The 54073-nt window shown below is 38.9% G+C and overlaps 1 protein-coding gene and 1 pseudogene across 2 annotated transcripts; both read left to right on the top strand.

Annotated features, from left to right (window-relative positions):
- The first annotated feature begins 13751 nt into the window (after positions 1–13751).
- Positions 13752–19633, top strand: LOC128569222 (calcyclin-binding protein-like; annotated as a pseudogene).
- A 3635-nt stretch (positions 19634–23268) lies between these two features.
- Positions 23269–50160, top strand: RNF20 (ring finger protein 20). Of its 2 annotated transcripts, none has more exons than XM_053567344.1 (21): positions 23269–23382; positions 23560–23724; positions 24467–24621; positions 29714–29881; positions 29994–30141; positions 30299–30481; positions 33585–33703; positions 36213–36359; positions 36519–36596; positions 36796–36915; positions 39047–39226; positions 40173–40308; positions 40603–40724; positions 40847–41217; positions 42629–42746; positions 43273–43422; positions 46142–46354; positions 47219–47344; positions 47481–47621; positions 48437–48538; positions 48783–50160. In XM_053567344.1, exons 3-21 carry the CDS (start codon positions 24493–24495, stop codon positions 48957–48959), a joined length of 2928 nt encoding a protein of 975 aa, XP_053423319.1. In that variant the 5' UTR covers positions 23269–23382; positions 23560–23724; positions 24467–24492; the 3' UTR covers positions 48960–50160. The 2 variants fall into 2 exon arrangements, with proteins under 2 accessions (XP_053423319.1, XP_053423314.1); XM_053567339.1 differs by having other exon boundaries at positions 23279–23328.
- The last annotated feature ends 3913 nt before the right edge of the window (positions 50161–54073 follow it).

The raw sequence follows: 54073 nt of genomic DNA, 5'->3' as shown, positions 1-54073 counted from the left end.
GAAAGTACATTGGATACTTTTTCTTCCATTCCTGAGATACTTTGCTAAGAAGAATATGTTCCAGCTCCATCCATGTAAACATGAAAGAGGTAAAGTCTCCATCTTTCCTTAAGGCTGCATAATATTCCATGGTATACATGTACCACAATTTGCTAGTCCATTCGTGGGTCGATGGGCACTTGGGCTTCTTTCATGACTTAGCAATTATGAATTGGGCTGCAATAAACATTCTGGTAAAGATGTCTTTGTTATATTGTGATTTTTGGTCTACTGGGTATAAACCTAGTAAAGGAATTATAGGATTGAATGGCAGGTCTATTTTTAGGTCTCTAAGTATTCTCCAAACATCCTTCCAGAAGGAACGTATTAGTGTGCATTCCCACCAGCAGTGTAGAAGTGTGCCCTTTTCTCCACATCCACGCCAACATCTCTGGTTTTGGGATTTTGTTATGTGTGCTACACTTACTGGGGTTAAGTGATATCTCAAAGTAGTTTTGACTTGCATTTCTCTGATAAATAAGGATGATGAGCTTTTCTTCATGTGTTTGTAGATCGTGCGTCTATCTTCTTTAGAGAAGTTTCTCTTCATAGAACTGACCTTTTTAAAAAATCGAATACACTTCAGGGTAAGCCACTTCCCGTTGACCCTAATATGGTCAAAAACCCTTTGTTGTTCAGATAAGTTCCAAATGGGTTAGTTTTGGAGGCATCTTCTTTTCTAAATCCTAAACATTTTATTCCTACTCTTAATCTAGAAAATTTTTTTTAAGGGAGTGGGAGTGGGATCTGAATTTTTTGCCGGTTTCAAATTTCAACTCCTCTTGGTAAGAAAATAACTCTATCCAAAAAAAAAAATATAAATAAAAAAACTCTGTCCTCAGTCAAACATTTGGTTTGACTCTGGTATCTTAAAAGCTCCAAATGATGATAACTGTGAATGGATGAGTTCTAGTGGAAAATTTCTATATACTTAAGTTGCTAAAACTGAGGCTATGCCTCTGTAATTCCGGGGAGGACAGTGTTCTCCCCTCACTTCCCCAACCAAATACCTCCAATACAAAATAGAGAATGAGATGGCACATTGAGAGTTAAATTATAAAACAAAACATTACCCAAGAAAGAATTTGACCTTACAGTGGTGGATTAGGAAACCATGATGAATTTAGAAGAATACATTGTGTCTCTTTATATTTTCTGTTAGGGTACCTTTGCAACTCCAGAGAGTTAGTTTTGTATGTCCCTTTTTCTGCTCTCTTTGCTGTCTCCCAGGGTCCTGGTCACGCTTGCAGGATTCTGCAGGTTAGAGATCAGAAGAACATCAACCCTGGCTCTTTCAGCTTCTTCCAAAGAGAACTTCTATAAGAAAGAGTTCTTTTTCTTGCCACTACTGATCACTTTTCATAATCATAACTTTTGATGCCCTTTGGGTAAATAGTAACTTGACCTCTTGAAGGATGCAGGTGAGTGGGGTAAAAATGAAAATGCGAGGTGACAATTGTTTCTAGTTTTGTACAACATATGTGCAACAAGCATAGGTATAAAGACTGCTGAGTGTTAACACAATTATGAACACCCATTTTTGTCCTTAGTAATAGATCCCAGAGCAATGTGCCCAGATGAAAAAAGGACTTTTCCTAGTCTCTTTTCCAGGGATGGTGAATGAGATGTAAGCTGGTTAGTTGGGTGAGTTTTCCAGGAAAGCTTGTCCTGCTGTCTGGAATGCAGAAGTGGAAGGTGGAAGTCCTATAGCCATATTGGGCAAAAAAGGGATCTTGCAAATGAAAGGCTCAGGTTAAAGATGGCAAAGCAAATGATGAAGGATCCCTGATCATCATGGGGCCACCTTACCAATCCTAGACCTCCTACTTCCAGACTCCTTTTACATGAGAGGCTTAATAAATATTTTTTTAGTTATGATTACCTTATTTTATTATATGCTATTAAGTTTAATCCAGTATGGATTATGGAGGGAATACACTGATTTTGTCAAAATCATTAAGATGATAGTTTTTATCTTAGGTGGTAGTTTCAAGGGTGTTTGTTATTACAGTTTCAATGGTGTTTGTTATTACACTTTTATATAACTATTGTTATCTTTTATGTAATTATTCTTATATGTGGACAATAATGTCAACATTTCTTCCCACCATATCCCAGGCCTCCTTTTCCATTCTCTGCTAGCCTTCGCCCTTTCCCAAAGGATCCCCTAGGCACCACTTGTGGGAGGGCATGGCTTTTTTTTTTCTTATTTTTTCCAGTTATACTTTGAAGGCTGTTAAATCTAATTTCTAAGAGGCCATTGTTTTGGACTGATCTCCTGCACCAGGCCCCAACAGACAAAACCAAAATGTAGTCACTCATGCTAAGTCCTATATAATCAAACTAAAACTAAATATGGTCAAACTAAAAAGAAATACTATAATCCCTAAACAGGCTAGTTTTTCCTAGAAACAGGGGATTCACAGTGACCAATCATAAAAGGCCCAGTCAACCTGAGCCAGCATGATAAGGAAGTCCTCTCTGCTGTAACCCTTAGAAGGAAAGCATCCTGATGTTAATCAGTATACTTTTGGGGGGTGTTACTTTTTTTTTTTTGCTCCTGCTCAAGCTACAGTGGAAAACCCAACTGTACTGTTCTGCCCAGTGGGTCTTCTCAGTTTCTAGATAGGATGCTGCCTGATTCATGAATCATTAATGAAAATCAATCTAATCTTTCAATAACATTTTTTTAAATTTTACTTTTTAGTAATTCTAGAAAATATGAAAAGGGACCCAAAGGAAAAAGATAGCAGGATACTGTTAGAAGCCACTGTCTTCCTTACAGGTCCCAGAAGGGGGCGAATAACTTAAGCGAGCACCTTGGTCTCTTTGGCTTTTTGGTACCAACGGCTCCTTTGTGCCTCAGCAGGGCACACAACTTTGTTCACAGTGATTGACAGGTCACTGTCAACAAGGGCCTTGGTTTTAAAGGTAACTAATAGCAGTTGTAGGACACGGTGGTCACTACAAGAAGGAGACTCCATCTTTTGTTTATTTATTTATTTTTGAGACAGTATCACTCTGGGTAGAGTGCTGTGGCATCATAGTTCACAGCAGCCTCAGACTCGTGGGCTCAAGTGATCGATCCTCTTGCCTTAGCCTCCTGAGTAGCTGCGACTACAGGCACCTTCCACAATGACTGGCTAGTTTTCTATTTCTTTTTTTTTTTTTTTTAGTAGAGACCAGGTCTCTCTCTTGTTCAGGCCCGTCTTAAACTCCTGAGCTCAAGAGAACCACCCGCCTCGGCTTTAGTATTCCCTAATGAATCAAAACCTTCCATCCTGTGTGTACACGAAAGGAATAACCAGGCCTTGGAAATGCTCAACAGGAACATGGTGGTGAGCTTGGCACACTGCTTATTATAGTGCTTGATTAGTCTCGGTCACCTGGCTGTACCTAAATTGCCTTGAAGCTACAACTGCAGTGACAAAACTGGTGGTAGCTTCTGCAGAGCTGATCTTACTTAGGCAATGGTGTTTACCCTCACACACCACATGCAGTACAAAGTCTTCTCAATTCTGAGCTTATCCAGTATCTTTCTGTAAGGTTGATGAGCTCTTCACTCTACTGCTGCCTATAGATACTGCTGTCAGTAAAATAGAGGCTCAGACAAAGAGCGCTGACCTTAATTATCAGGGAAATTCTTTAGTTGACCCTCCTCCCCAAAATGTTATGGAACTTTGTAAGGATTATGTAAATTCTTTAGCTACAAACAAAAACAATAATGCATCCTCCCTGCTACTTGATCCTGCTTCCTCCAGCAGACACTTTTGCTTGTGGACAATAAAATGCCCCTAAGAATGAAAACGAATATTGAACATGAGAATGATACTGTTTTAATTCCCTTCTGAATTGTGAGAAAACAGATGTGTTCCCAGAGCCCTTAAAGGTGGCAGTCCCCAGCCTTTTTTGCACCAGGGACTGGTTTCATGGAAGACAATTTTTGCGTGGACAGTGGGGAGCATCTGGCAAGGCAGATGAATCTTAGCTCTTCCCCTGCTGCTCACCTCTTGTTGTGCAGCCTGGTTTCTAACAGCCCACAGACAGGTACCAGTCTGGGGCCTGGGAACAGGATGCTCTGTCTTAAGCAGCTTCTGTTATGCTTTTTATATTCCCTTATTCATAAAGGTATTGATAAAATGGTAAAAAAAATAATAATAACAAGTATTGGTAGGAAAACTGTTATAAAGATGCAAAAGCTATTTATAATCAATTCTTAACATGCCAACCTCTTTAGGAAAGTCCCTTTCTGTTGCCTCTGAAATGATCCATTTGAACATCTGCAATTAGACTTCATCAAAATCTCACCCAACATGGGTTATCAATAAGTACTTACTATAGTCTGTGGGTTCTCTGGTTGGGTCAGGACTGGGATAGGATAGTCATAGCAAGTGTCTGTCTGGTGCACTCTCTTAAAAATCTTAAAATTCCTGCATGAAGCCATCCATCTACCCAGCACCTAATGGTCTCTCTCTGGCTGGGACAACAGAAACAACAAAACCCCATGATAATGAGGACACCGCATCCTATGAATGATGCGTTGAGTCTGAAAACCCAGAACGATGGTCACTAAAAGCAGGGTGCTGAGCCCCTAAGTTTTAGTCACCTTCTTACCTAGGCGAGAGAAGCTGACCAAAGGAGCAATTGTTGAATAAAATTTATAGGCGGCCATTGTTTTGGACTGAGCTCCTGCACTAGGAGCCAATAGACCAAAGCAAAAATGAAATCAGTCATGCTAAGTACCACATACTCAAATTGAATCTTTAAGGAAGCACAATAATCCCCACAAAGGCTAATTTTTCTAAGAACAGGAGGTTCATAGCAACCAAACAGAAAAGGCCTATTCAACCTGAGCCAGCATAATAAGAAAGTCTCTTCTGCTTTAATCCTACAAGCAAAGTACTTGAAGTAATCTGAGGTTAACCAATTTCCTTTTTTTTTTGTTGTTGTTGTATTTATTCTGTTTCCTTGTACCTCACTTACAAAAACCAACTGTTCTGCCATGGCCACATGGCCAGTGGAGCTTCCCTCTATTTCTAGGCAAGAAGTTGACTGATTTATGAATCACTAATACAAGTCAATGAACTCTTTAAACTAAATTTATTGAAATTGTGCTTTTTAATTAGGTATGTAAAGAGATTAATTGTAATTTTTAATTCATGATATATACTTATTAAGTGTCTATGTAAGGACTGCTATCTGTTAAGAATAATAACTACAATAACAGTAGAGTAAACAATTTTAAACTACCATCCAACATGGAACTAAAACCCTGCTAATAGCTTCCATCTGCCTATGGGAGGTTTTTACCCCTCCCATCTTCTCAGATATGAGGGGAAATATTTGCATTCCATTCTTGTTATGGAGCAAAGATGTTTCTGTGTTCAAAGAGACTCAGTGTTTTTCAGTGGCTTCCTATGATATCACAAGTTGACTTACCTCTTTGGGAAGCTGATTGTTTGACACTGGGGAACTGAAATTTGTGGGGGCATCAACCACACAAATTTCCTACAAACTTCAGCCTCATTGAACAAATGAATCCTGTTCTGCATTTGTCACTAAGTCATAGGCCGAAACATTTTTTTTTTATCATAAATATAGGACGTTTTTAACCTTTACTGTTTTAAAACTGTTATGTTAGCCAAAAATACCATAAATATTTCATCAGAGATGTGTGCGGACTCTGTACTAAGAAGTGGCTTGCCCAAACACTCTTGGTTTTCTTCATCATTTACAGTAAGTATCTTTAATTGCTCATAAACTTCAAGGTGAGATGACACTGGAAATGGTGTTATGGTCTTCTATGCCCTCTAGTCATCACCCAATCTTGTGGTTCTTCCAACTTCCCAAAAGAGAAACAAAACCAAAAAAAAAAAAAAAAAAAAAAAAAAAAAAAAGCAGTAGCTGTTTTGGGTAAGTCTAAAAGTAGACATTCTAATCCATTTTTGTTATAGCAAAACTTCTATCAGCCAGAACTAACATTCTGAATTGAGAAATAGTCAGCCCCATCACTTGACCCTGAATTTTTGACAGAAGAACATAAAGAAACAGGACATCATCTCTCACAGATATGCTAAGTGTCCTGTCCTGGTTACAATGCTACTCTGTTTGTTGGGGACTGCTGTGTCCATGGACTCTTTGCAGCAATTTTAGTTGCCTAATCTGAGTTGGTAGCTATATTCAGGATTCTCCAGAGGGACAGAATCAGTAGGATAGATGGATAGTGTTGCGTGACCAGAGACGCAAATGAACAGCAGCTTTGCCGTGGGTGTAAACTCGCTCCTGTAATTATTAAGTCAAGAAACAGACTACACAAGATGAGATGATGTGTAGCAAAGATCTTTATTTAGGGGTTTGAATTTATATCTTTCTAGTCACGTAAACACTCAATCTATTATCTATTAGTTTTACCATTAGCTCAATTTACCTATCTGAAATCAACTAAAAAGGAAATATCCTGTTACCACATCAACATAATCACTTTTGCAGTAAACATCTTCTTCTAAACACTGACTAATTTCTGGGCAGGTGTGTAAACAAAATCATAAAGAAGAAAGTAGCCACAGGGGAACAGAGTTAATGGAAGAATATCTTCAAGCATTCACTCAGTTTACTCAGTATGAAGTAATGACTGTGTCTTTTCCTCAGGGCAGAGCACCTATAGACCTCTGACAATATGTTGTTAACATACGTCAACCCTCTGGCCCGTATCTCTGAAGAAGGGTGGCATCCCCTTTGATCTCAGGCTTCACAGGGTGTACAGCTTCAGAGAAATGGCTTAAGGAATTTGCAACTCCAAGGAAGCCAACTCTGCATGTAACCCTGGGAGGGTCCAAGTCCCTTAAGCCTTTGGAAGAAAAGCAAGTCATTTTAACTCACACTGAATTTACTTTGTGTGCTTGATGTAGGATATGTTTATTTCTAAATATTATCCTATAGATAGGTAGGTAGATATGCAGGTAAGAAATTTGTTAGAAGAACTGGCTCACATAATTACGAAGGCCGAGATGTACCACAACAAGCCTTCTGCAAATTGGAGATCTTGGGATGCTGATAGTGTGGTTCAGTCCAGGTCCAAAAGAGTTAGCCAGGGAAAAAAGAGTTAGAACCAGGGAAGCAGATGGCGTAATTTACGGTCAGGTTGAAGGCTTGAGAGCCTAGATGGGGAGAGTGGGTGGAGCACTGTTATAAGCCCTAGAGTTCCAAGGCCAGAGAGCCTGGAATTCTGATGTTCAGGGGAAGGAGGAGAAGAGAGAGGGAAAATCCTTTTCTTTTTTGCTCTGTTTGAGCCCTCCACTGACTAGATGGCACCTCTCAACCCACACACATTGAGGATGAGTCTTCTCCACCCAGTCCACAAACTCACTGACAGTCTCCTCTGGAGCCACCTTCTGAGACACGCCCAGAAGCAGTGCTTTGCCACTTCTCTAGGTACTTTTTAATCCAGTCAGGCTGACCCCTAACATAGCTAACCTCTATCACCCTGGCTGCATTCAGCGTTGTGGCAGTGATTGCAACCTACACTCCTCTAGTGTTTTTGTGCAGTTCTTGGCAACAATTCCATAGTCATTCTAAAAATATGTCATAATGGATTAAAATATTTTGCTTAATGTTTTATTAGTTTGTTTTCCAAATGATTTCTACTCATAGTGGGCAAATTGTAAATACAGTCAAGCAGAAAGAAAATAAAAAATTTTGTAAGCAGATTAAATAATTATTAACATCATTATGTTTTTTCTCTGTCTCATTCTGTGTGTATGCATGTGTGTGTGTGTGTGTGTGTGTGTGTGTGTGTGTTTAACAGGACATTTTTGGGTATTTGAGCCTGGTGATACCTCCCTAATACTTCCCACCAGTGTGTGTTTGCATGTATTAAAATATTAATACTGGGGATTTTATTTTGTAAAATAAAATAGGGGAGAATAGAGAAGTTGGGTTGAGGGCAAGGTATAAAAAGAGAAAGTATAAAACTAAAGATAATTGGGTGGGACCTATTTCATCCTACCTAGTGAACTGGGTTGGAATCCCTGGTCATAGTCAGAAATGGAATAATCTGAATCATGGTTAGTCAGGTCTACACCATTCCCTTCATCTCTACTTTATACTAATGTGGGTGTATACAGGGGTCCATAAAGTTCATGTGCAATTTAAAATAGCTGTAACTCTGTAAGTATATGTGATAGAAAGAATCTATTAAAAAGATTAGAAAGAAGAAATACTTACATTTTTAATTTTTCTTGTTAATTTTCAACACGCCCACCACCATTACTAATACAAAGGGTAATACAATTCTGTAGTTCTCTGAAAACATTTTCAAGCTGATTTTCAGTAATTCCAGCAATCATATCAGTTATCCTAGCTTGCAAGTCTTCTAAAGATTGAGGTTTGGTTGAATAAACATTAGTTTTCACATGTCTCCATAGAAAGAAATCCAAAGGAGTCAAATCACATATACTAACAAAGTGACAACTACTTTCAATTGCACATGAACTTTATGGACATCCTGTATAATATCTATTGGGAATCTTCCAAGAGAACTAGGGGACACATCAGTCGGGATTAAGTTTCTGCTTTGAGGAGAGTTAGCTCAGAGATGTTAGGTTTTGACAAACATGTACCTGTGATGATATTTTACATTCATTTAATTTTCTGAGCAATCTTTGTTGACTGTTGTATTAGGTTCCTATTGCTGTTGCAACAGAGTACCACAAATTCAAAACAACACACATTTATTTGCTACAACTATTGAGGTCAGAAGTCCAAAAGGAGTCTTATGGATCAAAATCAAAAAGTACAATCAAGGTGTTGGCAGAGTTGGCTCCTTTTGAAGTCTGTAGGGAAGAAGAATCTCTTTCTTGCTTGTTCTGTATTCTAGAGGCATTCCTTGGCCATAGTCCCAGTCATATCACCTTTTATTCCCCCTCATCTATCATCCACCTTCTTTTGTCTTTAGCCTTTTTGCCTTTTCCTTCCAAGGACATTTAGTGCCTATGCAAATAATTCAGGATAATCCTCCCTTCTCAAGATCCTTAATTCAATCACATCTGCAAAATCCCTTTTTCCACTGAAGGTAACATTCACAGGTTCCAGAGATTAGAACACAGACATCTTTGAGGGTCATTCTTCAGCCTTCCACAGTACCTATTGTTTGCCAGGTACTACTATCAGTTCTTGGGATTATAGCCATGCATAAAACAGAAATCTCTGAGGGTAGGAAGAGTTGGAGCGTAGGGGACAGATGGTGAGAATGATCAGACCATGTAAGATCTTATACACCGTAGCAATAAGATTGGATTTTATTCTATGTGCAGTGGGAAGCTGCTGATGAATTTTAAATAGGAGGCAACAGAGTTCAGTTTGTGTTTTCACAAGATCACTCTGGTTGCTATGTAATGAGTGGGTTGGAAGGGTCACTTACTATTTATTCTCTGTGGCTAAGCTGACTGCTTAGGGCCTTCTCACATTCAGAAAGTGGGTGGCAGCAGAAGTTCATTCTTTCCAATGAGCCTGGAAAGAATAAGCTTAGGAGGAGAAAGGGAGGGAAACAGAATAGTGTGATGGTGTCACAGAAGCTGAGAGAAAGTGCTTCAAGGAGTGATTGATCAATTGTGTCTTACAGTGTTAAAGATGAGGATACAAAATGGATTTAGCAAAGTGACTGAGGCTGTTCTGATGCTTTTTTGCAAAAATTTCCCAGTGGAGTGTTGAGCACAAAAACCAGATTGGAGGAAGTTGGAAAATGAATGAGGTAAAGGCAATATCAGTAAAGGGATGAGGTCACTCAAATCTCTGGCCAAGATGTCCCCAAAAGTACAATCAAGATAGGACCAACGTCTTATGTTTATAATGAATTGACAACATAGATGAAATTGACTAACTTTTGAATGTCACTTTCCCATGCTTTCTTTTCCAAACCTCAGAGATAGTAGGTAACAATTTTGGAAGGACCTATCCCTAATACTACTTTTCCCTGGGAGGCAGAAGCAAGTCCTATCTGAGGAAATGTTTTGAAAGGTGAGTGTCACCTATAATCCTACCACTCTGTGAGGCTGAGAGGGGAGGATCACTTTGGCAAGATCCTGTCTCTACCAAAAATAGAAAAATAAGCTGAGCATTGTGGCAGGTGCCTGTAGTTTCAGGTACTTTGAAGGAGGAGACAAGAGTCCAAATCCCAGGAGTTTGAGGTTACTGTGGGCTAGGAAGGCCATAGCACTCTACCCAGGGTGACAGAGTGAGCTGCGATGATACCCCACTGCACTCTCTAGAGCAGTGGTTCTCAACCTTCCTAATGCCGCAACCCTTTAATACAGTTTCTGTGGGTTATGAACCACAGGTTGAGAACTGCTGCTCCAGAGCAAAACAGCAAGACTCTGCCTCAAAATACATACATACATACATACATACATAAACAAATAAATAAAAAGCCCTCTCCCAACCCATTAATACTCTCTAACTCTTGGTATGGGAGAATGAAAAAAAAAGAGAGAAAAACTAATATTTATTTAGTATATTATGATTTAAATCTTAGAAACATTGAGAATTAAGACATTTTCTTTACTAAAAAATATTGAGAACATGATATTTTTGTATTTTTGAGTTGTAAATCAAAGGGTGCAAAGTTTAAGACAGACAAGAGGAATAAATTTTGAGTTCTGTTGCACATGGACTATATGACTATAGTCAATAATAATGCATTGCATATTTCAAAATAACTAAAAGTAAATTTCAAGTATCTCAGCATAAAAATGATAGTTAAATGAGGTGATGAATATCTTAATGAGCTTGATTTAATCTTTCCACATTGTAAAATTTATCAAAACAACATATTATACCCCCTAAATATATACAACTGTGATTTGTCAATTAAAAATATTAATAAATTAAAAAACAACAGTGACAATGTGCAAATAAAAATAATAATAAAAAAAATCACATGTCATTTGAATAGTGCTTGCCTTCTTTTCTTTATATAAATTTCAATGTATAAATTACCTCCTAATAAAAGAGTTAATCTATCGTCATCTCTTTACTGGCTACTTCAAGATTCTGTTTTTTGTTGTATAAATTCTTGATGGTGTTGCCTTCCTAAAATGTCTGTATCATTAATACAAAATACTTGCTGGCCGGGTGCAGTTGCTCACGCCTGTAATCCTAGCACTCTGGGAAGCTAAGGAGGGTGGATTGCTTGAGCTCATGAGTTTGAGACCAGTCTGAGCAAAAAGTGAGACCCCCTGTCTCTACTAAAAGTAGAAAAACTGAAGCAAGCGGATCATTTGAGCCTGAGTTGGAGGTTGCTGTGAGCTATGATGCTACAGCACTCTATCCAGGATGACAGCCTGAGTCTCTGTTTAAAAAAAAAAATTGCTAATTATTTATTTATAGAATCTGATTGGAGATTTCATAACAGCACCTTTATCTACCCTACTACCTTAACCATGAATCAATTTATTTTTGAAATGGTGAAACCACACTTTACTGGCCGTAAAGATTCATCTTCATTTTCCTAGTAATTATCCTTCATTTTCCATGTGACAACTAATACCACACTTTGACCTGAATGCTTGCCAAACTGGTGTGAATTTTTTTTTTCAGTCTTTAAAGCAGAAGTAAATGTTTAATCTCAAAAATAAGTGGTTTTATGTTCCTTGCAAATTTAAAATATGTAGACATGACTGTATCTCATTTTATCAGACTTTTTAATATGGTTTATATTGTAGCTTTGTGTAGGCCGAGTTCTGTGTTTTGCTTTTGTCATTTTCAATCTTTCAATCACTGATACCCAAATTCACTTTCAGATTTTGCAATTTGGTCTTTGTTAGGCAATTCACTCTCATGATGATCTATTTGTGAAAATACCACCAGGGTTTATTTCTTCAGATGACAAGGCAACACAGCTTCATGCTTTGCTGTCTGCACTTGAACTAACATATACGTGATGACCAATCGCCAACAGACTTTGAAAGAAGTGACATGATGCGATTGATCACTGCTCATGACCATAGTGATTTGAGGACTAAAGAGCAAGCAGCGAAGTTTGTGGTTTATGCAATTGATCACATTTAATAGGAACTGAAATTGAGCCATTGTTGTGGCCTGCTGGTAACTGAAATTTGTGCATAGCAGAACTGTGCAAAGTGAGGACTACTGGTATACAAGATCTCAGAAGCTTTATCACTCCAAACCCAAAGTAAAGATAGATTTTGGTTGAATTGCTTAAGAAAAGCACTGACAAAGGAGTTGTTTTGCTGTAAAAAATGTGTGAAATAAAGGTGATCGAACACTGTTGGTGCTTGGAAAACATATTTAAGAACAAAGAAAAATAGAAAATACATACGTGTAACATAGAATTAAATGTCTAGATTATATCAACCTAATGGGGTGAGGAGGGAAGGGATGAAAAAGGAAAGGATGTGAAACATGCCAAACTTTTGATCTCAATAGAAAAATTAGAAAAGTTTTGAAAGGACAAGGTTCAAAAACTAAAACAAAATATGTACTTTTTAAGGGGTATGTCTAGATGTAAGAAAACATAAAAGAAAAGGAAAATATAAAAAGGAAAGCAAAGGAATGATGAACATGCAATCTAATACGATGGCTGTTGGGTAGTAAGAGGAAATGAGAGGGATGAGGGAGCCTATTAGTGTAAATTTTTATACAGCCCTAGCTTTTGTTTTGGGAAGTTTGGTATCCAGCTCAGAGACTTCCATGAGTCATATATTTTCCAAGATTAACATGTGGCCTCACCTCACCTAAGCTTAAGCCAGACTCTACTCAGCTTCTCTTTTAAGGGGAAGGGATGTCTTTTAACAGCAATAATGCATCTCTTTAAATAGCTATGTTTGTGCTTGCTATTAAACTCCTGTCACATTTATTTATATTTAAATAGTTGAGAAATAAAGCTTTTGATTTAGAAAATAAAATGAATGGGAGATATGGAAGTGGAGATTACAAGGGGAGATAATTTGTGTATGTCAAATAATTGGTTTTAAATGCTATTTAGTCCTTATAAAAATAAATGCCATGCATTTATTCCCAGAATATGCATATCCCATTAAGCAACATATTTTAGTATTAAGAAATGAAACTCTATATCACAACTTTAATGGCTACAGAGAATTCTTTATTAAGGACATAACCATAATTTATTTAAATCGATTCTAAAAATTTTCAATGATAAATAATGCTATAATAAACATTTTTGTACGGTCATGCTAAAACTATTTGATTCTATTATTTTAGAATATATAATCAGACCTGGAATAGCTGAATCATTAGGTAAGACATATTGTAAGCTTTTAGTACAAATTGGTACTCACTTTAAAATTAGGACAGTCTTCATAAAAAGAAAAAAATACAGAACAGGACATTCGGTTTTTCAGGTTATTTTAGCATTTAGCAGCTTGAAAACACATCTCTTTGCCATTCTTTAAATGTTAAGATCACATTTCAAATGTCCTGACCTAATTAGGCTTGCATCATTCTAAGTGGCCATACACATAATTATTAGATTAATAAAAGCAAGCACAAGTAAGCAAAAGAGAACTTGTATAGTTCAAAAGGGACCTAGGCGCGGCGCCTGTGGCTCAGTGGGCACCAGCCCCATATAACGAGGGTGGTGGGTTCAAACCCGACCCTGGCCAAACTGCAACAAAAAAATTAGCTGGGCGTTGTGGCAGGCGCCTGTAGTCCCAGCTACTCAGGAGGCTGAGGCAAGAGAATCGCCTAAGCCCATGAGTCGGAGGTAGCTGTAAACTGTGTGATGCCACTGCACTCTACTCAGGGTGATAAAGTGAAACTCTGTCTCTAAAAGAAAAAAAAAAAGGGAACTAGTCTTCAAGGTTAACTGAATATTTGAAATGTCAATGCAGTGTCAAAGTTTCTTTCTTGATTAGTTGATATATTCAACTAAAAAATATCTTTCTATCCTTTGAAATCCCTTTTACTAGTAAAGTATCCAATTACCTTCAAAGCCTTATTTAATTGCATGCTATAAATGAGCTCAGCTTCTAGGTCGGTGCATAAGTTGTAATTTGATGTTTTAGTTCAATAAATAAGGCATAATGACTTATTCCATTATTCCAGGGTGTTACCAACTAGAACTATGCTTGGAGAAAAGAATAGGAGTGTCAGAAAGTCCCCGAAGCCCCTGCCACCTGTTCCAAATAAGATCCTGCTTTGTAAATGCTTTCAACGGGACCATTATTTCACAACAAAGACAAAATTTCAAAAGAAGTGAGTTCTCTTCAAGTGGTAACATATCAGTTGAATCCACAATATATCGCTATGTGGATATTTAAGGTCACAGTGTTTTCTGAGGTTATGACAGAGACAAGAGAAATTTGGCTGGGTGCTAGAAGTTATCCCAGGGTGGATGGATGTGGCAGTCTGCCTGGGAGGGCTTTACAAGAACTGGGATGATGGAGCCAGTCTCTGCTGATTTCACAGCTCTGCAGGTAACTGCACTAGTCATCAAAGTCATCAGCCTTGTACTTTCCTCTGAGAGGGGCAAGAGGTGCTCAAGAGGCAAGATTTTAAACATTCATGGGTTCCTGGCTATATAGTGCTGCTGTAAGACCTCCCTTTAACTGTCACAGGCCTTCAGGTACCAGCAATTCATATTTGAAGGTATTAGAATGATACTGATAACATTTTAATACAAGTTGTTTGCTAGAGTCAATACATATTTAAATTGATTTACTGCCTCAGTTATATCCATATCTAATCTCTCGTACTGATCTTAGAATAATTTAAAAGATAGGAAATAAAAAGACTAGGTACAGAAATAATTATGAACCACACAAGACAGTAGATATATGATTAAGTAATAAATGTTTTGTAAACTTAATTTACAAATCCCTTTTGAAAGAAAAGCAAATTTCTCATGGGCCACCCAGTGTTTACTTGAATCATTATAATGTTAGTTAGAAATGTGTAAAGATAAACTCGGTATAAATGCCTCATGCTTATACAGCTATACAGAACAAAGCATACAAATTAAACATAAACAAAGCTACAAAGCCAAATAAAGTTAACATTAACAATATTTATTTAATGTGACACTTGATGTTTTGCTGAAATTAAGACCCGACTTGTCATATAGATGCAGCTTGATGGAGCCTGTGTTCGGTGATGCATCTCATCACTCTTGACTGCCTGTCGGGAAAGATGTGTGAACTCTATCCACTTAGATCCTCTTCCAACTCCTGTAAACTTTAAGGACAAGTGAGGGCATGCCTGGAAACCTAATTAGGTGCTGTTGCTGCAAATCTGTACTCAGAGATGTTGAACTAAAGAAACATAATTACCCAGGATTGGGATGAAGATTGCTGCAATTACTTTTTTTTTTTTGTAGAGACAGAGTCTCACTTTATGGCCCTCGGTAGAGTGCCATGGCATCACACAACTCACAGCAACCTCCAACTCCTGGGCTTAAGTGATTCTCTTGCCTCAGCCTCCCAAGTAGCTGGGACTACAGGCACCCGCCACAAGGCCCAGCTATTTTTTGGTTGCAGTTCAGCCGGGGCCGGGTTTGAACCCGCCACCCTCGGTATATGGGGCCGGTGCCTTACCAACTGAGCCACAGGCGCCGCCCTCTGCATTTACTTTTTAAAAATCAAAATGAGAAAAATTCATCTGCCACCTGAGAAAACACACAGACCCTCTGCTGTTGCCAGAAGCTGTGGGTCTGTGTCATTCTAAATGAGGGCAAGTAGACCCAAGGAATTCTTCAGTTTGTTTTATCACGTTGTTTTAGAAGACGATCTGGAAGTGAAAAATGGCAAGCCAGACCTTGGAAATATTCCTATCTTGTGCCAAGAGGTTTTCTCCCCCTCCTCCCATGGAGAAGCACCTTGTCTTTTAAGATGGTCTGAACTGGGCAGAAGTGGCCCTGGAGGCCGGGATGCAGGTGATTATGGACAGCTGGGGTCCATTCCAGACAGGAAAGGACACGATGGAGCTGAACTCCCTCCCTACGAGCGAGGAGAGGGCTGCATCATGGCACTGCAGGCATGATCCACACTGTGAGGGGAAGGAGGAAGAAATTGGTAACCCCAAACCAAAACCCATAGGGTTCTGGCCTTCTCACATTTGCCTCTTCTTCCTTTGCTGGATCAGCCCATTGTCAAGTGCTGATAAAATGTGACTTGGCAGTTGAGAGAAAACTAAGCAGAGACAACCCAGAACAAAGATGAAACTTGAATTACCATCTGAAAAATCGAGCTGATATAGTATATGATAAAGTGATTAGACACGCACGCATGTATAGACCAGTATGTTAATATGCATTATATATGTATGCATGTATATGTAAAATGTATACTTCTCCAAGATGAAATTATAAAGTATTTGCATTTGTTTCATTTTTATTTTAATTTTCTGAACACGTGACTGGTAAATGTAAACCATGTATACACAGCCATATGCATATATATGATACAGATATAGATATATTGCTTCACTCTCCTGTTGCTGTTTACAGGCAGTAGCAACTGGCAAAATGAGATCTAATTCTATCTGGTGTGTAATTTGAGCAGGAAGGCCATGTTTTTGATGAGCATTAAGTAAGTAATAATTCTCCTTGTTAGCTGACATTAACATTTTTGGACCTCAAGATGCAATTGTGTAATCTACCCATGGCCTCAGTAGACCCTTCTTTTATCACTGCACACTCCTGGAAGCCCTTTCTAAATGCCTTCTAGAATTCCATAAGAGTCAGCAAAACTACTTATATCAAATTTGAGCCTGACAATTTTTATCTAGTCCCCTTGATGCTAGAAGTAAATGTCTACTTTATCTATATGGAGTAGGGTCTCCAATATGCACCTTCACAGTCCCTGGGCTTTGTCTCCTGTCCCTTTTGCCCTTTAAGACTGTGAAAATGCCCGTAAGCTGAAATCCAGTTTTAGTTCTCAGCCTGTTTTTTGAAAGATGGTCACACCATGATGTTGGAAATGAAGTTCAAACCTCACCTTTGTGATTATGCGCTGCACTCCCCACTCTCATGCCTGATGTAAGCACTGCAGACTTGCTGTTCCTTCTTTTCCAGGGCCAGGTGGATGGCCAGTTGCCCAGTAGCAGAGATATGGAAGAGTGGACCTTCCCAGTGAGAATTCAAAAAGACAAACTGGCTTCTGCTTTCCAAATTCTCATCCTTGAATGAGGGAGTCATAGCCAGCACAAATGCATAATGAAAATCCAAATGATAAAAGCATTAGAAAAATATGGATCGAAACATAGAAGACCAGTCCTGTGATTGTGACATAGATACAAGTTCTTAGGAGAGCACTAAGTTAAGGAGGGTCTCTCTCTAACAATGTACCAGTCAGTTCTCATGCTTCCAGAGACCCAGTGAGGACTCCCTGCCCTTGCTAAGGATGGGAAGCAGGGCTTTGGCTCCCTGGACTGAGACAGATTTCCAGTCTCTAGAAATGGTGAAGCAGGAGGGCTCAGCATGAGGTAGCACAGTAGACTGGAGAGAACGAGGCAGGGGTGTGGAGATGGAGAAGGGCATGGTGGTGGCAAATAGCTACATGGCAGGGGAGGCTGAGGACAAGAGGAGGGGCTGGCTTCTGCACTCTCCGGCAGAGCTGGACATAATCGCCTAGAGTAGTGTCTAACATGCCTGGATGGGAGGCACAATTACAAAAGTAAGGATTTACATTCTCAGAGAGCTTCCCCTGGGAATCAGATTCAACAAGCTTAGGGCGAGGCAAATGGAATCTGTATGTTTCTGTTTAACAAGTGATGTTATGCTAGATAAAATACAGCGTGTCTAAAAATATGGATAAATAAGGGAATTCCAGAACTATGTTTAGCACACAGCCCAATCCATAGTTACTGGAATAGTGGAATGCATAGAGATAAAACTATAATCTTATACCAGAACATCTGCAGAGAGCATAGAAAAAAATGGAAAACAAAAATCCAATATTTTTAAGGTATCTTGTAGAAGGTTAAAAAAAAGCCCCACTCCATTGTTAGCACCTGATCCTGAAGTTAAAAAATAAAACACACATGCTCCTTCCCACCTTAATTTTGTCCTTTTTTAGAGCATTGTGCCTTCCCTGAGTTAAGGCAAGTCAGTGAGCTCAGGGCTTGGTGACCAAAGCTTTAGAAGCAGAACTGGGGAAAGAGCTGTGGCACCTGCTGCCACCTTGTGGTGCAATTGTGTGGTTCACGAAGACCACTGGAAGTCAAAAGACTTGGGTCAATAAAAATTAAATACCTAAAGGAAAATAATTTGAAATCTCTCTGAGTCTATTTCCTCTTTTAAAAAAGGATAATAACTATTCCACTTAAATTATAATGTTGTTCAGACAATAAATGAGATTTTTTTTTTTTTGAGACACAGTTTCACTATGTCGCCCTGGGTAGAGTGCTGTGACATCACAGCTCACAGCAACCTCAGACTCCAGGGTGTAAGTGATTCTCCTGCCTCAGTCGCCCAACTAGCCAGAACTACAGGCACCCACCACAATGCCTGGCTATTTTTTTGTTGCAGTTGTCATCATTGTTTAGCTGGCCCAGGCTGGATTCAAACTGGTTAGCCTCGGTGTATGTGGCCGGCACCTTACCCACTGAGCTATGGGCGCTGCCCAAGAAATGAGACTTTTAAAAGAAAAGTGAAATAGGTAATGTTATTCTCCCATTTATGAGTAACAGGGAAACGTATTTTTTCTGGAGCTACTCCTTTTTCTCTTGATTAAGAGAGTCTGCTCCATGCAGCATTTCCTGTTCTCTCCGCTTGTGGCTGTGGCTTGGGGCTTTGGCTGGACCCAGCCTGACCATAGCTTTGGCTTTGGAAGAGCTGCAGAAAGATCTAGAAGAGGTAAAGGTATTGCTAGGAAAAGCTACTAGGAAAAGAGTACATGACTGAAACAGAAATCAAGAACGAGATACAACATAAATTCCAGAGGAAAAGCAAACCAAAGCCAGCTGCTGTGGTTGCTTCCATTACCATGGGAAATAACAGTGAAGATCAGTAATCATGGATGGGATCAGTCAGGTAAGCGTGTGGAAAATCTATATTACCTTGAGAGGAGTTTATCACGTTCCCATTGGAAATGTGCAGGTGCACTTCACATAGAGGTCATTTGATCTTTTGGTGAAGAATCTGCCTGGGAGGAGTTACTTCAGGATTGTGAACAACCTCTTGAAACCCATCTCTGTGGAAGGCAGTTCAACAAAAGAAAATACACAGTGAGACTACCTTATTTAGGGTGAAGAAGAATGCAAAGAAAAAGGAAAGCCCTTCTATGACACTGAAACAGATCCCAGTGAGGGACTGATGACTGTTCTAAAGAAAATTTATGAAGATGGAGATGATAATGAGAAGTGAACCATTGATAAAGTTTTGGTGGGTTCAAGAGAGAAGCAAGCCAAAGGGGACGCAGAATTTTGAGACTCCAAAGTCCTTTTGGGAACTGTGATGCAGAAATACTGTTGTTTTCAATAAAGGAATGTTGGTGTGTTGCATGTATAACTCTGACAGATGACTATTTACACAAGTTCTTCTAAGTAAAGGGAATGAATTCTCCATTTCCTACTGGAGTATTTAATTACATGAAATATGCTTATTAAACATTTCCTGCAAAGATGGTTTTTTAGTACCCTGATAATTTTGTTCAAGACAGGGTGATACTACATTCTCATGTGAAATGTAAAAAGTCTTCTCTAATGAAAATAGTGTGTTTTTGTCCAACTAAAACAGCTCCTACCAATGCAAGAAGTGTAAAACTTGAATTTTTCCATAAAATGCAAATCTTTACTTGTACTTGAAGGTTACTGTAGAGTGGCTAATCCCTTATTACCAGCTTAAGTAGTACACTAATAATCCACTCACAAATATTTCTAGTTACATGTAAATATATTTGTTTATGAAAGTAGAATAGAAACTAAATGTAAACTTGACAAACAGAAACATCTTTGTATGGTACCAATTAGTAAGCTTTGCCGTGGGTCACATGGCTTACAAAGGTAATAGCCATAAAGCGAGAAATAATGAATTTGAAAGTCCATCTTAGTCCTGTGTTCAATAAAATTAAGTTTTTCTTTTTTAGAAAAAGATGATAAACAGGCTGATCAGAAATGGGAAATGTGGTCAGTGAGAAAGGTCTCTGCCATCCGCCCCTTTATTTATTCCATTTTCTCTATTCTCTACGGACAGGTGCTACCTCTTTGGATCAGGACAGGATACTGTGAAGATCTCAGATTGCTGATGGGGGTTTTAAGAAAATATAGATCTCACCAGTAGCTGCAGAATATATTAATAGTTACTCTGATGGTTAATTTTATGTGTCAACTTGGCTGGACCACAGTTCCCAAATATTTGGTCAAACATTATTCTGGATGATTCTGTGAATATGAGTTTTAGATGAGATTAACATTTTAATTGATAGACTAAAGCAGATTACCCTCCATAATTTGGGTGGGCCTCATCCCAGTCAGCTGAAGGCCTTATTGATCTCCTCCTAAGCAATAAGGAATTCTGCTAGCAGACTGCCTTTAGACTCAAACTCAAATCGCAAATCTTCCCTACATCTCCAGACAGTCAGCCGACTCTAAAGATTTAGGATTCATCGAGCCACCACAACCTGTAAGCCAATTCCTTAAATTAAATATCTCTTTACACACACACCGTATTGGTTTTGCTCCCTATAGAACACTGACATCTGTGAAGATGTCAAGAGACCAGGACTTTCTCACCATTAGCTGAAGAATGTGGCTATCTACATAGTTCTTGAATGATATAGAAGTCTTGTCTCTTCTCAGTATCTTTCCTACCACTATGAAACATGGGTTGGAGTTAGGGGTGACCTAACTCAGTTGATCTGACTCCATGAGACATTCTCTTGGTTCTGCCCATCCTTGTATCTTGGCTCCAATTCCCCAAAATGGAGCAAAGTACCATTTTCAGTTTCAGGCCTCACACACACACACACACAAAAATTGGAAGAAAAAACTGCCTCAGTCCCATTATTCTAAGAAATTCACTCTGATTAAATTGTCCATTGCTCAGACTAAGACATTGGCTTGGGTAAATGGAACTTACTATTCACATTAAGACATTCTATGAAATGGGGGTGAAATAAGCTTCCTTTAAAAATGAAATTGAGGGGCTAAATGAATACATACATAAAAACCTGGTTTGGTTCTGTTCTGAAGGCGAAGGAATGGATGCTTAGTAGGCAGCCAATAATGTCCAAAAGACAATTAGTATCAGCAATTGATTTATCACAATACAACACTCAGGTGATGATATTCAAATAAAAACTACAATGTGTCTCAGAGGTCTCCTATAAAGTTGGAGACCTAGGGAACGTGAGAAATTATAGCTAAATGTATCATTTTTTACAAAATATTCATCACAAAATTTTACAAAATATTTACAAAATATTCTCTACATGTTGGCCACATCTTTGATAATATGGATTTTTACGTAAAATATACGTATTTTAAATGTTGGCATCTAAGTCAGTTTTTGTACTTGTTTTTAAGCACATAGGATAGCCAACACTGTCCCTGATAAAAACATATTTGTTAGCCAAATACAGTCTGAACGTCTCATTTACTTTGGTCTAGAACCATGGATTGCCATTCAAGACTGAAAGGCTTGTTAAGAGTGGAGCAGCCAAAGGAGGGAAGGTCCGAGCATGACTGTCATTGTCTCATACCATGCTTTTCAGCAGGTGGATCCCCAAACACAGGTTCTCAGGCTTTTGCATCGCCAATGAAATGTGAAGTCCATTGAGACCCAGTTAATTACTCCCTAGGCTAGGAAAGGTGTTTTAGTACCAGGAGTACCAGGAACAATGAGCTCATTTTCCCAGTGTTCATCGTCTTACTTCATTCACCAGTTAGCAGGTACAGGGACCAAAGTCTTCACACTACTCGAAATCCAATGTGGATTGATCTTTTTGCCAAAGACACCATTAAAAAAAAAATACAGCAATCATTCTTTTATTTTTGGTCCCTTATTTGATGCCATTAGGTAGTTTATTACAGTCCTGCAAAGCATACACTTTTTATTGATAGGTTAGAATGATTACCTTTTAAATATTTTGTAAAATTTTGTGATGAATAATTTGTAAATAAAGGTACATTGAGCTATAATTTCCCATTTTCCCTATGTTTGGCAACTTTGTGAGAGGCACCCTGTAGTTTTCATTTGAATATCATCAGAGTATTATATTGTGATAAATCAATTATTGATACTAGTTAAGTCTATTGGACATTATTGGTTGCCTACCCAGCATCTATTCCCCCTCCTTCAACTTCTTAACAGAGCAGAACCGAACCAGGATTTTATTCCTGTATCTAGTTAGCCCCCTTGATTCCATTTTTAGGGGAAGCCAATTTCATCTCCATCTCGTAGACTGTCTTAATGTAAATAGTAAATTCCATTTCCCATATCATTAAAACACATTTAGTTTAACTGAATGGAAAATCACAGTTTGTCATTAAGAAAAACAAAAACCAATGCATAAATAGCTTAAAATAGACTCTACTGAGATCAGAGACTCCTATATTTATTTGCATTTCTTATCTTATTCTCTGGTGAATTTCTCATTTCCTTGAAGCACAAAGCACAAGATAGCAGTAAATCTTGTTTACACATTAGAACCTAGGGCGTGGAGATGGGGTGACATGAGAGGAACATTTTTTTTTAAGCGCCTTTATCCAGGCCCTAGAGAGATCAATACTCCCCTAGTGGTTATATTGTGTACATACAGCCAAATATACACTTCCTTGTAAGAAAATTCTACAAGACCTGAAATCCGTCAAATCCCTCAGAATCTCTTCAGAACTGTTCATTTCAGCCTGAACGGGCTCTGAAAGTAACGCTGTGATGAGATGTCTGGGGCTACTTCTCTTCTGCTCGACTGACGGGCCTATCCGCCCAAAGGCAGCCTGAAGGAGCACCGGCTGATCCCATAACAGACGAACAATGCACTTTAACTCAGTGGAAAAACCAGATCGCAGTCGCAACAATCACCAAATCTACACGAGCCAGGGGCTCTCCAACAGGGAGTACAGGAGGCCCAGATACCCGCCGAGGTTTTAGCCTGGTGGGGTTCCTGCCCCACCCCAGCGCACCCGGAGAAGCGCCATTCGCGCCCTTGCCTTGCGTCACTTCCGCCCGGCCAGGCTTCCCAGTCCACCCAGTAAGCTTGAGGCAACTTCCTCTTTTCTTTCCCATCTTCCTCTCTCTGGCTCCGCCTCCCGGAAGCTTTGCCCTGTCTTCCCTGCGGGTCAGGGGTGAAGAGCCGTCCTGCTGCTTTGGTCTTGGTGAGTAACTGCCACGCGTTCTGCTTCTCGGCTGCGCGAGTTAAAAGAACCCAGGTTAGATCCATGCCTCGGGCGCGACGGGACTGTCTGGGCCTTCGGGAACCTCTACCCTCTCCGGTTCTGGGGCCCCCATCTCCCGGGCGTGCAGCTAGCTGTGCTGAGGCTGGACTCCTTGGCTTCTGGAGAGTCAGGTTGCGGCCCTTGCCCGGTTTTTGTCTCCTCTCTTTCCAGGCGAGGTCCTATTCATGTTGTTGACGCCGATACCCCTCTCCTGGAGCTTGAATTGGAAGCAGAGTAGTCTTGCAGTCTCCGTGGTAGCAGGGTTGCTTCCTAAAGTCGCCAAAGTGCTGTAGCGTCCATTTCTCCTCCTTTGAGCTCCGAAACCCTGGGAGACAGGTAAGGTAGACGAAAAATACATTCGCTTTCATTGTGCAGATGAGCAAAGTGAAGCTCTTGGCAAATTCTTTCAGGGCGGCACGGCTCTGTAAGCATTAGAACTGGGATTTGCACCCACATCTAATTTACCGGAGGCTTGCACAAAATAGTTGGGAGAGCATGTGGAAATAGAGGAGACACTATAAACGTTAAAAGGACGGCTGGTGTTTTAGAATACTTAGTTTATATTCAGCATTGTGCTTTCTATAATTATATCATCTAAGCCTATAATAAACATGGAAGTATATACTGCCTATAATAAACATGGAAGTATATACTACTGATGTAGGCTTTGAGAGGATAACTGGCATGTCCTGTATTAGTGTTCCCAGATCTCTTTCAATTCTGTGATTCTTCCAGCACCATAGGATGAATATCAATCAAACTGTCCTTTCCTGATTTCAGCATTTCAGGAAGGGAAGAGTCCTGAAAGATATTCTTGGTCTCTTCACTCTTTGTTCAGTGCCTTATTTCTTATCAGCATCTTATTTAGAAAGTTGTAGTCATGTAAATCCTGCCTTAATGCTTGCTCCACGTTTTAGTTTTTTCCTTTCCAGTAAGAATTTGGGGAGGGCGTTGCTTCTTGTAAAATTAATGGATCCAGATTAAAGGGTTGGCCAGAAAATTTATTGTCTTTAGGTGGTCTCTCTTTATTGTTCCTTTTGCATGTCTTGTTTCAGTTTCTTCCTTATTTTCCCTCCAGGAATACGGCTATCATCTTATGCCAAGATGTCAGGAATTGGAAATAAAAGAGCAGCTGGAGAGCCAGGCACATCCATGCCTCCGGAGAAGAAGACAGCTGTCGAAGATGCAGGGACCACAGTGGAAACAATTAAGTTAGGAGGTGTCTCTTCAACGGTATGAGGAAACGATTTGAAAGTGTACTTTTCTTCTGTCAGTTACACCTTACCCAAGAGTAAAAATTTATGAAAACCTTCTGCAGTAAGGGGAAGCCATTTGACAAGTGAAGGGAAATAAAACAGGCCAAAAGTAGGTGAAATGGTGTGGTCAGTGTTGGAGGAGAGGGAGAGTGACATTTAATCTTTGTTTTCGATGGGTGCTTATTCTTTTGAGAGTCTGGTGCCTGATACACCATTAAGTATAAGTATTTGGCAGTGGGAAGATGGACATTTATTTTTCATTGACTGAAAAATTTCATTGTCAGATTCTAAGAGACAGTGTAGCAAAATCATTAATAGTGTGTGGTGAAGAGTGGTGACAGAGACGAGACTACTTTGGATTGACTCTCAGCTGTACCACGTCCTAGCTCCATGGCCTGTGTTTTCTTTATTGTGTCTCTATTTTCTTACTTGTAAAATATGATTAAAATATCCTCCACATTCGGTTTTTGTGAGGATGAAATAAATGCCCCTGTTAAGGGCTAAAACTTCACCTTTAGCATCGTAATTATTCAATAAAAATGAGCTATTAATAGTTACAATTGGGCTAGATAAGATAATGGTGACTAAAATAGATATTATCCTTGCTTTTATGGATTGTGGAGTATTATGCACCAAAAGTTCATAGTGATATTATGTATTCATTAAGCATCAGTAGCTTACAGGTTTTGCTCCGGATCAAGGTTCTGCTTTTTTGGAACTCTGCTTTGGGAATATGATATTAAAACACTTTACATTTTTATAGCTTACAAAACCACATTTGTTACTTATTTGTTTTTGAGGCTGAGGTTTAGGGAGGTTGATTTTTTTTTTTTCGGAGTTAGAATAATAGGAACATTTGTAATAAATTAAGGAAGAAGTATCATTTCTGAGGTTGTCTAGGTTTCTAGTACTCCATACTGCTGCCAGGAGGTGATTTTTGTCTTAGCAGTGCTCTCATATCACACACTTCAAAGGCGTTTATTCACTTAGTAAATACAAATATTTGTCGAACATGTCTTATTTGGGCCACTGTACTTTATACTGAGGGAAGCCCCTAGACTTCAGTTTGTAGGGTGACACCCACAAGGGCATGGACTGTATAGTGGAGTGGGATATATGCTGTTCCTAGGGATAAGCAGGTGCTCTGTGAGAAGCACATAGCCCAGCTTAGACTTTGCCCTGAAGGCCTGTGAGGAGCCATTGGACTGACTTAGTTAAGTAGGGGAGTAACATGCTCTGGTTTATGTTTTGAGAATAGGGTTATAAGCAGGAGTCCAGTTAGCAGAATTGTTCCCTCTTTGTTACTACCTTTCCCCCTTTACTTCTCCCCTCCAAAGATGGGGATCTCAGACGTGTATCTACTAATTGCTGTCCCACTTGGTTGAAGGGTACTTTTGAAGGCAATTAACTCCCATACATTTCAAGGTTGTTAAAATGAGCCGAATGAGATTGTGGGACAGAAAAACTAAGAGACGCCACAGTCTGTTTGAAGTTGGAACACTGGCACTGTGAATGGAGCTGTCCACCACAACTGTGCTGAAATCTGCTGTGCTAACAGGACGTGACACAAAAGTGTTTGCCACAGGAGGCTTTTGCAGTAATCCTAACGAGGGGTTGGTGGACTACTGTGGAGGTAACATTGATAAGGTTTGCTCTTGGACTGAATGAAACGTGGGAAATAGGGAGGATCATCCTAGGATTTTGGAAATAATGGAGTTTTTCCTTACTGAGCTAGGGAGGTATGGAGTGTTAGTCATGAGTTTGGTTTGGTTTTGGACATGTAAGTTTGATATATTAATAAATAATGAGATATCACTGCTAAAGCTGTACATTTGAGAATGAGCATATCATAGATGGATTTAAATTCAAATGACTAGAGACCCTTGAAGAATAAACACAGATGAAAAAGAGGTCTAAGGACAGGCTTGTAATTGTAACATTTTCATGTCAAGGAGATGAGAAGGGCCTAATCAAAGATTCAAAAAAGAGGGACAAATCAGGTCGGGGACAGCAAGAAAGAATGGAGTCTAAGAAACAAAATGAAGAAAGTGGTTCAAGGAGTTGATCAGGGGCTGCTGACAGGTTGAGTAAAGGGAGGATGTGTTGTTACCCTTAGCAGTAGAGAGTTCTTTGGAGACTCCACGAGATGTATGTTGTTGAAGTCGTGGGGATGGTGAGGTTTAGAGAATATAGGAGAAAAGGAATTAGGGCAGAGAGGGTAGAAAGTATGCTTTAGAGGTGTACTGTAAAACAGAACAAAGAAAATGGGGCAGTAGCCAGGGGGAAATGTGGGGCCAAGGGAATGTTTTTGTTTGCTTTTTAAGGTAGGAGCTATTTGCAGCATGTTTGTCTGTTGATTGAAATGATTTGATAAAGGGTAAAACTGATGATACAGCAAAGAGGAGGCAGTTACTGTGACAGCTGAGGGGACTGCAGTGTAATGCACAACTGGGGGAATTGGCCTTTAACTAGGAGTAGAGACAGTTTATAAGGACAAGAAGGAAGGATGTGGGTAGGTCAGTAGCTGTGGTTGTGGGAGGTAGGTGTGAGCATGCTACTCTGATTGCTTCTATTTTTTTTTTTTTTTTCCAGTGAAAGCAGCAAGACTCACCTGAAAGTGAGAATAGGGGAGGAAGTTTTGGAGGTTTGCAGAAGTGGTGTGAGGAGAAGGTGTGAGGTTGTCATCTAGAAGAGAGAATGGGCTAGAGAGATGTAGGGTTGCTGGGCAGCACTTAGGGCCCACTTGAATTTGTGATCATGAATTAAAAGTGAAACCAATCAATATGATGTTTTATTTTTTCTCCTTGCATTTGGCTGCGTGGGTCTAGGCTTGGAGTAGGTGGAGAGTTCAGTGTTACCAAGATTGGGTTTTTACCAGATGAGTATGATGAAGGAGCAAGGGAGGAAAAGAAAATATATAAAAAGAAGTGATTATAGTGACAGATCATGGCATTTACGTTCAGTGAAGAGGGAAGTGGGAGAAGTGAAGAATAGAGAAAGGTAGGACCAATGCTGGAGAGATTGAAGAATTGTTACAGAATGACCTGAAAAAATAGTGGTAGTTGTGGAGAATGGGTTGTTTGAAAGTTACGGAGGACATGTAGGTACAGCAAAGACTAATTGTGGGAGTTGGCAACTGAGGGAGGTGAAGGACAAGATCATTGGTGAAGAGACGGTCAATGCCTTGATGATCCATGATTCAAGAAAGATCATCTCCCTGGGAATTGATACCATTAAGAATTATGACAGGAATAGTATTGGAGAGAGTGGTAGTAAGCTAGGTTCTAAGTGCTAAATCCTTGAGAAATGTGGGAAGACACTGGGAGATTTATAGATGAGTTCCACAAAGCAAGATGACAGATAGTATAGACTAAATGCGTGAGCTTTAAAACTAGGAGGTTTTAGAGAGGAAAGTGAGTTAATGGATGTGGAAAATAAGGAGGGCTCTCATCTGCCGAGGGCTTCCAGGGGTGTCATAGGGAAGCAGCTGCCACTGAAGAAGCCTGCAGGGAAATAGTATTCTCATGCAGGTTTCTGTTAGGGCAAGAAGGGAAGGCAGTGTTCAGAGAAGAGCTTGAGGGTTCGTAATGATAGACTGGTACAGTGGGAAACTGTTGATACCCTGGCATTATCAGGAGTGTTTTACCCAAAGTGGAAGACAGAAAATAAAAGTGAAATAAGCAATTGGTGCTCTGTGAAACAATTCGTACTTTAAAATATCCATTTCATGAATTCCTGGTCTAAGTAAGAATGTAAGGCTTTCCACATGCTGGTTCATTGCCTGTGAGATTCCCTCCCCAGCTTGTCCTGGGGAAGGAACTATTGAGAGGGGTGTGAAATTACCAGCGAAGTGAGGGTTTTGCAGAACCAGAAGAGGAGGAGATCTGAGCACAAGTGAGGATTTAAGAATCTGTGCATAGGTTGATGAATTGTGTGACTGCTCAAAGAGGTGGGGGATTGAGGAGCTTCTATCTGATGACTTCTATTTTCTCATTAGAATAGGAAGGAAAGCCATCTGCTTAGTGTGATGTAAAAGAGGTCAGGGCTTAGTAGAGTTTGATATTGCCTTGATGGACAGTGGGAGATAGCTCACTTATTAAAGAAACATTTCTAGACAGATTGTAAAGTCTTTTCAGGTTAGGAATTCATTTTGTAAAGGCTCTTCTTTCCCTGGTTTAATGAACTTACCTGGAAGTCTCAGCAAACTGGTTATAGGAACAGAATAGTCAGACATCTGAATTAATTCAGATTGGGGTTTGTTCACAGGGGAGAGGAAAAGAATTAAGGGCAGAGAATTGAGGAGGCTTATGGGCAGGTGTTTGGAGGAATGTAGTGTAGTGTGTAGTCAAGATAAGGAAGGAAGTAGAGACGGAAGAGGACTGAAAGGGACAGGAGAGAATTCAAAGTTCTGGAGACCTAAACAGGTGAAGGGTAAAGACATGAGCTATCTGGAAAGATGGGGTTTTATTCAGGGAGTGGGAAGTTGGCATTTAAGATTTAAGGTACGGCACAGTTCCACATAATGGCGAGAGTCTAAGATGTGGCTTTTGAAATGCATAGCTAAAACACAGTGGAGGAGATAATCATTGGAGTTAAGCAATTCAAAATACTGACGCCCAGATGCTTGAGGATTAGATGGTTTGTGTAAAAATGTATTGAAGTAACTAAATATATTGTCAGGGACTGGGATGGAGAAAGACCCAGATGTCCAAGTCTTGAATGAAAGCAGTGCTTAGGAGAAGGGTGACAGTGTTGACTGGAGTAGAGGGTGGTCTAGCTACGTGCTAGAGCCTCTGAACGGCGTTGTTTTGTGAATATACTTGTGAACAGAACAATGAGATGCGTGTGGTTGAGGGTCTGGTACATTTGTTTGTGTCATCCTCACATCATCATGCACCTGGTTCTTTATCTCCTCTGCTTCTACTTCATTATTTGTTAAGTTTTGTCTTTTTAGATGAATAGCTTTATTCATTGAAAATAACTAACTAACTAATATGACCTTGTTGAGTTTAACAACTTACTTGTCTGATTGCTTTGTTGAGACTAATAAGGTTGTTTTCCTGGGGCAGGAGGAGCTAGACATTCGAACATTGCAAACGAAAAATCGCAAGCTGGCAGAAATGCTGGACCAACGGCAGGCCATTGAGGATGAGCTCCGTGAGCACATTGAAAAACTGGAGCGACGGCAGGCCACCGATGATGCCTCACTCTTGATTGTCAACCGGTACTGGAGTCAGGTGGCTAACTTGTTTATTTGTTTGGATTTTTGCTTAAGCGTTTTAGTTCTCCGTCTTTCTCTCATTTCCAAAGTGCTATCTTTTTGTTTTTTTATAATTCTACCCTTTCCAGTTTGATGAAAACATCCGTATCATCCTTAAGCGTTATGATCTGGAACAGGGTTTGGGAGACCTGCTAACCGAAAGAAAAGCCCTGGTTGTGCCTGAACCAGAACCGGACTCTGACAGTAATCAGGAACGCAAAGATGACCGAGAGAGAGGTGAGTATTTGAATTGCGTTCTGTTGCTGCCTGCTATCTGGGTTTTCTAAGTAGAGCTTTGCTTTGGGGCTCTCCATTTGAGGGGGGAAAGGGGATTTTTGTTATTTCCAGTTTTATAATTTTGGGGGGGGCTTCTTTTTTCCCCCTGTGTCCTCAGGGGAAGGGCAAGAGCCAGCTTTCTCTTTCCTTGCTACTTTGGCCAGCAGTTCCAGTGAAGAGATGGAGTCTCAGCTGCAGGAGCGTGTGGAGTCTTCCCGCCGAGCTGTATCCCAGATTGTGACTGTCTATGATAAATTGCAAGAAAAAGTGGAGCTCTTATCCCGGAAGTTAAATAGTGGAGGTGAGGCAAGAACCTGAAGGCTGGGAGTAGCGGGAGAGGAATGAGAACTCCATCTTTGCATTCTGGTTGTAGTGTATTTTTAGTTAAATTCCTTTGAATCCTCATCTTCAATATGACTGGTAATGTCATTACTATGTGGCATATTAGTAATTTATTAATGCTTCACATTTTGAGCCACATGACAGTCCTTTAATGAGCTAAGGAAAGATTTTATCAGTTTTATTTTGATATATTCTATAAATTAGACACTTTGTAAATAGCAGAATTATTGTTTAAGAAATAGCTCTTATTTTTGGATGATTATATGGTATTATACAAACTATTGATTTATTAGTGATAATAAAAATTTTAAATATTAGCAATTATGTTATTTAAAAACTTTTCTGTTAGCTATTGAATTTTGAGTTCCAAGTATCCATTTTTAATTATGTTTTTGTTTTTCATTTTTCTATTATTGCTAATGTTTTTAGAAAGAATTGGTTTAGGTTTTAGAGTTATCAGATGATCTCTATGTTTAAAAGGAGAAAATAGTCTATATGTGGTAAAGTATCTGAATGAAACAAAATTATTTGGAGTAATTATGCTGTTATTCAGTGTTAATGAAGAATTTATTATGCTACAGTGTTTGTGTAGCTAGGTTATGTCTTTAGTCATTTGTGGCATAAACCTCTTGCTCAAATGCAAGTTAAATGCCTTCACATTTTTAATAATCATGGTCTAGTTGGAATACCTTAATTTCCTAGATTATCATTAAGATGTTTAACCTTTCATTTCTGAAAGAAATAAGCTGAATGTATGAGAGGCTGAACCATTGGGTAAGCAAGCAAGACTTATGATATTCTATAATTTTATTTTTGTGGATAATTAGGTTAAACTGTCAACAAAATAAGCCACAGGCATGTAGAAGCCTTGTGAAAATTTGGTGGGCAAGGGTTTCTTTTGCTTTTCCACTAGTGTGTGTGCATTTCTATATTTTATTGTTAGGAAAATAGATAACTTGTTTTAACATGTGCAAATCCAAAATATGTAAAAGTAGACTACTCATCTCACTTTTCAAAGGTGACCATTATAAAGGACGTGTTCAGTGTCCTCCCAGACTTCCGTATTCCTATGTTATGTCTACTTAAGTGTTCCCAGCTAACCTGGGCCTCTTGGTGCAGTGCTAGGGCTCACTCTGTTTCTTCTGTTTCTGGAATTGTATCTGATATCTAATGAGTTAGTCAGTGGGAAATAAATGAATAAATTGTGTTTTGTATATATGCATATATTTATTTCTCTTTTGACTCTAGTTAAATAGTGAGAGATACTTTTACATTTTTAGTAATCTGGATAATATGCCATATGTGGGGGCATTAATATTAAGGTTAAAAATGATTTTAGAAATAACATTAAGTGAAATAACGGCTATATTAAAAAGGAACTGCAATGAGTAGTACTTTAAGATTATTCTTTTTGATGGTATGCATGTTGGAGTCAAGTTTATGCTAAGACATGAAAACATTCATTGTGATTTACAAACAGCCAAGCTATTATTTGTAACACAAAAAGCAATTGCCACTGATAAGCTGAGCTTTCTAAGAGATAAAGATATGTGAAGTTTGAATTGTAGCGTCAGTTGTGACTTGTCTGGAAGTTCATTTTTTCCCCCCATGTTTGGTCCTTGATTCAGTGGCTTTTTATAGGCTTGTTTATAAACTTACTTATTTATTGAGTGTTTATTATATTCTAGGTCCTGTCCTCAGTGCTTAGGTTATTGGGAGTACTAAAATTCAGTCTCTTATTTTAAACTCAGTTTGTAAATGAGAATCACCTTAGGAGTTTTCTGAGCATACTCTTTTTCTGGCTCTGTCCATGGGAGATTCTTATTCAGTAAGTGTGGGCTAGGTCTTTTTTAGAAAAGCTCCACAAGTGATTCTGATGGGCAGTCCTAGATTCAAAATCTTAAAACCACCACATAACCAGCCTGTTCTGTATTATCTTAAGAGTGATGCTAAGAGGTTTAGAAAAGAGCATAGTTTTTCTTCTTGGTAACTCTCTCTGAATGATGATATATATCCTGGAGTATATGGTTTCACTTAGTAACATTTGGATTGGAGCTATAGTATTTATGACTCTAATTTTAGACATTATTTACCTCATGTAAGTTCTTTTGTCTTACCTACCTACTTTATAAATTATAGTGTACATTTTGTTTTTGAGCTTCAAGAGTGCCCCTAGCATAGTTTTTCAGAATATGATAAATGAGTGTATACTCTTTTTTGTTCACGATTTTATAGAGGTTTATTTAGAGATGGAAATTCTGCTCCCTTTCCGCCTTCTCTCTCCCAACAGAGAAGTGTTTCATGTTGGTGTTAGGAATTTGTGATAGCTTTATGAAATAGAATTATATTGCTATTAAGTCTCACACTGATTAGAAATACCACTGTTTTGTCTTCAATTCTAAAATGTAATTTTTGAGGTGATTGTACCTTTTATAAGTAAAGTTATAGAGCCCTTATTTATTTTCACACAGCATTTGGCCTTATAGAAAGGGATAGAAGTTTGTTGTTCTGAGCTGCAAGTTGACTAATTTCCTTAAGCTAGTCACTTGACCTCTGGGTGCTTTATCTGTCATATGAGATAATTAAGACCAGCCTACTTCTTCTTCTTCTTTTTTTTTTTTTTTTAAATACAACAGTCTTGTGTATAAAACAGACTACTTCTTGAAGTTCTGCGGAAGATAAAGTGAGATAGTATGTTAAAGCTTTGGTGGGATACACAGTATTTACATTTAATACTATAGGCTCTGCACCCGTAGCACAGCGGTTACAGCGCCAGCCACCTGCACCGAGGCTAGCGGGTTCGAACCCAGCCTGGGCCAGCTAAACAACAATGACAACTACAACAAAAAAATAGCCAGGCATTGTGGCTGGCACCTATATTCCCAGCTACTTAGGAGGCTGAGGCAAGAGAATCATGTAAGCCCAAGAGTTTGAGGTTGCTGTGAGGTGTGATGCCAGGGCACTCTATCAAGGGTGACATAGTGAGACTCTGTTTCCAAAAAAAAAAAAAAAAAGCATTTAATACTATGGATACTAAATTAAATATAGTCCTTCTTCTGCAGATAATCTGATAGTAGAGGAAGCAGTACAGGAGCTGAATTCCTTCCTTGCACAAGAGAACATGAGGCTGCAGGAATTGACAGACCTCCTTCAGGAGAAGCATCGCACCATGTCTCAGGAGGTACTTCACCAGAAAGGAGAGGTGGCTTTTTCTCATGGCCTCTGGCAGACATTGTCTCAGAATTCCAAACACATTTAAAGGTTCTCTTAATTCTAGAAGGCCTATTGTTATACTAAAGAGCATGCAGACCAGGCTTAGGTGGCCAGCTCTGAGAAATCAGAAGTGAGGGAGGAAGAAAATAATTCAATATTTCTCCTTGATTACACCTGTTTAAATAGACATTTTAGGATCTTAGTCTTTAGGAAGAAATGCCATCATAGAGGATTTTGCAAACTACAACAAAACTTCAAACTTCTAAATGATGAGTTACCTAAGTTTAAAAGATCATGTATGGTCTTAATGAGGAATGGCTCAGTAAAAATTCAACAGAGAATGACAGAGTGGGAGCTATAGCATTGATGATGTCCTGGGAACTTGAGAAATGTGGATTTTCTGTGTAAACTTAAGCACAAAAAGTGCCATCATCAAACCATGCCAAGATTTGAGCATTTATTTACACCAAGTAATCAAGATAAAGTCATGACAGGCCTTAATAAGACTGCTTCGATACTCCTCATTATCATTTTGGTTTCATTCAAAGGATATTCTACTGAAATTTGACATACTATAATTTGTCCATTGACATCTTATGCTGATCAGTAATTTAATGGTCACCTTTTACTTAGTACCTAGCATTCAAACACTTTATGAATATTGTCTCTCTTGGTAAAATAAGGAAACAAATCCGAAGAGCTTAGTGACATAGCTTGAAAGTGACTGAGCCATATTTTCTTTTTTGTAGATTTTTGCTTTTGTTTTTGTTTTCTAAAAACCACAAAGTGAGAGATGAGCTGTGTTTTGAATGTAGGCCTGTTTAACCTCAAAGCTCATTTTCTTCATGTGCGGTTGTTTCCTAAAATCTAGTGTTAAGGTTCACGTTGGGCTGCTTGCATGAAAATTATCTGGGGAGTTCCTTACTTAATATGGATTCTCATGGACCTTCACAGGGGTAAGAATAGAGCAGCACTTATGAATAAATTGGATTGTTGTAAGAAGAATGACCTTCTATTATGTTTTGAAATATAAACTAGGTGCTACCAGGATGGTCAGGTTTTTCTTTTCTAGCTCTTTCCTCAAATCTCAGATAGCATAAATTGCTAACAAGGAGGGCACATTTTTTGCTCAACTGGCTTGATATCCAAAATGACTCTTACGATAGGCCGGCCGTGGTGGCTCATGCCTGTAATCCTAGGAGGCTGAGGCGTGTGGATTGCCTCAACGTACAGGTTTGAAACCAGCCTGAGCGAGAGTGAGACCTCATCTCTAAAAATAGCTGGACATTGTGGTGGGCACCTGCAGGCCCAGCTACTTGGGAGACTGAGGCAAGAGAATCACTTGAGTCCAAGAGTTTGAGGTTGCTGTGAGCTCTGAGCAACTCTATGGAGGGTGACAAAGTGAGACTCTGTCTCCAAAACAACAACAACAACAACAACAACAACAACAAAAAAAAAAACCCAAAAGACTGTGATGGTCACTGTTGGTGCTGCTGCCTGTTGCTGGGAGCTCACGTTAATTGTCCACTGGAAGGCCTGCAGTGTGCCTCCCTAGCACTGCAGTCTCACAGAGTTGGACTTTTTACATGGTGGCTAACTTCTTCCAATGAGGATCCTAAGAACACCAGACAGAACATGTGTGGCCTTTTTAACAAAGCTTTGAAATTACGTAGTGCCATTTCTACTGGGTCACTAAGAAGTTACATAGTGCAATTTCCATGGGGTCACTAAAGTTGACCTATTTTCAAGAGGACCAGATATGACAAAGAAACTGACCAAGGCTGTACTTCTTGATCTGAGGATCATTAAAGCCAACACAAAGGGTATATCATACTGTATACGTTAATGTGAACATGTAACTGTATTGTAATTAAAATACTAAATAGTGTTAGCTAGTGTATAGCTCCTGAATAAACAGTGAACAACAAAAGGTTTTGTCTTTATAGTTTGTGATTCTAGATTGCTCTGAGGTCAGCTTAAAAAAGAGAGAGGAAGTTTTCCTTTCTATCTGGATTTTATAAGAATGTGGAAAGAAAGAGTGTAAAAATAGCTGTTTTTTTTTTTTTGAATTTTTAAATTCCAAGATATTTATCTGATAAAATGATATTATCTTTTCTCTTACAAAATACACATTTTTGATAGGTTTGTGGTCTGTCTAGGAAAATGGTGGTTTTCATAGGTAGAAAAATGACTGTTTCTTAGTCTTTTCTTTGCATGAAGATTTCTTACAGACTTTAGAATTAACTGTTTTGATAATTACAACTGCCTCAGAATTGTCAAAAGAATCTGTGATTTCATTTTTATACTCATACATTGAGAAGAGGGTGAAGCCTCTTCTATTTAAATCTTTTCTATAATTATATAAACAAGGGCGAATATCATGTGACTTGGACCTTAAAATACTGATATGAGTCATTCCTTTTCTAACTTGGTCACTTTTTGCTGTATTTTTCCAAATGCCTGTTTTGGGGATGTAGTTCTCCAAGTTGCAGAGTAAAGTGGAGACAGCTGAGTCACGAGTATCTGTCCTGGAGTCCATGATTGATGATCTGCAGTGGGATATTGATAAAATTCGAAAGAGGGAACAGCGACTTAACCGACACTTAGCTGAAGTCCTGGAACGGGTCAGTGCTGTTTTGTACTTTGGAGGCTGGAATCATGTGTAGAAGTCTTCTCAGAAAGGAGCAACTTGGGAAGTGGTGCTTGGAAAAAAATTGATCCTTTGACAGCATGTTGGTTATAAAACTTAGGCTCTCACTAAAACATTATTGTCTTCTCTGTAGGTGAATTCGAAAGGTTATAAGGTGTATGGAGCAGGGAGCAGTCTCTATGGTGGCACCATCACTATCAATGCCCGGAAGGTAAAAAGTAATGACTCTGCGCATGTTTTTTGACTTGACTTCAGGCCTTGTCCCTAGGTACTTGGAATGGTGTTCACATGTGGCAAAAAAGTAGGGTATTGCTGGAAGAGTGAACCGGTGAAGATACGAAGTTTAGAAATGGGCATGATTTAAGAACTCTTTCTTAACTCTCATTTTCTGTTTCCCTGCTTCTGTCCAGTTTGAGGAAATGAATGCAGAGCTTGAGGAGAACAAAGAATTAGCTCAGAATCGTCTCTGTGAGCTGGAGAAACTTCGGCAAGACTTTGAAGAAGTCACTACACAAAATGAAAAGCTGAAGGTAAGAGACGCATCTCCAAAGGGTGGTACAGTCAGACTTTACTGATCAACTCTCGTGCATACTTGTGAACCTAGATTATTAATGAGGGAAAAGAAAAAATGTCAGCAAAATTCAGCCTTCTTTCATGGTAATAAAACTCAATAAATTAGATGTAGAAGAAATACGTGTCAACATAAGTAGAGGCCATATATAAGAAGCCTATGGCTAACGTTTATTTGGTGGTGAAAAGTTGAAAGCGTTTCTTTTTAAAATAAAAAAAAAGTCAAGGATGTCCACTTTTACTACTTCAATTCAAGGGAGAGTACTGGAAGTCCCAGCCAGACCAATTAGGCAAGGATGAGAAATAAAAAGCCCTCTAAATTGGAATGAAAGAAGTAAAGTTCTCAGATGACACAATCTTATATATAGAAAAACGCCACCAAAAAACTGTTAACAACTGTAAACAAATTCAGTAAAGTTGCAAGATATAAACAAAGTCAATGTACAAAAATCAATTGTATTTCTGTACAATAACGGTAAACTACATAGAAAAGGAATTAAGGAAACAATCCCACGAATGAACGTTATCAAAAACATAAAATACTCAGGAATAATTTAACTAATGGGGTGAAAGATCTGTATAGTGAATGGGTAAAAAAATGTGATGTGTGTGTATGTGTATATATATATCTTAATGGAATGCTATTTAGCCTTTAAAAGTAGGAAATCCTATCATTTTGCAACAACAGGGATATTTCTGGAGGACATGCTAAGTGAAATAAGCCAAAAACAGAAAGACAACTACATGATCTGATCTATATGTGTGATGTAAAAAAGTCAAACTCACAGATGCAGTGAGTAGAATAAATTGTAGTTACCGGGGGGAGGGATGTGGGGAGATGTTAGTCAAAGGGTACAAAGTTTCAGTTATGCAGGATGAAGTTTTGGGGATCTAATGTATAGCATGGTGACTGCGGTTAATAATAATGTGTACTTGAAATATGTTAAGGAAGTAGATCTTAAATGTTCTTGCCACACAGAAAAGGTTATTACTGAGGTGATGGATATGTTGATTAGCTGAATTGTGGTAATCATTTCATAGTATGTATGTATATTAAAACATCATGTTATATACCTTAAATAATGTACAGTTTTAATTAGTCGATGATACCTTAATAAAGCCAGATGGAGAGAAAAATGTAAGTTTTGGTGATATATCTACTATTTACTTTTATGTTTACTTGTTATTTGTACACTGCCTTGTTCTAAAAAGGATTTAAAGCAACCTACAAAGAGTAAACGCGGTGCTCTGACTTAGGAGTTGTTGAGGAAAATGAGGAGTAGGGTAAGCTTGAGTGAGGATCCAAAATGGATTAGGAAGTGGGCTTGTCTACAAGGTGGTGCAGGCACGTGCATATACTGTGGTCAGGTGGACCACTCATGTGTCAGTAAATGCCAAACGTCTGCAGATTTGGCTGTGCAGGTGCTTGCTGCCAAACCACGGAAAGAAATACAGTCAATGATCCTGTTGGTTTTTAAACCTATCCAGAATAATTTTCCCCTCACATCCTTAGAGGAAGCAAAGGGATTCTGGAAGTCTTTCTCACCCTTCTTTCAGTCACAGCCATCTTTATTTTATAATTTTATCTGTTACTAGGTAAATAATTGAGAATAAAGATGTTTGAACAGAAAAATAAAAAAATAACCCAAGTTAAATCATATAAAGTGTTTGAGCAATTAAAGCCAACAGTTGCTTAGGAGAAGCATAACTAATTTTGATATTCTGCCACAAATATTTTTCTCTGTGACTGTTAATAAAGAGAACAAGTTAGTTTCTGGGGTTTTCAACTATATTTAAAATTAATCATCTGACACATTTCGTAAGGCTCTTCAGTGATAATTATTATTATCAAAATAATTCTGGGGAAGAAGAATACAGCATATCCAGTTACTACTTCTTAGATGGTCTAATTTAATTTGGGGTAGACTTTGCATCACTAGAGGAATGGGTAGATAGACTTCATAATCTTTAGAAAGATAGTTTGAATCGCACAGGACATCAGTGAGCTCAGAATTTTATTTCTTATCTAGCATCTAGGGGATAGACACTCAATTCTGCTTCTGACTTTCCTTATCTTTGGGCCCTCCTCAGGTGGAATTGCGGAGTGCAGTGGAGGAAGTGGTTAAGGAAACTCCAGAATATCGCTGCATGCAATCACAGTTCTCCGTCCTCTACAACGAGAGCCTACAGTTGAAAGCACACTTGGATGAGGCTCGGACCCTGCTTCATGGCACCAGGGGAACCCATCAGCGCCAGGTCGAGCTCATTGAGGTAACAGCTTTGTCTTGTCTTCTGTATATGAGCTTTTCTGCCTCAAGTTTCACAGTTTTATTCTCTCACATACAATTCATCTCTCATTCATTCAGCAAACCATTCTAAAGTGGCTGTGGGTCTTTACTGTGCTAGATGGCAGGCACAATGCAGATGAGACAACAGAATTCCGGCTCTTGTGGATCTTACAGTCCACAGTAGTGGGAGAATAGCGTCCGTTAGAATGCAGTGAGGGACAGAAGCAGCTTGTCTGAAAATGTGGTGGGGAGACCATCTAACATGGCTGTGGAAACTTCCTGATTCCACTTAAGAAAGTAAAGTATGAATCTTAAAGATAAATACAAGTTTACGGGTTGTTAAAAGTAGGAGAAGAGCATTTCCAGCAGTGAGAACAGAAAGTATAAAAATGTAAGAGAGCATAACAAATAGTTTAGCATGGCTGGAGTTTATGTGTATGAGGGGAAAAGTGGGTAGAAGCTGTATCACTACTTCCGTGCCATTGTAGCATACAGTGGCACCTGTAGACAATTTTATTTTAAACATAGTAACTTTTATTTATATATTAACTTTTGTATCTTCCATAGTCGTTAAGGTGGTGTTTACGGTAGTTGATCTTTTAAAATATGCCTGACAAATGAACGGAATACTACTTTATAGATATTTATATGCTGTTTTATGGTTTAGTTTTCCAACTAAACTGGAATATTTTCAGAATCAGGGACCATTTCCTTTATTTCTTTTGTATTCTGTCCATTTCCAAATCAGTATTTTGTAGGTATCTGGTGTATTGATTGAACTGGAAATTTTCTGAGTAACTCATTCTTTTCTTGACATTTTCTTTTTCTCTTTTTAGATCTTATAGATAAAATTTAGGAGATAGATTAATGAAGTATGGCATTTCCGTATTTTGGTAAGAATTTTGATTGATTCCTTTTTCTGTATGTAGCGGGATGAAGTTAGTCTTCATAAGAAGCTGAGGACCGAAGTTATCCAGCTAGAAGATACACTGGCCCAAGTCCGCAAGGAGTATGAAATGCTGAGGATAGAGTTTGAGCAGACCCTCGCTGCCAATGAACAAGCAGGTATAATTGTTCTCATTCCGTACTGCAGTTTACGCCTTCCTTGAAAGACACAGCACAGCCTTCAGGATCTGTTAATACTAACTTGAACTCAGAAGTCCCAGGGTACCTTAAATCCTACAATCCATTTTGGTTCACAGCCTAGATGTTTGCTTTTTACCAAGTTGACCATTTTTGTTTTCATCTTTTGAGAAGGATTCTTCCTTTTGGTAGATCTCCCTATTTCTCTGAGGCACTTTCTCTCCTCGTGCCTTTGCCCTGCCAGTTCCTCATAACATTGCCCTTGCTGTGTTTCAGGCCCCATAAACCGGGAGATGCGCCACCTCATCAGTAGCCTCCAGAATCACAATCACCAGCTGAAAGGGGAGGTCCTAAGGTATAAGCGGAAATTGAGAGAAGCCCAGTCTGACCTGAACAAGGTAACCAGGAGGAGTTAAGTATGATTTGCTCTTAAGGTTACAAAGCTACTTTTGAAAGAGATAAGCAGTGTGGTTACCATAAGTGACATGCATCTTTCTTTAGTTTTTCTTTATTCTTCCAGACACGTCTGCGTAGTGGCAGTGCCCTCCTGCAGTCTCAGTCCAGTACCGAGGACGCTAAGGACGAGCCTACAGAGCTGAAGCAAGACTCTGAGGACTTACCTGCCCAGTCCTCAGCATCAAAGGCATCTCAGGAGGACGCCAACGAAGTGAAGTCCAAACGGGATGAAGAAGAGCGGGAGCGAGAAAGGAGGGAGAAAGAGAGGGAGCGAGAAAGAGAACGGGAGAAGGAAAAGGAGAGAGAGAGAGAGAAGCAGAAACTGAAAGAGTCAGAAAAAGAGAGAGATTCTGCTAAGGATAAAGAGAAAGGCAAACATGATGATGGAAGGAAAAAGGAAGCAGAAATTATCAAACAACTGAAGATTGAACTCAAGTAAGTACGATATTGGGAGTCACTTTTCTGACTCAGAAGCTAAAGTTAGGACATCATGCGTGAAATCTTTGGCTGGTGGCATGGCTTGTCTGATCATTGTAATAGTTTAGATTGTACTATTCATGTGGTTTCAACTCCTGATTAGGTGTATAGGCAAAATGGCCTGCATGGCTGTTATGTACATCGGTTTGGTATTTCGGTTATTAGTAAATCCCATGATTATAGATGTATTTTTCATGAATCCAAATTAAAGGAAGAGATGTCATGATTTAAGTAACACTCCTGAGGATTATTGGAAATTAACTACTGATCTTTATTGGACTTGGGTAGATTGCTGGCATTATTACTGAAATTATACTAAATGGAACATATATGGATCTATTCACTGTGCCTTGAGCAGCTTTTGATCTATTTGTCTGACAGTTAACTAGTTAGTGCCAGGTCTTTTTAAGAGATTTTTAATATTTATTCCTACAGGCACTGAAACAGTCAGATAGACCTTTAACCCAGTGAGATAGAGATATTATCTTTGTCATAACCTCACATGTTACCCCTTCTGCATAACCAGTAACTTCTACAATAGAACTGGTTATTTATTTATTTATTTATTTTTTTGAGACAGAGTCTCAAACTGTTACCCTGGGTAGAGTGCCGTGGCGTCATACCTCACAGCAACCTCAAACTCTTGGGCTTAAGGGATTCTCTTGCCTCAGCCTCCCAAGTAGCTGGGACTACAGGCACCCACCACAATACCCGGCTATATATTTTTTTTGTTGTTGCAGTTGTTGTTTTAGCTGGTGCAGGCCAGATTTGAATCCACCAGCCTTGGTGTATGTGGCCAGTGCCCTACCCAGTGAGGTATGGGTGCCACCAGAACTGGTTACTTATTGTTTCCTATTTTTTATAGCTGACTCTTTGTTGTTTAGATTTGATGGACTATTGTGCTCAGAATGCTTAAAATCCTCTGGTATATAAAAATGTAGTTAAGAGGTTTAATAATTTGGTAAAAGATGAAGTTTTAGTTTTCAGCTGATGGTTAGTCATTATGCTATCACACAAGTGTGGTATCAGAAACATCCGATTTCCATCATCCTTTAAAAACATTCCTGGACACGTACTGAATCTGAGTTTTTAAGGGTGGGGATCACAGAAATTTGTCCATGTAATAGACAGATGTCTTTTTTTATACCCTGGTTAGAGAACTTGGTTCGAAGGGGGACGTGATTCATTTATACAACTAACTTTTCTGTACATTCTAAGTACATCCAAAAGTCTCTTGAAAGTTTGCAAAATTTTGTCTGATAGGTGTGATATAAAGTATAAAAAACTGTTTTAATATATTCTGCTAAATTCAAAATTCCCTTAGTTTTCTTGTTACATCATTCCCCTCCGTCTACTACCCCTGTCACAGGAAGGCACAAGAGAGCCAAAAGGAGATGAAACTCTTGCTAGATATGTACCGCTCTGCCCCAAAGGAACAGAGAGACAAAGTTCAGCTAATGGCGGCTGAGAAGAAGTCCAAGGCAGAGGTAATCCAGTCTGCTGTTACCTGTCCTCTGCTTAAAAACTTCATTTGTGGGGTTTTCTTTCATATTTCTTTTATCTTTAGTATTTAACTGTAACATTTTATGCTCTTTCAAAGACCATCTGAAGTAGATATTTTAAGATTCTCTGCAAGGTGGTAAGATTACACCATAATTACTTGAATTAGGAGCAGGCTCACAAGTATTTTATTCCCTGCTTTACCTGTGTGAGTCATTGCTTATAGTGATTTTCTTATTATTTTGGGGAGAAATTTTGTAAACTCTTAAAATTTGGGGGCCTACATAAAATGCACATACTCCCTCCTTACAAATATTGTCATAGAAGCATGTAATGTTGGCATGGAATGATGTTAAAACAATGTTGTAATTTGATATATTTAATTTATCTTGTTACATAATCCTGTAAAGGCTCTTTTGTTATGGGCCTTCTGTCTATGCACAGTGTGAATTGATTTTTGAAAATGTGTTACAACTTACTCTTTGTTTTTGTGTAATTCCTTTCCTCCTATAGTTGGACGATCTAAGGCAAAGACTCAAGGATCTAGAAGATAAGGAGAAGAAAGAGAACAAGAAAATGGCTGACGAAGATGCCTTGCGGAAGATCCGGGCCGTAGAAGAGCAGATCGAGTACCTGCAGAAGAAGCTGGCCATGGCCAAGCAGGTGGATTTCTTTATTTAGTTGACTTCCAAAGTAAATGTTACCTCATGAGCAAGTTACTGCCAGTGAGATTTGCTCTTTCTAATCCTTCTTTGTTAATATTTTTTTCTCCTATATGGTCTTTTGTTTTTTTTTTACATTGAAGTCTTCTATCCTTCCATTATTTTGTTTTACTTATTTGTGAGGCAGGAAATTTACTTATATTTCCAAATGGATAGTCCGTTGTTCAAAAATTGTTACATTGTTTATTGAGGCTCTGTCCTTTGTGTACTTGGAATCAAGGGATACAGTGAATATAAAATAAAAAAAGAGTATTTTATATACATTATGATTGCAAATATATGTCACTAATAAAACCGTTTATAAATAAATGCAACATTCATAATTATATATATTCACATATATACATGTATTTATATATATATATATATTTTTCTTTTTTTTTTTGTGGTTTTTTTTTGGCCGGGGCTGGGTTTGAACCTGCCACCTCCGGCATATGGGACCAGTGCCCTACTCCTTGAGCCACAGGCGCCACCCTATATATTTTATATTAATAAGTATGTATAAAATTTGTTCTGTTTTCATTTGGTCCTAGACAAACTAGTTTTAAAATACATATGGAAAAGTAAATAAGAATGACAAGGAAAATTGAAAAAGGACAGCTCTGGGGTCTCTTCCAGATGTTAAAACATAAAGTTTCAGTAGGTAAAATAGCTTGAGACTACTAAACAGACCATTAGAACTGAACAGAAACTCCAGAAACAGACCACAGTACACAAAGGTATTTAATATGGTAAAGATGGAGTTTTCAATCAGTGTGGAAAAGGACAGTTGTGGTGAGATAAAAATTTAAAAATGAGGCTTGGCGGCTAGGGGCCAGCCACATATACCGGAACTGGTGAGTTCGAATCCAGCCTGGGCCTGCCAAACAACGACAACTGCAACCAAAAAATAGCCTTGCATGCCTTAAAGAAAGATGGAGACTTTACCTCTTTCATGTTTACGTGGATGGAGCTGGAACATATTCTTCGTAGTAAAGTATCTCAAGAATGGAAGAAAAAGTATCCAATGTACTCACTCAGCCCTACTAAGAAACTAATTTATGGTTTTCATATGAAAGCTATAACCCAGTTATAACCTAAGAATATGGGGGAGGGAGAGGGGAGGATGGGCAGAGGGAAGGTGATTGGTGGGATCACACCTGTGGTGCATCTTACAAGGGTACATGTGAAACTTACTAAATGTAGAATATAAATGTCTTAACACAATAACTAAGAAAATGCTAGGAAGGCTATGTTAACCAGTGTGATGAAAATACGTCAAATGGTCTATAAAACTAGTGTATGGTGCCCCATGATCGCATTAATGTATGCAGCTATGATTTAATAATAATAAAAAAAAATAGCTTTGCATTATGGCTGGTGCTTATAGTCCCAGCTACTTAGGAGGCTGAGGTAAGAGAATCGTTTAAGCCCAAGAGTTCGAGGTTGCTGTGAGCTGTGATGCCACAGCACTCTACTCAGGGCGACAGCTTGAGACTCTCAAAAAAAAAAAAATTTTTTTTAAATGATATTAGATAAAAAGTTGGATCCATACTTGAACACTCTACAGTTGGATGATTCCCAAATGGTTCATAGATACAATATTCAAAAAAATGACACCATGAAAAATCTAGAAGAAAAAATTTGGAGTGGAGATCTTTCTAACTATTAATAAAAGGCTATAAAAAACATGAGAGAAAGATAGATAATTTTGAGGGCGCCGGCCCCATATGCCAAGGGTGGCGGGTTCAAACCCAGCCCCGGCCAAACTGCAACAACAACAACAAAAAATAGCCGGGCATTGTGGCGGGCGCCTGTAGTCCCAGCTGCTCGGGAGGCTGAGGCAGGAGAATCGCGTGAGCCCAAGAGTTAGAGGTTGCTGTGAGCCGTGTGACGCCATGGCACTCTACCAAGGGTGGTACAGTGAGACTCTGTCTCTACAACAAAAAAAAAAAAAAAAAAGAGAAAGTTCCTACATGGTAAAAATAAAACAACAAAAATACTGTTAGCAAAGCCAAAAGATTAAATGCCAAAAAGGCAAAAGTATTTTTCACTGTTAATCACAAAGGGGCTTATCTTTCTAACACAGAAATCTCTTAAAATATGGTAGGGAAAAAATCTCAACAGCCCAGTAGAGGAATAGGCAAAAAATATGAGTAGTTCACATGCAAGAATACAAATGGCTCTTAAACAGTTAAAAAGATGCCCGGTCTCACTTATAAGGTAGTTGTAAATTAAAGCTGTTGTTAGATACTATTCATTGTCTGTCAGACCATCACAACACTTTGGATGTTTGCACGTGCTGGAAAATCTGTAGATTAAATTCAAAATTTTAATTGTGGAAAAGTAATGTGAGAAAATGTGAGATAATATGGTAGAAGTTCTCCTAACTAGCTGCTGCGTGATCAGTTTGCCTAGATTAAGGTATGTAGGATAATGTCTTTGACTCCAGATCAACTGATGAGGATCAGATCAACAACTGGTGCCAGTGACCGCAGGTAACAGGGCTTTTTCTGTACTTCTAGGACTAACTTAGTTACAAAAGTAAGCTTCTTAAAACTTAGTCTCTGTCACTAAGTTAATTTATATTTAAGTCAACAGTAGGGAAGTTGGGTTTTCTGTGCTCCTTCTTTGGACTTCAAAGGTTGCTTTAAGATGAAGTCTTCTCCTCTTTATTTTAGGAGGAAGAAGCTCTCCTCTCTGAGATGGACGTCACAGGCCAGGCCTTTGAAGACATGCAGGAACAAAACATCCGCTTGATGCAGCAGTTGCGGGAGAAGGATGATGCAAATTTCAAGCTCATGTCGGAGCGTATCAAGTCCAATCAGATCCATAAGTTGCTTAAAGAAGAGAAGGAGGAGCTGGCAGACCAGGTTTTGACTCTGAAGACTCAGGTAATTAGGATGAATAGAGCTTTCAGTTCTCTTGAAGAAAGCTGCTCTCTGAAGGTACATGGAAAAGAATGATTATTGTGGCATTTTTTTTTTTTTATGATAAGAAAAAAACTGTCCATCATTAGGGTACTGATAATTAAATTATACATCCCTACAATTATATATCCCTACAAAGAGTATGATGTAGCTGTTAAATATCGATCAGCTAATATGTAAAAATGTCTAAAAATTAGTGATTTGTTTTATTCTTTTTGTGTTAAAATGTTTGTTCTTATGCTGTGTATTTTTAAAAATTCTGGAAGGCTGCATGAGCAACTTTTAAGAATGTTTACCGCTGGATATTGGGTTGAGTTGTGGGTTAGGAAGGGGGTGTGTGTGATTTTACTTTTTACTCTTTGATGTTGCTGGCTTCTTCTCTGTTCACTATTTCAAGAAAAAGACTGCTTTAGAAAGAGATACATTTGGACTTTTGTTTGAGCCACAATTTATGTGTTCTAGTATGAATTACCAGGGTTTAAGCAATTGGTATGGCCAGAGAAGATACATATCAGTAATTGGAATTTCCCCTATTTTTGGCACTTTGGGGAAGAATCTTTTCAGTGATTTCTTAGAATCTTATTTGAATCTTCAACAGTATTTTATATTGCAAGTGAAGCTTTCAACTTTTATAATCTTGATGTCTGTTGAAGGGTTCAGGGTTAAAATCAGTAATAGTTTAAGATTCCTAACGTTATATTTTGTGAGACCATGGATTAACAGAGAATAGTCAGGGGTTTTATTTTTTTGTTTGTTTGGGTGTTTTTTGGTTGGTTGGTTTTTTGTCTTTCAGTTTTTGTTTAAAAAATCTGATTTTCTACTTCAAAGGTTGATGCCCAGTTACAGGTGGTGAGGAAACTAGAAGAGAAGGAGCATCTGTTACAGAGCAACATCGGCACAGGGGAGAAAGAGCTGGGCCTTCGGACCCAGGCCTTGGAGATGAGTAAACGCAAGGTATGACTGATTGCAGCCGGCAGAGAACTCTAACACCGTTGAAAGTATAGGCTCACTTTATCCCTTGAACTCGGGTTAATATTTTGCCTCACTTGAAATAAACGGTAATGAGATGATACTCGTACACCCCACATAGGCAATGGAGGCAGCCCAGCTTGCAGATGAGCTCAAAGCACAACTGGAGTTGGCCCAGAAGAAACTCCATGATTTTCAGGATGAGATCGTGGAGAACAGTGTCACCAAAGAAAAGGACATGTTCAATTTCAAACGTGCCCAGGTAAGAGCACTGTCTTTTCTTTACATTTCACTTTTAGATGTGTTCTGAGATCTGAAGTGACCCATAGGATGAAAGAGTCAGTACTCTAATGTATGTCATTTCCTACTTTTCCTTTTTGTCATAGGAAAAAATCCTGAAAACTAAATGTTTATCGTTAAGGTACCAGTAAATAATGCACCCCTTCAGGCATCCCGACAAATAGCAATATAGCTGTTACATCAAATTTGGTTCTGCTAATATGTAAAAATTCCCCGAGGGAAGAGATCAAGTCTGTTTTCTTCACTGCCATGTCCCCAAAGCCTATTCTGGTGCTTAGTACCTAGTAGGCATGAAATAAATATTTATTAAATGAATGAATTAGTGAATTTTTAAAGAAGTTGCAGCGTAGCAACATTATAGGATTTTAAAATTCTCCTACAATTTCTCTCTTGTTGTCATGTCAGCTGTTTTTCATGTTGCCTTTCTGTCCTTACTTATAAATCTGTAAATTGTTTTAAACCAGTCTACCTTCAGCCTGAAACTAGTTACCATAAAATAAAATGGCCTAGCCTCTAAACTCTTAGACTGTCTTTTCATAGGACTGAATTGGCTATATTTACATTTGACTAATTTGGGAATATGATCACCGTTGCCTGTTTTGAAACAAAAGAAAATATCTTGACATGTGTAATTCTCTAGATTTCTAAAAGATAATTGGATGTGACAGACAGAATGTCTTTTCTTTCCATGGCAGAAAGTTTAAATTGGAGCAGTTATTTTTCTCCCAGATGGCAGGTTTGGGGAAGTGTGTCTAACGGGTCTGCTATCCTACACAGGAGGACATCTCTAGACTGCGAAGGAAGCTGGAGACCACTAAGAAACCCGACAATGTACCCAAGTGTGATGAGATTCTGATGGAGGAAATTAAGGATTACAAGGTTAGAAAAACCACCTCCATGATTTCTTTGTTTTTGTCAAGGCCGAAAGTGGCCTGCTGATGCACTGGAGAATAGATACTGAGCATCTTTACATGACAGTAACCAGAGAATGGTTCATTTTGGAGGTGGTGGAAAGTGGCACTTTTTTCTTGGTGCCTTGTGGTTTTTCTTCTTGTTTGTTTGCTTTTACCTTAGAGCCCTTTGGACCATGAATCTTGATGGACTCTCTGACTTTTCTTTTTAGGCACGCCTGACCTGTCCATGCTGTAACATGCGTAAAAAGGATGCTGTGCTCACCAAGTGTTTTCATGTTTTCTGCTTTGAATGTGTGAAGACACGCTATGACACCCGCCAGCGCAAATGTCCCAAGTGCAACGCTGCTTTTGGTGCGAATGATTTCCATCGCATCTACATTGGTTGAACCAAGTCAAGAGAAGAACGTAGGTGGCTAGACGTGCACTTACTCCTTAACCACCAGGCCTCTACCTCTTCTCTCCTTGAGTCACCTCCAAGACAGTTTTCCTGTCAGTGGCCCTTCCTCCACAGACTTTCCCGCCCAGGCCTTCCTCTGCAGCAGCAGCGGGATGACGTTAGTGGGAAGGGCTGCTGAATGCAAGCCTGGGGCTTTAGAATGAATTAGAAACAAACAACTCTTACTTGTCTTCCCTACCAGCTTTGTTCATTTCCTGCCTTGAGACTTTTCAACATTTTCTTTTTCTGGCCCGTGGTACGCGCTCCTCTTGAAGAAGTCAGATGATATTTGTGACATGGAGAAGGGAACAAAGAGTGGAAACATGACTATTTGGGGGGATTGACCTTTTAGAAATAAGCTATCCATTGGACACAGTCTTTTCTTGATTGGGATTATAAACTTTTGTAAACCTGGATTATAAAATGGTATAATTGTGCCACTCTTTCCTGGATGGTTTGAAGCCCTAATGAAATTATGTCCAGGATGATTCAATACATTTTCTATTTACTGGCAGAGTTAACTTGGTAAGATCAGCTGGCTTCCTTGTTAAAGTTATTTAAATTTTGAATGTTCTACTTAAAGTCTTTAAATTGCTTGATTCCAGAATAATTTCAAATAATATGCATGCATAGCCTCTTTTGTCTTTTAATGAAATGAAGATTGGAGAGATTGGGAAATAGGCCTGAGGTGGTAAAGAGGTCTTGTGGGTACTTCGGGAACTGGATACAGAGATGCCTTAGTGAGTTATGAATTATTCTTATCTTCTTTCCACAGGGGTTTTGTAATCCCTATTTCCAGGAGATTGTCTGTGATAATTTCTGTAGGACTTTATATTCTACAAGCTTCAATTAAAGCAGGATTCAATGTGCTTTTGTGTTCATGATTTTTCTTTGAAAATTTTGTCTTTGCTATTACTGGTTGACTGTATATACGCTGCTCTAGAATCAAATTCTCATGAACAGAAATAATTAGCTTAGATTAAGAGGATGGCTGTGTTAAAAGTAGCTAGTTCTTTGATTAATTGTGGCATCTTTCTCCCGCTTGTTTTATTGCGTCTGTTCCGAGGAAGAATTACGCCTAAAAGATGATGACTTAGAATTCGCGGATAAGTGGTTAAAAAAATAAATAGATGATTTATTTGATTATGTAATTCTTTTTCATCATTTGCTATGGGGGGTGAAGGGGAAGAGGTTATGATTTCTTTTTCGGGGAATATGATGCTGCGTAATGCTATAGTTTGAGGATTCTTGCATCATGTTTGTAGTAACCAGCAAACCAGAAGTTTTCTGTATCTCTGGCGAAGGGTTGAGTAAAGTGGATCTTTCTTAATCATCAGCTGTCGTAGAAGACGGGTAAGGACAAATTCCACATCCTTTTATGGTCACCAGCTATAATCAGTAGGATTTGTGATGCATTCCACAAAGTTGTGTTGTGTGAGTTTGAAATCAGTCTAACAGAGAGAACTTTACACAGTCATCAAGAGGATGACTTGATCCTGAATCAAGGATCCCTCGATCCCTCGACCAACACACACACACCTGTGTTGGGATTAGGCTCTGCTGTTGGACACACATTGAGCATTTAGAACAGGACACTTTGTTTTTGCTGCTCACTCTTATTATAGGGCAAGCTTTAGCATAATTTTGTTGGCTTGGGGGTAAATAGATACTTGGGCAGGTGGTTTGGGTTTAGCTATTAGCTGTTTCTGACAGTTGGCTGGGAAAGCCAGCTGCCCAGCACTGGGGGGATAGTGGAACCTCTGGAACATTGGTGAGGGAAATTATTAGATCTGTGGGAAGCTGGATTTAGAGGAAGTTCTAGTTTAGAAGAGCAAGGAGGAGCCCTGATCCCAACAAGCTTGAGGTCCAGGAAATAAAAGGTGAGCTTTCAAAGTCATTTTCAGATAAGTAAAAAGGGAGGTGAGCAATTTTTTGGCGGTTAGCTTCTCTCACTACAGAAAAGCTCAATGAATGGGCTTCAGGAATACCTGCAAATAGCATACCACGTGTTTGTGTTGTTTGTATTTTATTAATAATTTTTTTTCATACCCTTAAAGGAATTTTGAAACCTTACAAAGCTCAAGTTAGGAATCAATGTCAATTTCAAAGATTACTGTAGAAGTATTAGAGGGTTCCCATTTAAAAAAAAAAATTTCTGATGTGTAGAGATCCCACCCCTTTGCTTTGTTTTGTTGATACCTCAGGCATGCTTCAGGCACGTGTGTCTTCATTATACACTCTTTATCTTACTGTAGGGATCCTTTTCAAAGGTATTGAGCTATTTTTGTAACCATTACATTCTTACATGAATTTCCATTGTGATTCTTTGCTTTTGCTTATTCGCTGTCTCGAGCTACAGGTATCCTTGTTTTTCAAGAGTAGGAGTTCTGTACACCTAATGTCCATGATACTACAGCAATGAGTATGACTAGACATTGTGAAGATTCTGGACAGGAAATAGCCACCTGTTTTTTAGATGGCAATGCTAATTTTGGAATAAGCACGTATTACTCTCACTATTATCTGCTGGTGTGGAATACGTTTAAATTTTGTTTCTTAAAGTTATTTCTGAGGACTGTCAATTGATTGATAAACCAAAGTCACAATGGATCTGTAGAAAAATTGATTAGTTATTATCACAAAAGTCTACTTGGCTGATGTATAATAAGATAGCCACACTGAGATTGCGAAGAAAACTGGTGGTCTACTTTGTTGTAGACGTGGGTTTCCTATTGTATAAACAAATTTCCTAGATCTTAAAGTTTGGAAATACTTAAGAATTGTCCCATCACAAAGAAAAATTGAGCTTTATCTTCTGGGGATTTCTGCCCAAGCTTGGTCTCTTCCTAATGTTAGCCGTTAAAGTCTTTTTTTATAGCATACTTCACAATTACTAAAATTAGGACATGGAAAGGACAATTACTAAAATTAGGATGCAGAAAGTGCCCATAGGTGGAAGAGGCACAGAATACTGAGCGAAGGTTTCCATGAGCAAGTTAATTTCAGTTCCGTGTTAATGCTGCCAAATCTTGAGAAGTCTGCTCTTTAGGGCCAATGTGTGAATTTGAACCTTCTCACTCTTTTTGTTTTTCTCATTGTCTAAGTAGGAACAACTTTTCTCATATTGAAGTAACTCTTCAAATTTGGATTATGCTAACATATATGATGGCATTTTTAATTACTTTTGTGGTGACGAAAGGAATAATGAATTCTGAAACTGACACCTCTGTAGAGAAGCCTCTGAGGCTTCTTTCACTATAGGTTAATCTTGTTTTTGAAGAAAGGCATATTTACATTACCACAATAGTGATGTACTGTGTGGATCTCAAGTTACAGAAATTTATGAAATGGAGAATGGGGAGCTCAAAGGGACCTCAGACTATGTCCTTATTTTATAGATGAGAAAATGGGCCCCAGGGTCACTCAGTTTAGCCACAGATGAAATATGACTATCAGACCTCCACTAGTCCTTCTTTTATCCTAAGTGGAGACTCTACCAATACAGTACTTGTCACCACGTAGTAATATGTAAAAATATTTTAAGTCATTTTGAAGTCTTTCTGAAGACATAAGAACCTAGTATATTTATCCTTGGTAGTTCTAATTTAAGTAGGCTGTCTTAATCCAGGCCATGGATTAGGTTTCTGAACTCATTAAGAGTTCATTTAGCACCTTGTTATACAGTAGAATTGAATCAAAGAGGTCTTAGATTTCTCCTTGCTCTCTCAATCTTACTGTGCATTTGCTTACTGGTGTTAAATACATTTCGTATGAAGTCAGACTTACCTGGTTGTGGCTGGGCCACATATTAGCAAGTTACTTCCCTGTGTTTCAGTTTCTTCATCTATAAAATACATAGGGTTGTATTGAGGATGAAATGAATCAGTGTCTAGGAGACATTCAGATAGTGCCTGGCACCTAGATGAAGTGAATCAGTACAGAGCAGAGCCTCTGTAAGCTGATTATCCAAGGGACTGTAACAAAGTTGTCAACACCAGGAACTAGGCCTACTGTACCCATATATACAAATTAGGCAAACATAAAGGGGTGCTCAGTGTAGGGAAAGTGGCCAGTTATGGAGGTTCTACCATATATGAGATATTCAGCATGGTGCCTGGCACTGATTATTATTGTTACAAATAAATCGATAAGTAATACATTTTCTTCCTATTTCTAGGAGAAAATGAGACTGACAGCTTCCCTGAAATCTATGTCACATGTATTTATCCATGTCTCTCTCTTTTCTGTCCTGGCTATGTTACACCCCAGGATCCGAATCCCCAGTGATCATACGAGAGAGCCAGACACCGATGCAAATCATATGAGGACATTTATTCAGGCTCGAGCCAGGGCTGTCGGTATTCCCCAGACACAACTGGTGCCGAGAGCCCTGAGCCTGTCGCATGCTGTGTTTTTATGTAGCGGAATGTTACACCTGAGAATTGGAATCCCCAATGACCATATGAGACAGCCAGACACCAATGCAAATAACATGAGGGCATTTATTTAGGCTCAAGCCAGGGCTGTCGGTGGTCCCCAGATGCAACTGGTGCCGAAAGCCCCAAGCCCATCACGTGCAGTGTTTTTATGGGATATGGGGTGAGGGGTGTGGGGAATAAAGCTTAGCTTAGGGATTGGTTATTTCTTATGCCTATACTAGAACTCAAAACTGATAGGGTCCCGCCAATCTCAACGGTTGGGAGGTGGGCGCACTCTGGGAAGTAAGAGAGGTGTGGTTTACTAAGAAACAAGACAAAGGATTTTTAGGTCATCTTTGAAATGGAGGACGAAAGCCTGAGATGATGAAAGAGATGATGTAAGGCCCAAAATGGTGTCATTGGATCTTTCAGTTACAGGATGTCATGGCCAATTCATCCCATGACACAAAAGGGTTACTTGTATCTCTGCTCCCTGCCTTGCTCATGAACAAAATGAGTGTGAGTGACAGCCAGCTCCACCTAGTGGTGAGGATACTGGTCTTTGTTCTTTTTATTTATTTATTTATTTTTTATTATTAAATCATAGCTGTGTACATTAATGCGAACATGGGGCACCATACACTGG

Source organism: Nycticebus coucang, chromosome 2 (genome assembly GCF_027406575.1).
Source record: "Nycticebus coucang isolate mNycCou1 chromosome 2, mNycCou1.pri, whole genome shotgun sequence".
Classification (NCBI taxonomy): domain Eukaryota; kingdom Metazoa; phylum Chordata; class Mammalia; order Primates; family Lorisidae; genus Nycticebus; species Nycticebus coucang.
This window is presented reverse-complemented; position numbering and strand designations above follow the sequence as displayed.

Bases quoted from the DNA above. Each gene is read 5' to 3' on its own strand.
- RNF20 (XM_053567344.1), top strand. From the start codon at position 24,493: ATGTCAGGAATTGGAAATAAAAGAGCAGCTGGAGAGCCAGGCACATCC. The intron at 30,142-30,298 runs GTGAGTATTTGA...CTGTGTCCTCAG, and splicing joins CAAAGATGACCGAGAGAGAG to GGGAAGGGCAAGAGCCAGCT. The intron at 36,916-39,046 runs GTAAGAGACGCA...GGCCCTCCTCAG, and splicing joins CACAAAATGAAAAGCTGAAG to GTGGAATTGCGGAGTGCAGT.